The 72,089-nt window shown below is 47.1% G+C and overlaps 1 protein-coding gene across 1 annotated transcript; it reads right to left on the reverse strand.

Annotated features, from left to right (window-relative positions):
* Positions 1-1,455: 1,455 nt before the first annotated feature.
* Positions 1,456-41,158, reverse strand: LOC125341314. Its single transcript, XM_048333350.1, has 9 exons — positions 41,103-41,158; positions 30,291-30,556; positions 28,726-28,855; positions 26,843-27,170; positions 19,969-23,397; positions 13,836-16,251; positions 5,581-6,094; positions 2,287-4,944; positions 1,456-1,989 (listed from the first exon to the last, which is right to left on the reverse strand). The coding sequence occupies exons 2-9, from the start codon at positions 30,482-30,484 to the stop codon at positions 1,456-1,458; spliced, it is 10,203 nt and encodes a 3,400-aa protein (XP_048189307.1). The 5' UTR covers positions 30,485-30,556; positions 41,103-41,158.
* Positions 41,159-72,089: the final 30,931 nt, after the last annotated feature.

Here is a 72,089-nt window from a genome sequence, read left to right on the forward strand (position 1 = left end):
CTGCCCCCAGGGAGGTGTCATCATGACGCACACACCCACCCACACTCGGAGACAGCTGGAGGGGCAATAAAAGAAACGCTGGGAATCGCAGCTTCCGTGGCTTCTCCCGAATCCCGGCACCGGAAGAAAGAGGGAAGGACTTCTGCCTGATGGGCATCCGGGTGTCCCAAGACAAGAAGTGGGCGTGGCATGGGCACGAAACACCCCCATCCCGCCTTCCCCCACACGCTCTGCATTTCTGTTGGGCCCAGGGCATCACCGGTGAGGGGAGCTGGGGGCAGGACATAGCCTGTGTCCTGGATAAGAACCCGAAGTGGCCATCCTAGGGGGGGCAGGACATAGCCTGTCACTTAGATACCAAGTGGAAGTGGAAGTTATGGGGGCGGGACATAGTCTTTCTCCTGGATTAGAACCAAAGTGGCTGTCATAGGGGTCGGGACATAGCCTGTCTCCTGGATACACTGAAAGTGGCCATTCTAGGAGGGTGGGACATAGCCTGTGTCCTGGATAGGACCTGGAAGTGGCCATAATAGCGGGAGGGACATAACCTGTCAGTGGATATGAACCAGAAGTGGCTGTCATTAGGGGTCAGGACATAGTCTGTCTCCTGTATACCAACTGGAAGTGGCCTTTATAGAGGGGCAGGACATAGTCTGTCTCCTGAATATGAATGGGAAGTGGCCGTCATTGGAGGGCAGGACATAGCCTTTCTCCGGGATACCAAGTGAAAGTAGAATTAATGTTGGTGGACACAGCCTCTCTCCTGGATATTAACTGGAAGTGGCAGTCATTGGGGGGCACGACATAGCCTGTCACTTGGATACCAAGTGGAAGTAGAAGTTATGGGGGCAGAGACAGCCTGGCAACTGGATATGAACAGGAAGTGGCCGACCGGGGTGGGCGGGACATAGCCTGTATCCTAGATGCCTAGCAGAAGTAGACATCCTAGGGGTGGGAGGGACATAGGCTGTCGCCTAGATAACCACCGGAAATGGAAGTTATAGGGGCGGGACACAGCCTGTCACTTAAATACCAACCGAAAGTGAATATTATGGAGGCGGGACATACCCCGTCGCCTGGATACCCACCGGAAGTGGCCTTCCTAGGGGGCAAGACATAGCCTTTCACCTGGAAACCCACCAGAAGTGGGGTGCTGGCATCCAAGTGAGACGCGGGGAGTGACAGGTGGGGCTGGGGGCAGGGCCAGGCCAGTTTCCGAGTGGCCTAGCAGAAATGACGTGCTGGGTATTGGTTAATTAATTTCCTCATCATGATTTTGCATCTTTAATTCTCTTTTTATTCTTTAATTCACTATTTTCATTTTATTATTATTAATTTCATTATCATATTTTCCCTTCGTATTATTATTATTATTGTTGTTTTTCCTGTTCTCAGCACGCCCCGTCCCGCAGGATGCGCTTCTGGTTGTCACGGCGACAGGGGCGGGGAGGGACTTCAGGTTCCCCTCCTGCGTAGCCTGGCAACGTCTCCCTGGCTCCCAGAGGCCTCAGAGGTCAACTTCCGGTTCCCTTCCGGTTGCCAGGCAACACCTCCTTGGCTCCCAGAAGCATGGGAGGCCAATTTTTGGCTCATTTCTGGTTGCCAGGCAACCCCTCCCTGGTTCCCAAGGACCACAGTGTCCAACTTCCGGGTCACTTCCGGTTGCCAGGCAATGCCTCCCTGGATGCCAGGGTCCTGGGAGGCTGACTTCTGGTTCCCATCCGGTTGCCAGTCAATGCCTCCCCAGGTACCAGGGATGCCCAGCTCACCAACCTCCCTCCCATCCCGCACTGCGCGGGCCCCGCGGGTCACCAGGGCCACCCCAACGCGCTCCTCCTGACGGTGCTCCCAACGGTCCTCCTGCCGGTCCCCCCACTGGTTCCCCCAGCAGACGTAGTTGCCCCGATCATGGTCAGAGGCCCCGCGGACCACCAGGGAGCCATCAGGGAGCACAGAGAAGCGTCCCCGGTTCTGAGGGCCCCGCAGGACCTGGCCATCAGGGAGGAGCCAGGAGACAGGGGAGGAGGGTGGGGAGGATGAGGAGGAGGGGAAGGAGGAGGAGGGAGAGGAAGGAGAAGAGGGGGAGGAGGACAAGATGGAGGGGGAGGAGGACAGAGAGGTGGGGGAAGAGTAGGACGGGGAGGAGGAGGAAGGATGGGAGGAGGGATGGGAGGAGGAGGGATAGGAGGAGAAAGACAGGAAAGAAGAGGAGGAGGAATCGGAGGATGGATGGGAGGAGGAGGAGGGATGAGAAGAGGAGGTGGGGATGGAGGAGGATGTATGGGAGGAGGAGGAGGATGGGGAGGATGGGGATTTGGCAGCCGGGCAGGGCAGGCGAAATGTGCGGCCTTCATGGATGAAGATGGAAGTGGGGTTCACCTTGTGCGGAACCCTGGGGTGACCCCAAGAACCAGGTACACCCATTGTGGGGTGCACCTTTTCCATTGTGGGGTGCATCTTTAGGATCCTGGGGTGACCTCCAGACCAGGGTGGCCACATGGTGGGGTGCATCTGCTGGGAAATCTTGGGGTGTCTTGCTGCAGGGATGCTCGTGGTAGGGTGCACCTCGTAGGTAATCCTTGGGTGACCCTCAGAACTAGGGGTCCGCTTAGTGGGGTGCACCTTGTCCATTGTGGGGTTCACCTTGTAGGGAACCCTGGGGTGAACCCCCGATTCAGGGGTCCGCATTTTGTGGTGCACCTTGTGGGGAATCCAGGGGTGACCTCCAGAACCCGGGGTCCGCGTTGTGGGGAGCACCTTGTCCATTGTGGAGTGCATATGGTGGGAAATCTTGGGGTGACCCCCCAAACCAGGGGTATGCATTGTGGGGTGCACCTTGTCCATTGCAGGGTACACCTTGTGAGGAATCTCGTGGTGACCCCCAGATCTAGGGGTCCATATTGTGGGGTGCATCTTGTCCAATGTGGGGTTCACCTTGTAGGGATTCCTGAGTTGACCTGTAGAACCATGAGTCTGCATTGTGGGGTGCACCTTGTCCATTGTGGGGTGTACCTTGTGCATTGTGGGGTTCACCTTGGGTATCCCAGGGTGTCTTGCAGCAGAGATGCGGTGCTCCTTATGGGTAATCCTGGGGTTACCTCCAGAACCAGGGGTTCTCAATGTGGAGTGCACCTTGGGAATCTCGGTGTGTCTTGCAACAGGGATATTCATTATGGGATTCACGTTGTAGGGAACCCTGGGGTGACCCCCAGAACGAGAGATACCTTGGTTGATGGGGTGCACCTTATGCGGAATCCCAGGGTGACCCCCAGAACCGGGTAGGCCCATTGTGGGGTGCACCTTGTGGGAAATACTGGGGTGACCTCCAGAACCAGGGGTCCACATTGTGGGGTTCACCTTGAGAATCTTGGAGTGTCTTGCAGCAGGGATGCCCAGGATTGTGGGGTGCACCTTGTAGGGAATCCAGGGGTGACCCCCAGAACCAGTGGTCAGAATTGTGGGGTGCACCTTATGGGGATTCCCGGGATGACCCCCAGAACCAGGTTTGTCCATTGTGGGGTTCACCTTGTGATTCCGGGAGTGACCCCCAGTACCAGGGATTGGCATTGTGGGGTTCACCTTGTGGGGAACCCCAGAATCAGGGTTCCCTATTGTGGGATGCACCCTGTCCATTGTGGGGTTCACCCTGGAACCTCCAGGGTGCATTGCCGCAGTGATGCCCAGGATGACGGGGTACACCCTTTGGGGATCCCCGGGGTGACCCCCGACTCTAACCCTGACTGCCCTGCGCACCTCCCCGGCCGGGTTCTGGGCCACACACACCACCTGGGCCCCTACCCCAGGCCGCAGACCCCGCAGCTCCAGGCTGCCGTCCCCGCGCACCAACGTTCGACCGCCCCGGTACCCTGGGGGTAACACCACCTGCCCCGGGGGCAACAGCCAGAGGATGCGGGGCGGGGGCCACCCCACCGCCAAGCAGCGCAGCAACAGTGTGCGGGCCTCTCGCGGCACCAGCAGGGCCGTCTCCGTGGCCTGAGCCTCGGGCGCCATGCGGTCCACCAACGCCATCTTCCCTGGCACCATTTTGGATTCAGCAATGGACTTCCCTGGTGCCATCTTGGATACAGCAATGGGGTACACCAGTTCTATCTTGGTTCTACCAATGGTGTCCACCGGCACCATATTGGATCCACCAAAGGTGTCCACTGGGCCCATGTTGGATCCACCAACGGTGTCTACTAACACCATCTTCCCTGGCACCATCTTGGATCCAGAAATGGTCTCCCCTGGAGCCATCTTGGATCCAACAATGGTGTCTATCAATGCCATCTTGGTTTGATCAATGGTGTCTCCTGCCGCCATCTTGGAACCAGCAACTGTGTCCACCAGCACCACCTTGGTTCTACCAGTGGTGTCCATGGGCACTATCTTGGTTCGATCAATGCTGTTTCCTGGCGCCATATTGGTTCTACCAATGGTGTCTCCTGGCACCATCTTGGATCCATCAATGGTGTCCACCAGTTCCATCTTGGTTTCATCAATGGTGTCCACCAGCGCCATGTTGGTTCCACCAATGGGGTCCACCTGTTCCATCTTGGTTCTACCAATGGTGTCCACCAGCGCCATCTTGCTTCTACCAGTGGTATCCACTGGGGCCATCTTGGTTCTACCAATGGTGTCTATGGGCGCCATCTTGGTTCGGGTGCTCTCCATCTCCAGCACAATGGCCTCCACCGCCCTGTCGAGGATGCGGGGCGGCACTAGGAGCACCTCCACGTCCACCGAGGCCTTCTGGCCCCCGGATGCCAGGCAGGTGTAGCGGCCGCCGTCAGCGCGCTGAACACGGTGGATGGACAGACGGCCGTTGGGGTGGACGGAGTACCTGGAGGAGGAAGAGGATGGGGAGGAGGACAGGGAGGACAGGGAGGGCACTGGGTGGAGGGTCGGGGTCAGCCAGGTGATTAGGGAGGAGGAAGAGGAAGAATGGGCAGAGGAGGGGGAGGGGGAGGAAAAGGAGGAGGAGGGAGGGGAGGACGGGCGGGGTAAGGGGCAGCGCAGGGTGACGGGGTCGCCATAGGGGACTCGGATGGTGACCCGGGGGGGAGGACGGGGAGAGGAGGAGGGATGGGAGGAGGGGGATGATAGAGAGGAGGAGGGGGAAAAGGAAGAATAGGAGGAGAAGGAGGAGGGATGAGAGGAGGAAGAATTGGAGGAGGGGGAGGAGACGGAGGAGGAGGAGAGGGGGGAGGGGAAGGAGGAAGAATTGGACAAGGAAGAGAAGGGGGAGGAGGAAGAATGTGAGGAGGAGGACGGGGAGGAGGGGGAGGAGGTCCGGGAGGAGGAGGGATGGAAGAAGGGGGAAGAGGAGGAGATGGAAAAGGAGGAGGAGGAGGGATGGGAGGATGGAGAGGAGGGGGAGGAGGAGGGGGAAGAGGAGGGAGAGGAGGAGATGGAGGAGGAGGAGGGGGAAGAAGATTGGGAGGAGGAGATGGAGAAGGAGGAGATGGAGAAAGAGGATGGATGGGAGGATGGGGAGGAGTGGGAGGAGGTGGGATATGAGAGAGGGGAGGAGGAGGAGGAGAAAATGGAGGAAGAGGAGGAGGAGGAGGAAGTGGAGGAGGAGGAGGGGGAGGACTGGGAGTAGGAGGAAGGCCACTCCCCCACCTCCACGCGCATGCGAAGCTCATCCCACCCAGCCCAGTTGCGAGCCTGGCACACATACACCCCGGCATCCCCACGCCCCACGCCAGTCACCGCCAACGTCCCATTGGGCATCATGGTGGCCCGGGATCCCCCAGGACCCACGACCTGCACCCCGGGGGTCACCCGGGTGCCATCGGGGAGATGCCAGGACAACTCTGGGGTCGGGAGGCTGCTGGCCACGCAGTCAACGCGGAGCTGGCCGCCCAGGGCCACATGGAGGGGGAGAGGAGGAGAAGGAGGGGAATGGAGGGGGGACAAGTGGTCAGGGCGATGGATCCTGGGAGCCAACAGGGCCACATCAACCCGCAGCATGGCGAGGTCGTTGCCCACGGGGTTGCGGGCCACGCAGAGGTAGTCGCCGGCGTCCTGCGGGGTCACCCGAAGAACCACCAGGGTGCCATTGTGGAAGGTGTGGACCCGGGTGTCGAGGCTGAGAGAGAGAGGGAGGGAGGGAGGGTCAGACGAGTGGGTGGGTGGATGGATGGGTGGGTGGGTAGATGGGTGGGTGAGTGCATGGGTGGATGGATGAGTGGATAGATCAGTTGGTGGATGGGTGGGTGGGTGCATGGATGGATGGGTGGGTGAGTGGTAGGATGGGTGGTTAGGTTGTTGGATGTATATGTGGATGAGTGGATGGGTGGGTAGGTGGGTGGATGGATGGGTGGATGTGTGAATGGATGCTTGGATGGGTGGTTGGGTGGATGTGTGGATGGATGGTGGGTGAGTGGTTTTGTGGATGGATAGGTGGATGGGTGGGAGGGGGGATGGGTGGGCTGGTGGATTGGAGGTTGGGTGGTTGTGTGGGTAGAAGAATGGGTGGGTGTGTGGGTGGGAGGGTAGAAGGGTGGGTGGATGTTTGGGTAGTTGGATGGCTGGATGGGTGGGTGGTGGGTGTATGCGTGGGTAGATGGATGAGTCGGTGAGTGAGTGTAGGGTGGATTGCTGGGTGGGTGGATGGTTGTATGAGTTGGTAGGTGGATGGGTGGGTGTATGGTTAGATGGATGGATGGATGAATGGGTTGGGATGGGTGGATGAATGGGAGTGTAGGTGGGTGGGTGGATGGGTAGATGGTTGGATGAATGGATTGATGGATGGGTGTGTGGGTATGGGTGGATAGATGGGTGGTTGGGTGGATATATGGGTGGATGGGTGATTGGATGGATGGATGTATGGGTGGGTGGCTGGCTGGATAGGTGGATGGGTCGATGGATGGGTTGGTGGATGTGTGGATGGAAGGTTGGGTGGGTGGGTGAATGTATTGATGGATGCATGGGTGGTTGGATGTATTGGTGTATGGGTGGGTGTATGGACGGTTGGAATGATGGGTGGGTGGGTGGATGGATGGATGGATGGGTGGATGGCTTCATGGATGGATGGGTAGGTGGAAGTGTGGATGGATGGATGCGTGAATGGGTGGGTGTGTGGATGGGTGGGTGGGAGGATGGATTGGTGGTGGATTGAGGGATGGGTGTGTGAATGGAGGGATGGATGGATGGGTGGTTTGATGCATGTTTGGGTGGGTAGGTGCATGGATGGTTTGGTGGGTGGGTAGATGGGTGTATTGGTGGGTGGGTATGTGGATGGATGGGTGGGTGGATGGGTGGGTGTATGCATGAATGGGTGGATGGGAGGGTGGATGGTTCGGTAGGTAGATGAATGGGTGTTTTGGTGGGTGGGTGGGTAGGTGGATGTGTGGGTGGGTAGGTGGGTGAGTGAATGGGTGGATGGGTGGTTGGGTAGATGGTTGGATGGGTGGGTCAGTGGGTTGTTTTTTGCGTGGATGGGTGTATGGATGGATGGGTGTATGGATGGGTGCAAGGATGGGTGTGTGATAGGTGGGTGGGTAGATGGGTGGGTAGTTGAATGGATTGGTGGATGTGTGGATGGGCGCATGGGTGGGTGGGTGGATGGGTTGATGGATTGGTGGTTTAGTGGATTGGTGGACGGATTGGTTTGTGGGCTGGAGGGTGGAAGGGTGGGTAAATGGATGGGTGGATGGCTGGCTGGGTGGGTAGATGGAGGGCTGGGTGGGTGGCAGGGTGGATGGGTGCATGGGTGGAATGGTGGGTGGATGGGTTGGTAGATGGAGGGGTTGGTGGGTGGGAGGGTGAATTTGTGGGTGGATTTGAGGATGGGTGAAAGAGTGGGTAGGTGGATGGTTGGGAGGATGGGTGGATGAGTGGGTAGGTAGAAGTGTGGGTGGATGGGTGGGTGGATGTGTGGATGGGTGGATAGGTGGGTGGATGGGTGGGTAGATGGGTGGTTGGGTAGGTGTATGGGTAGATGGATGGGTGGATGGTTGGGTGGGTGTTTGGATGGATATATGGGTGGATCGATGGATGGGTGTGTCGTTGGATGGGAGGGTAGATAGGTAGGTGGATGCACAGTTGGATGGATGGATGGATGGATGGGTGGGTGGATGTTTTGGTGGTTGGATGGATGGATATATGGGTGGATGGATGGATGGGTGTTTCGATGGATGGGTGGATGGATAGGTGGATGGATGGATGTGTTGATGGGTTGTTGGATGGGTGGAAAGATGGGGGTGGTGGATGGATGAGTGGGTGGATGGATGGATGATTTGGTGGGTGGAAGGATGGGTAGGTAGATGGATTCGTGGATGGGTGGATGGCTGGGTGGGTGTATGGTTGGATGGATGGGTGGGTGTGTAGATGGTTGGATCTGTGAGTGGTTGGATGGATGGATGGGTGGGTGGGTGATTGAATATGTCGATAGATGGGTGCGTGGTTGGATGGGTGGATGGGCGGGTGGTAAGATGGGTCGGTGAATGGAGGAGGGATGTGTGGATGGATGGAGGGTTGGGAGGGTGGATGTGTGGGTGGATGGATGGATGGGTGGATGGGTGGATGGATCGGTGGGTTGGTGGATGATTAGGTGGGTGGATGGATGAATGGATATATTGGTGGGTGGATGGATGGGTGGGTTGATGGATGGGTGGATGGATGTGTGGGAGGTTGGATGGGTTGAAGGCTGGTTGGATGGATGGATGGATGGATGGTTTGGTGGGTGGATGGATGGGTGGGTAGATGGATACATGGATGTGTGGGTGGGTGGATGGGTGGGTGAGTGCATTGGTGGATGGATGGGTGGGTGCGTGGTAAGGTGGAAACGTGGGTCGTTGGATGGGTGGATGGCTGGGTTGGTGGATGTGTGGGAGGGTGGATGGGTTGATCGATTGGTGCGTGGGTAGATGGATGGGTGGATGGGCGATTGGTGGGTGGGTGGATGGATGGATGGGTGAGTGGATGGATGGGTGGTTGGATTGATGGATGGATGAGTGGATGGGTGGTTGGTTGGTTGGGTGGGTGAATGGATGGATGGGTAGGTGGGTGGGTCGGGGATGGATGGGTGGAGGGATGGGTGGGTGAGTGGATGTTTGGATGGATGGGTGGATGGTTGGGAGGGTGGATGGGTGGGTGGATGAATGCGTGGGTGAATGGATTGGTGGTTCGGTGTGTTTGTGTGGGTGGATGCATAGAAGGGTGGTTGGGTGGATATATGGAATGATGGGAGGGTGGATGGATGGATGTGTTAGTGGGCGGTTGGCTGGATAGGTGGATGGTTCAATGGATGGGTTGGTGGATGTGTGGATGGACTGATGGTTGGGTGGGTGGGTGGATGTGTGGGTGGGTGGGTGTTGGGTGGATGTGTGGATGGTTGGATGGATGGATGGGTGGGTGGAATGCCGGGTTGGTGGATGGACGGATGTGTGGGTGGATGGATGGGTCGATGGCTGCATGGATGGTTGAGTGGGTGTGTGGAAGTGTTGATGGATGGATGGGTGGATGGATGGGTGGGTGGATGTGCGGGTGAGAGGATGGATGTGTGGGTGCATGGAGGGATGTGTGACGGATGGAGGGATGGATGGATGGATGGGTGGTTGGATGCAAACTTGTGTGGGTAGATTCATGGATGGGTTGGTGGGTGGGTGGATGGATGGATGGGTGGGTGTATGCATGGATGGGTGATTGGGTGGAAGAATGCGTGTTTGGGTGGGTGGGTAGGTGGATGTGTGGGTGGGTGAATGGTGGATGGGTGGTTGGGTAGATGAGTGGATGGGTGGTTCGGTGTGTGGTTGGGTGGGTGAAAGGTTGGGTGGGTGGATGGTTGGATGGATATATGGGTGAATGGATGGATGGATGGTTTGGTGATTGGTTGGATGGGTGGGTAGATGGATGAGTGGATGGGTGGGTAGGTGGGTGGATGGATATTTGGATGGATGGATGGGTGGATGGGTGAGTGGGTTTGTGGGTGGATGGGTGTGTGGTTGGGTGGATGGATGGAGGGATGTGTGGATGGATAGAGGGTTAGGTGGGTGGATGGGTGAGTGGATGGATGTGTGGGTGGTTGGATGGGTTGATGGGTAGTATGATGGGTGGAAGATGGTGGGTGGTTGGATGGATTTGTGGTTGGGTGGGTGGGTGCATGGATGGAGGGATGTGTGGATGGATGGAGGGTTTCGTGGGTGGATGAAGGATTGCGTGGGTGGATGGGTGGGTGGGTGGATGTATGGGTGGATTGATGGGTGGATGGATGGGTGGGTGGGTGGATGGCAGAATCGATATATGGGTGGATGGATGGATGGATGGTTCGATGGATGGGTGGATGGATGTGTGGGTGGTTGGATGGGTTGATGGGTAGTTTGATGTGTGGAAGATGGTGGGGGGTTGGATGGATTTTTGGGTGGTTGGGTGGGTGCATGGATGGATGGTTTGGTGGGTGAATGGATGGGTGGGTTGGTGAATGCGTGGATGGGTGGGTGGGTGGATGGATGGATGGATGGGTTAGTGAGTGGGTGGGTGGATGGAAGGGTGGGTGAGTGGATGGGTGGATGGATGGGTGGGTGGTTGGATGGGTAGATGGATGGGTGAGTGAGTGAATTGGTGGATGGATTGGTGGGTGCATGGGAAGGTGGAAAGGTGGGTCGTTGCATGGGTGGATAGCTGGGTGGGTGGATGTGTGGGAGGGTGGATGGGTTGATCGATTGGTGCGTGGGTGGATGGATGGGTGGATGGGTTGGTTGGTGGAAGGATGGGTGGATGGGTCAGTGTGTGGATGGATGAATGGGAGGGTGAGTGGATGGATGGGTGGTTGTGTTGATAGATGGATGGCTGGCTGGGTGGGTAGGTGGTTGAATGGGTGGTTGGGTGGGTGGGTGGATGGATTGGTGGGTGGATGGGTGGATCGATAGGTGGGTGAGTGTATGGGTACGTAGATGGATGGGTGGGTGAGTGGCTGTAGAGTGGATAGGTTGGTGGGTGGATGGTGTATTAGTTGGTAGGTGGATGGGTAGATGGATGAATGGATGGATGGGTTGGTGGATGGATGGGAGGGTTGGTTGGTGGATGGTTGGATGGTTGGATGGATGGGTGGGTGAGTGGATGGGTGGATGGGTGAGTGGATGGGTGGATGGGTGGGTGGCAGGATGGGTGGATGATGGTTGGGTGATTGGATTGGTGGATGGATGGGTGGGTGCATGCATGGATGGGTGGGTGTGTGGGTGGTTAGGTGTTTGGATGGGTGGGTCGGTGGATGAGTAGATGGATGGGTGGGTGACTGGATTGGTGGATGGATGGGTTGGTGGGTGGGAGGGTGGAAGATTGGATGGGTGGATTGGTGGGTGGGTGAATGGGTGGGTAGATGGAGGTTTCGATTGTTGCGAGGGTCGATGGATGGGTGGATAGATGGATGGGTGGATGGGCGGATGGGTGGGTGGATCTGTTGGTAGATGGGTGGTGGGTGGGAGCGTGAATAGGTGTTTGGGTGGATTGGAGGACGGGTGGATGAGTAGGTAGGTGGATGAGTGTGTGGTTATATGGGTGGGTGGATGGATGGAGGGTTGGGTGGGTGGATGGGTGAGTGGGTGGAAGCATGGGTGGGTGAGTAGATGTGTGGATGGATTGGTGGGTGGATGGATGGATGAGTGCGTGGATGGATTGGTGGGTGGATGGATTTGTGTGTGGGTGATGGATTGGTGGATGGATGGATGAGTGGATGGGTGAAGGGATGGGTGGGTGGGTTGATGGATGGATGGGTGGTAGATGAGTGGGCTATTGGGTGGGTGTAGGGTGGATGGGTTGGTTGGTGGATGAGAGGACGGATGGATGAGTGGGTAGGTAGATGGGTGTTGGATGGGTGGGTAGATGGGTGGATTGATGGATGGATGGATGGGTGGGTGGGTGGATGGTTGGATGGATGGGTGGGTGGATGGTTGTGGGGGGGTGATTTGGTTTTTGGTGGATATATGGGTGGATGGGTGGGTGGATGGCTGGATGGGTGGATGTGTGGGTGGATCAGTGGATGTATGGATGGGTGGATGGATGGATTGATGGATGGGTGGGTGGCTGGGTGGATGTGTGGGTGGGTGGTAGTATCAGTGGTTGTGTGGATGGGTGGATGGATGGGTGGTGGGTGGATGGATGGGTGGTGGGTGGATGGACGGGTTGGCGGATGGACGAATGGGTGGATGGATGAATGGATGGTTAGATGGATGCATGCATGGATGGATGGGTGGATGGTTGGGTGGATGGGTAGGTGGTTGGATGGGTGGGTGCATGGGTGGGTGGGTGCATGGGTGTAAATGTAGATGGATGAGTAGGTGGATGGGTTGGTGGGTGGATGGGTGGGTGGGAGGATGGATGGGTGTGTGGATGGAGGGATGTTTGGGTGGATGGAGTGATCGATGGATGGATGATTGGAAGCATGGATGGGTGGGTGGATGCATGGATGGGGGTGGGACTGTTGGATTGGTGTGTGGGTGGGTGGATGCATGGATGTGTGGGTGGGTGGGTGGGTGGGTGGATTGATGGATGGGTGGATGGGGTGATGGGTGGGTGGGTGGGTGAATGGATGGAGAGATGGGTGGGTGGATAGGTGGGTGGATGGATGGATGGGTGGGTGGGTGTGTGCATGGATGGATGGATGGATGGATGGGTGGGTCAATGGATTTGTGGATGAATGGCTAGGTGGATGGGTGGTGATGGGTGGGTGGTTGGATGGATGGATGAGTGGCTGTGTGGGTGGATGGATGGGTGGGTGTGTGGGTGGATGGATGGGTGGGTGGATGGATGGTTGGGTGGGTGTTTGGATGGGTAGATGGATGGGTGGTGGGTGGATGGACGGGTTGGTGGATGGATGAATGGGTAGATGGATGAATGGATGGTTAGATGGATGCATGCATGGATGGATGGTTGGATGGTTGGGTGGATGGGTAGGTGGTTGGATGGGTGGGTGCATGGGTGTAAATGTAGATGGATGAGTAGGTGGATGGGCTGGTGGGTGGATGGGTGGGTGGGAGGATGGATGGGTGTGTGGATGGAGCGATGTTTGGGTGGATGGAGGGATTGATGGATGGATGATTGGAAGCATGGATGGGTGTGTGGATGCATGGATGGGGGTGGGACTGTTGGATTGGTGTGTGGGTGGGTGGGTGGGTGGGTGGATTGATGGATGGGTGGATGGGTGGATGGGTGGGTGGGTGGGTGGATGGAGAGGTGGGTGGGTGGATAGGTGGGTGGATGGATGGATGGATGGATGGATGGGTGTGTGTGTGTGGATGGATGGATGGATGGGTGGGTGGGTCAATGGATTTGTGGATGAATGGCTAGGTGGATAGGTGGTGATGGGTGGGTGGATGGATGGATGAGTGGCTGTGTGGGTGGATGGATGGGTGGGTGTGTGGGTAGATGGATGGGTGGGTGGATGGATAGTTGGATGGGTGCATGGATGGATGGGTGGATGGGTCGGTGGGTGGGTGGAAGTGTGGATGGATGGGTTGATGGATAGTTGGATGGGTAGGTGGATGGATGGATGGAAGGTTGGGTGGATGGGTCGATGGGTGGATGGTTGGGTGGATGCGTGGGTGGATGTGTGGATTTCTAGTTGGGTGGGTGGATGGGTGGGTGGTTTTATGGACGGGTGTGTAGATGGGTTGATGGGTGGGTGGTTGGATGGGTGGATGTGTGGGTGTGTGGATGGATGTGTGAGTGTGGATGAATGGTTGGGTGGGGGATGGATGGGTGGGTGTGTGGATGGGTGGGTTTATGGGTGGGTGGATATTTGGATGGGTGGGTGGAAGGATGGGTGGGTGGATTCACCCCTTCCTCCTCCCTCCCTTCGTCCTTCCTTCCCCTCCCTCCCACCTCCTCACCTGCCCCCAGCCTCCACAGCGCGTCCGTCCGGAAGCCTCCATGTCACCCTGGGCATGGGGTCGCCTCGTGCGTGGCAGTGCAATCTCAGGTTCGCGCCCTGCACCACCACCGTGCGCAGTCCCTGCCTGGCCTGCCCCACCACCTGGGGTTTCTGGGTGCTGGGCCAGGGTGCCACATCCACGGTGACCATCCTGCGGGCTGCGACCCCCCTGGCGTTGGTCGCCACGCACACGTAGCGCCCCGCGTGGTGCGCGGTCATGTGTCGCACGGCCAGCGTTCCATTGGGGAACACAAGGACGTCGCCCGATGCTGATGCCTGCCACGCGCCCAGCTGCAATCCGTCAGGCAGCGTCCACTGCACCTTCGTTGTTGTCATGCGTGGGGCCCTGGCGTCCCATGTGGAGCAGTGCACGCGAAGGCCCAGCCCCTCTGGGACCCGCAATGTCTCCCATGGTGCCTCCTGGATCGCAGGGGGCGTGTGCCACGGCCACGCGGGACTGGGAATGGTGGGCCTTCTGGGGTCTGAGGCACCCACAGGGTTGTTCATGGTGTTTATGATGCCCCTGGAATCATCCATGGTGTCCTTCTTGTCCCTGGTGTCCCCGGCATCGTTCACGGCAGTCTTGGTCCCCCTGGACTTGTCCACGTTGTCCCTGGTATTCCCAGAATCATCCCTGGTGTCCCCAGAATCATCCACGGCGACCCTGGGGTGTCCAGAATCGTTCACAGCGCCCTTGGTTCCAACGGAATCATCCCTAGTGTCCCCAGTGCCCCCAGAATCATCCTCGGTGTGCCCGATGTTCCCAGATTCATCCATGGCAACCCTGTTCCCCACAGAATCGTCCACAGTGTCCCCAGTGTCCCTGGAATCATCCATGGCGCCCCTGGAATCTTCCACAGTGCCCCTGGTGTCCCCAGAATTGTCCACAGTGCCCCTGGAATCATCCACAGAGCCCTTGGTCCCCACAGAGTCATTCTCAGTGTCCCTGGTGTACCCAGAATCATACACGGCATCCCTGGTGCCCACAGAATCATCCACGATTCCCCTGAAATTGTCCACGGCAACCCTGATCCCCATGGAATCGTGCCTGGTGTCCCTGGTGTTCCCAGAATTGTCCACAGTGCTCCTGGTGTCCCCAGAATCGTCCACAGCATCCCCAATATTCCCCAAATCGTCCACAGCACCCCTGGTCCCCCCAGAATTGTCCACAGCACCCCTGGCATCCCCAGAATTGTCCACAACATTACTGGTGTCCCCAGCACCCCTGGTCCCCATAGAAATGTCCCTGGTAGCCCCAGAATCATCCCTGGCATTTCCGGTGACCCTGGTATTGTCCATGACTTCTGGCAGGACGCTGTTGTCCCCGGCACCCTCCATGGCATCTGGTGCGACTCCCATGGCATCCTTGTTGGCATCCATTTTGTGTGCAGTGGTATCCACGACCATGTCCATGACATCAACAGCGTCTACGCTTGTGCCTGTGATGTCCACGATGTCTACAGCTTTGTCTGTGACACCAACAGTGTCCATAGTGGTGTCTGTGACATCCACAGTGTCCATACTGGTGTCTCTGGTGTCCATGCTCATGTCTACGGTGTCCACACTTTCCACGGTGGTGTCTATGGTGTCCATGGTCATGTCTGTGACACCAACAGTGTCCACACTCATGTCTATGGTGTCCACAGTGTCTACAGAATTGTCTGTGACACCAACAGCATCCACGGTGGTGTCTATGGTGTCCACATTGTACATGGTGGTGTCTATGGCATCCACACTCATGTCTATGGCATCCATGGCATCTACGGCATTGTCTGTGACACCAACAGTGTCCATGGTGGGGTCTGTGATGTTCATGGTGTCCACACTGGTGTCTATGGCATCCACATTGTCCACGATGTTTATGGAGTCCACACTGGTGTCTGTGACACCAACGGTGTCCCTGGTGGTATCTGTGTTGTCCATGGTGGTGTCTGTGATGTCCACGGTGTCCACGCTCATGTCTATGGTGTGTACAGTGTCCATGATGGTGTCTCTGGCGTACATAGTCGTGTCTGTGACACCAACGGCATCCACGGTGGAGTCTATGGCACCCATGATGTCTACAGTCCTGTCTATGGCATCCTTGCTCATGTCTACGGTGTCCACATTGTCCATGATCATGCCTATGGCGTCCACAGCGCCTATGGTCGTGTCCATGGCATCCATGGTGGGGTCTCTGGTGTCCACAGCGTCCATGGAGTCCTTGGAGGGATCTTGCACATGCAGGAACACGCGAGCCCGGGCTTGGCCGTGGCGGTTGGCGGCCACACACTCATAGTCACCGGCGTCCTGGGCCCGGGCCCCGCGCAGGACAAGGGAGCCATCGGGGAGGACAGAGAGGCGCAGGGAGCGGGCGTGCGGGGTCAATACTGCGCCTGCAGTGGGAAGGGGGGGAAGGACAGACAGACGGATGGATGGAGGGCCGGGCCCACATGCATTGGGTGTCCACGCATCTGTCCGTCCACAAGCAGACAGACACAGACACAGACAGCACCCGACCGACAGACAGATACACGGTCAGATTGACCATCAGACACACAGACAGACAGACAGGAACAGAGTGACTGACTGACAGACAGACATAGAGACACAGACAGACACACAGTCAGATAGACCATCAGACAGACAGACAGATGGTCAGATCGACCATCAGACAGACAGACAGACACAGACACAGACAGATAGGGACAGAGCGACTGACAGACAGAGTCACAGACAGAGAGACAGTAAGACACACGGTTAGATCGACCATCAGACAGACAGGGACAGAGCGACTGACTAACAGACATGCATGGAGACACAGACAGGCACACAGTCAGATTGACCATCAGACAGGGACAGAACGACTGACTGACAGACACACAGAAACAGAGACACAGACAGACACACACACAGACAGACAGACCGGCTGACTAGACAGACAGGGACAGAGACACAGACAGACAGTCAGACAAATGGTCAGCTTCACCATCAGACAGACAGACAGACAGATTGACCATCAGAGAGGCAGACAGACAGAAAGGAACAGAGCGACTGACAGAGACAGACAGAAACGGAGACACAGACAGACAGATACACACACAGTGAGATAGACCATCAAACAGACAGACACACAGACAGACAGACCAGCTGACCAATAGAGACAGAGACACAGACAGACAGACACATGGTCAGATTGACAATCAGACAGACAGAGAGACAGGGACAGAGCATCTGACAGACAGTCAGACACATGGTCAGATGGACCATCAGACAGACAGACAGACACAAACACAGACAGATGGACCATCAGACAGACAGACGGACAGACAGGGAGAGAATGACTTACGTACAGACAGACAGAAACACAGACAGACAGATAGACAGTCAGACACAAGGTCAGATCGACCACCAGACAGACAGATGGACAGACAGATGGACAGACAGACGGACACAAAGACACAGACAGGCAGGCAGCCAGAGAGAAAGACAGACATACAGATGGACAGACACAGAGATAGACAGGAGACAGACAGGGACACAGACAGACAGGGAGACAGACACAAACAAATAGGCAGACAAACAGACCAGACAGAAAGACCCAGACAGACAGAGACAAAGACAGACCTAGGTACAGAAAGACACACAGACAAGGAGACAGACAGGGGGCTGGGAATATGGCCTAGTGGCAAGAGTGCTTGCCTCCTACACATGAAGCTCTCGGCTCGATTCCCCAGCACCATATATATGGAAAACAGCCAGAAGGGGCGCTGTGGCTCAGGTGGCAGAGTGCTAGCCTTGAGTGGGAAGAAGGGGATGGTGCTCAGGCCCTGAGTCCAAGGCCCAGGACTGGCCAAAAAAAAAAAAAAAAAAAAGGAGACAGACAGACAGGGAGACAGACAGAGACAGACAGATAGATGCACAAACAGACAGACACACACGCAGAGGGAGACAGACAGACAGACAGACACATGATCAGATTCAATATCAGACAGACAGACACAGACACAGACACAGACCTATTGACCATCAGACAGACAGACGGACAGACAGGGACAGAGAGACTGACAGACAGACACGGAGACACAGACAGACAGACACACAGTCAGATAGACCATCAGACAGACAGATAGACACAGACAGACAGATCGACCATCAGACAGGGACAGAGCAACTGACTGACAGACACGGAGACACAGACAGACAGACACACAGTCAGATAGACCATCAGACAGACAGATAGACACAGACAGACAGATCGACCATCAGACAGGGACAGAGCAACTGACAGACACAGAGACACAGACAGACAGACACACAGTCAGATAGACCATCAGACAGACAGATAGACACAGACAGACAGATCGACCATCAGACAGGGACAGAACAACTGACTGACAGACACGGAGACACAGACAGACACACAGTCAGATAGACCATCAGACAGACAGACAGACAACCAGACAGACAGACAGAGACACAGACAGACAGATGGTTAGATTGACCATCAGAAAGATAGACAGAAGACACAGACACACACAGATTGACCATCACACAGACAGACAGGGACAGAGCGACTGACAGACATGGAGACACAGACACAGACAGTGTGTCTACACAGTCAGATAGACAGACAGAGACAGAGACACAGACAGACAATCAGATAGACAGACAGAGATGGTCAAGTCGACCATCAGACAGACAGACACAGACAGACTGACCATCAACACAGACAGACAAGGACAGAGCAACTGACAGACAGACAGATAGACAAACAGACAGAGACACAGACAGACAGTCAGACACATGGTCAGATTGACCATCATACAGACAGACACAGACAGATCGACCATCAGACAGACAGATGGACAGACAGGGACAGAGCGACTCTCACAGACAGACAGTCAGATAGACCATCAGACAGACAGACAGACAGACAGACAGACAGACACAGACAAACAGGCAGGCAGAGACAGACAGGACAGACACACAGACAGACAGACAGGGAGACAGACACAGATAGGCAGACGAACAGACCAGACAGCCACACAAACACACAGACAGACACAAAGACAGACCTAGATACAGAGACAGACACACAGACAAGGAGACAGGCAGACGGACAGACAGACAGACAGGCAGGAAGACAGATGGACAGACAGACAGGGAGACAGACAGATAGGCAGATGAACAGACCAGACAGACACACAGACAGACCGACACAAAGACAGACCTAGATACAGACAGTCAGAGACACACAGACAAGGAGACAGGCAGACTGGCAGACAGATGGACAGACCGGGAGACAGACAGATAGATGGATAGACAGACACAGAGACACACAGAGAGGAAGACAAACAGACACAGAGTCAGACACATGGTCAGATTCAACATCAGACAGACAGAGACACAGACGGACTGACAGAGAGACAGACAGATGGACAGACAGGCAGACCCAAAGGCAGACAGACAGACAGACCTTGATACAGATAAACACATAACCCGGACAGACGGACACACAGACAGACAGAAAGGGCGACAGATGGACAAAAGGACAGACAGACAGGGAGACAGATGGAGAGACAGACAGACAGAGAGATGGACAGGGAGATAGATGGAAAGACAGGCAGACGGACAGGGAGACAGACGGGGAGACAGACAGACAGACAGGAGACAGATGGAGAGACAGGGAGACAAACAGGGAGACAGACGGACAGACAGATAGACAGCAAGACAGACAGAGAGACGGACAGACAGGAAGACAGACAGGGAGACAGATGGACAGACGGAGACAGACGGACAGATGGACAGACAGGTGGACAGATAGACGGACACACAGACAGACACACAGATAGAGAGGGAGACAGATGGACAGACAGACGGACAGACAGACAGATGGGAGAGACAGATGGACAGACAGACACAAAGACTGACAGACAGGGGGACAGACAGATGGACAGGCAGACAGCCCTCCCCCATCCTCTCACCCCCCTTACCCCCTCCCTCATCCCCCCCATGGCCTCTGACCTTCCCTGGAAGGAGGGGGGAGGGGGAGAGGAAAGGAGGTGGGGAGGGAGGGGTGGTTTATCAGGCGGGTAAACTGAGGCACGCACCATCACGCAGCCGGGTCCAGGTCACGCGGGGTGGGGGTCGTCCTGCGGCCACGCAAGGCAGGGTGAGGTCTGCACGGGGGGTGACAGTGAGGGAGGCCTGGGGCCGGGCCAGCAGGTAGGGCACGTGGGGAAACTGAGGCAGGGCACCGCTGCTGCCGCCGGGAGCGGAAGCCGGAGGCGAGGAGGAAGCTGGAGGGGAAATGGAGGCCGGAGGGGGAACTGAGGCAGGAGGGGAAATGGAGGCTGGAGGGGAAATCGAGGCAGGAGGGGAAAATGAGGCAGGAGGAGAAATGGAGGCAGGAGGTGAAATGGAGGCAGGAGGGGAAATGGAGGCCAAAGGGGAAATCGAGGCCAAAGGGGAAATTGAGGCAGGAGGAATGGAGGCAGGAGAGGAAATTGAGGCAGGAGGGGAAATGGAGGCAGGAGATGAGGAGGCCCAAGATGTGGAGGCCGGGCCTGGTCCCCCCGTGTGGGGGAAAACTGAGTCAGCCGACCCGTCTTCCTCTTCCTCCTCCTCGGCGGTCGATGGCAACGGGACAGTGGAGGCTGGAGGGGAGGTGGAGGCTGGGTGCCTTCCTCGGACTCGGGCCAGGATGTCGGCCCACTGCTCAGGCCGGAGGAGGAGGCGCCGCCGGGCCTCGAACCCACGCCGGCCTCCCTTCCTCCTCCAGGCCTCCATTCTCGATCCTCCATTCCGGGCCTCCAACCTGGATCCTCCATCCTGGTCCTCCATCCTCGATCCTCCATCCTGGGCCTCCACCCTGGATCCTCCAACTTGGGCCTCTATCCTCGATCCTCCATCCTGGGCCTCCACCACGGCGACCTCCACGTCCTGGTGGGCCTGGCCTACACGGTTGGCAGCCACGCATGTGTAGCGGCCCCCATCCCCGTCCCGCACGTCCCGGATGGCCAGCATCCCATCTGGTCCAACTGAAGCACGGGATTCGGGGGAGGCCCCAGTGCGGGTCAGGACTCGGCCGTCCGGGAGCAGCCAGGCCAGGCGGGGCGGCGGGTCGGCCCAGGCCGCACAGGGCAAGTGTAAGGTGCGCCCGGCCTCCACTGTCTGAGTCTCCATTTTCCGGGCTTCCACTGTCTGGGCCTCCATAGTCTGGGCCTTCACCGTCCGGGCCTCCACCATCTTGGCCTCCACGGTCTCGGCCTCCATTTCCTGGGCCTCCAAGGGAGGTCGAGACCGAGGCAGGACGAGGAGGCGGTGGGCATGATGGGCTGTGGCCGACCCTGCCCGGGCCACGCAGTGGAACCAACCCGAGTCTGAGGGGCACGCAGCCCGCAGGTGAAGGCCCTGGCCTCCGTCGGACAGCGTCACGCGGCCTCCGAAGGACGGGCCTCCATGGTGTGGGCCTCCACTGTCTTGGCCTCCATGGTCTTGGCCTCCACCATCTTGGCCTCCATGGTGTCCCTGGTCTCGGCTGCCACTGTCTGGACCTCCATGGTCTCGGCCTTCATTGTCTGGGCCTCCACTGTCTGGGCCTCCACCACCCCAGCCTCCCCCCCTCACCATGCTCCCGTCGGGCAACACCCACACCATGCCCACATGTCCCGACCTCCTGGCGGCCTCCACGCGGCAGCGCAAGGTCACGGCCTCCCCCTCGGCCACAATGTGGACGCCACCATCTTCCTCCTCCTCCTCAGCCTCGATGATCACCCAGCCTCTGTCCTCCCCGTCCTCCTCATCCCCATCCAGCTCCACGCGCGCTGACCATGCCAGGTGAACTCCCTGCACAGTGCTCCGCCCAAGGTTGTGGACTCCGTGTGCACTGCTCGGCCCGGTCTGGACTCCACGCGTAGTGCTTGGCTCAGGCGGCAGCAGCCGCAGGTCCACAGCATCTGGGTGCAGCCAGGCAGGGGCCGGAGCATCAGCCGAGACCCAGGCATGCAGGCCAGACCCGAGGGGCCCCACATAGGTCGCTGTCGGGGTGTCCATCTGTCCATCCATGGGTGTCCGGGCCTCAAAGGGGTGTGCAAGGGCTGCGTGGGCTGCAGGCCACTCAGTGGGGTGTGCCGGAATCTTCCATGCTCGCGTGGGGGCCTTGTGGGCCGTGGCCCGTCTGTCTGTCCTTCTGCGTACTCCTGTCCATCTCTCAGTGGGGTGTGCAAAGGCTTTGTAGGCCCTGTAGGCCGCAGGGTGTCTGTCTGTCTGTCCATCAATGTGTGCCTGTGCCCCAGTGGGGTGTGCAAAGGCCTCATGGGCCATGTAGGCCATGGACTGTCTGTCCATCTGTCCATCCACGAGTGTTCGAGTCTCAGTGGGGTGTGCAAAGGCTTCGTAGGCCTTGGATGCCGTACTCCCCCTGTCTGCCTGTCTGTCCACATGTGCCTGTCTCTCAGTGGGGTATGAGAGGGCTTCGTGGGTTGTATGGACCGCAGCCTGTCTGTCCATCTGTCCATCCATGTGTGCTTGAGGCTCAGTGGGGTGTGCCAAGGCTCTGTAGGCCACAGGCCTCAGTTCTGTCTGTCTGTCCAAACGCCATCTCTCATTGGGGCGTGTGAAGGCTTTGTAGGCCTCGTAGGCCATGTCCCGCCTGTCTGTCTGTCTGCCCACGCGAGCTCGTCTCTCAGTGGGGTGTGCAAGGGCTTCATAGGTCCTGTAGGCCATGGTGTATCTGTCCGTCTGTCTGTCCTCACATCCCTGTGCCTCAGTGGAGTGTGCAAAGGCTTCGTAGGCTTTGTAGGCCATGTCCCGCCTATTCGTCCGTCTGTCCACGCGTGTGAAGGTCACAGGGTCGTCGGTGGGCCCCCCCAGGAGCTCCCGCGCGCGTGCCAGGACCCCGGCGACCCCGACGCAGCGCAGCGCTGCCTCCACGGTGACCTCCACGCGTCCCGGCGCCGGGCGTCGGAGGCCACGCAGGGCGGGGGGAGATTGGGCCCAGCAGGACAGGTGCAGGGCAGGGTGGCCGCAGGCATCAGCCACGCGCAGGGCCACGGGCCACGGCGAGGGCAGCAGGGCAGCCAGGGCGGAGGCCTCCGACCCCTCCACTTCCGGTTCCAGGTCATCCACTTTTGTTTCTGGGTCACCTACTTCTGCTTCTGGGCCATCTACTTCCTTTTCTGGGCCACCTACATCTGGGTCGCCTACTTCCTGTCCTGGGTTCCCCACTTCTGTTTCTGGTTCCACCACTTCCGCGTCAAGGTCCTCTGCTTCCCGGCCCTCCACTTCTGGTTCCGGTCCCACCACTTCGGGCTCCACTTCCAGTGGTTCCTTCACTTCCGGTCCCACTTCCAGCTCCTCCACTTTCGGCTCCTCCACTTCCAGTTCCTCCACTTTCGGACCCATGCGAGGTCGGCGGCAGGGCAGGCGGGTGGGCAGATGGCGGAGGTCGACGCCACGCAGGGCAGCGGGGGAGGCACAGATGGCGCAGGGCAGAGATGGCGATGGGGTGTGATTGTCGCTCCGGCAGCGCAGGATGCCTGTGGGGGTCAAGGAAGGAGAGAGAGCACTGTGTGAGGAGCATTTGCGATGAGCACTGTAAAATGAGCACTGTGCAAGGAGCATTTGTAATGAGCACTGAATAAGGAGCACTGTGCAGGGAGCATTTGCAAAGGAGCACTGTGTGAGGAGCACTTGCAGTGAGCACTGAACAAAGAGCACTGTGCAGGGAGCATTTGCAAAGGAGCACTGTGCGAGGAGCATTTGCAATGAGCATTGTAGAAGGAACCCTTTGTGAGGAGCACTGTACAGGGAGCATTTGCCGAAGAGCACTGTAAAAGGAGCACTGAGCACTGAGCACTGTTTGGAGAGCATTTGCAATAAGCACTGTGCAGAGAGCATTTGCAAATGAGCACTGTGCGAGAAGCATATGCAAGGAGCACTGTAGAAGAAGCACTTTGCAAGGAGCACTGTACAAGGAGCATTTTCAATAAGCACTGAAGGAGCACTGTGCAATGAGCAATTGACAGCGAGCACTGTATAGGGAGCATTTGCAAAGGAGCACTGTTTGGGGAGCATTTGCAATAAGCACTGTTCAGACAGCATTTGCATTGAGCACTGTACAAGGAGCACTGGGCAATGAGCACTGTACAGCGAGCACTGTACACAAAGTCCACCCCTCCTCAACTTTGCCCTGCCCACCCCAGGCCAGGAACCACTGCATGCAGCACCCGCAGTCCCAGGGGTTGCTGTGCAGCATCTCAAGGACTGGGGCCCAGCGCAGTGAGCATTGTACAAGGAGCACTGTGTGAGGAGCATTTGCAATGAACACTCTACAAGTTGCACTGAGCCGGGAGCATTTTCATTGGAGCACTGTTTAGGGAGCATTTGCAATGTGCACTGTAAGAGGAGCATGGAGCACTTTGCCAGGAGCACTGTACAAGGAGCACTATGTGAGGAGCATTTGCAAAGAAGTACTGTACAAGGATCACTGTTCAGGGAGCATTTGCAAGGAGCACTGTGCAATGAGCACTTGACAGCCAGCATAGTTCAGGGAGCATTTCCAGAGGAGCACTGTGAAATGAGTACTTGACCATGAGCATTGTTCAGGGAGCCTGTGCAAAGGAGCACTGTGCAAGGAGCACTATGCCAGGAGCATTAGCAGAGGAGCAATGAGCAAGGAGCACTGTACAGGGAGCATTTCTGGAGGAACACTGTTCAGGGAGCATTTGCATTGAGCACTGAATGAGGAGCATTTGCAGAGGAGCACTGAGAAATGAGCACTGTGCGAGGAGCATTAGCAAAGGAGCAAAGTGCAATGAGTACTTCGCAGTGAGCACTGTGCAGGGAGCACTGGACGCCGAATCCAAATCCATCCCTCACCTTTGTACTGCCAATCCCAGGCCAGGAACCATTGCATGTGGCACCCGCAGGCCCAGGGGCTCCCTTGCAGCTGCAAGGCCTGGGACCTGGCGCAATGAGTACTATACAAGGAGCACTGTGCAGAGAGCATTTGCAAAGGACCATTGAGCAAGGATCACTGTGTGAGGAGCACTTACAATGAGCACTGTAAAAGCAGCACTGAGCATAGAGCACTGTGCCAGGAGCATTTGCAATGAGCACGGTACAAGGAGCATTTGCAAGGAGCACTGACCAAGGAGCACTATGCAAGGAGCATTGTGCAAGGAACATTTGCAAAGGAACACTGTTTGGGGAGCATTTCCAGAGGAGCACTGTATAAGGAGCATTTGCACTGAGTACTGTAAAAGGAGCACTGAGCAAGGAGCATTTGCAATGAGCACTTCACAGTGAGCACTGTTCACGAAGCACTGGATGACGAGTCCATCCCTCACCTTTGCCCCATCCGCCCCAGGCCAGGAACCATTGCATGCAGTACACGCAGGCCCAAAGTTTCCCTTGCAGTTTCAGGGTCTCGAGGCCGGGGGTCCAACGCAGTGAGCACTGTACAAGAAGCATTGTGCAGAGTATTTGCAAAGGAGCATTGAGCAAGGAGCACTGTGTGAGGAGCATTTCCCGTGAGCACTGATAAAGCAGCACTGATCACAGAGTACTATGCCAGGAGCATTTGCATTGAGCATTGCACAAGGAGCACTGTGCAAGGAGCGCTTGACAGAGAGCACTGTTTAGGGAGCATTTACGTTGAGCACTGTGCAATGAGCACTTCACAGTGAGCACTGTTCAGGGAGCATTTCCAGAGGAGCACTGTGAGCTGCAGGGTCTCGAGCACTGGAGCCAGGCACAGTGAGCACTGTACAGAAGCACTGTGTGAAGAGCATTAGCAATGAGCAATGTAAAAGGAGCACTCTGCAGAGAGCATTTGCAATGATCACTGTGCAAGCAGCACTGAGCAAGAAGCTCTGAGCAAGGAGCACTGTGCGAGGAGCATTTCCAGAGGAGCACTGTTCAGGGACCATTTGCAATGAGCACTGTAGAAGGAGCACTATGCACAGAGCATTTGCAACAGAGCACTGTTTAGAGAGCATTTGCAATGAGCACTGTAGAATGCTCATTGTACAAGGAGCACTGTACAGGGAGAATTTGCAATGAACACTGTACAAGGAGCATTTGCATTGAGCACTGTATAAGGAGTACTTGACAGTGAGTGCTGTTCACGGAGCATGTGCAAAGGAGCACTGTGCAATGAGCACTTGACAGCAAGCACTGTTCAGAGACCATTTGCAATGAGCTCTGTACAAGGAGCATTTGCAATGAACACTGTACAAGGAGCACTGAGCAAGGAGCACTGTTCAGAGACCATTTGTGTTGAGAACTGTGTGAGGAGCATTTGCAAAGGAGCACTCTGCAATGAGCACTTGACAGTGAGCATTGTTCAGGGAGCATTTGCAATGAGCACTGAACAATGAGCACTTTACAAGGAGCACTGTACAAGGAGCACTTTTGAAGGAGCACTGTTCAGAGAGCATTTTCATTGTGTACTATACAAGGAGCACTTTACAGTAAGCACTGTACGGGGAGCGTTTCCAGAGAAGCACTGTGCGATGAGCACTGTACAAGGGGCATTTGCAATGAGCACTGAGCAAGGGGCACTGTACAGGGAGCATTTGCATTGAACACTGTACAAGGAACACTGAGCAAGGAGCACTGTTCAGGGAGCATTTGCAAAGGAGCACTGAGCAAGGAACATTTGCAATGACCACTGTACACAGAGCACTGTAGTGGGAGCATTTGCAATGAGCACTGTACAAGGAGCACTTACAAAAGGGAGCACTGTGCAAGGAGCATTTGCAAGGAGCACTAAGCAAGGAGCATTTTACAAGGAGCACTGTCTAGGTAGCAGTGTGCAAGGAGCACTGTGCAAGAAGCATTTGCTAAGGAGCACTGTACAGTGAGCATTTGCAATGAGCACTCAGCAAGGAGCACTGTGCACGGAGCATTTGCAAAGGAGTACTGTACAGGGAGCATTTTCTCTGAGCACTGTACGCCGAGTCCACCCCCCCTCCTCACCTTTGTCCCGCCCACCCCAGGCCAGGAACCACCGCATGCGGCACCCGCAGGCCCAGGGGTTGCCATGCAGCTGCAGGGTCTCGAGACCCGGGGCCCAGTGCAAGGCATTCTGGGGCAGCGTGCGCAGGCGGTTGTGGGCCAGGCTGAGGAGGCGCAGCGAGGACGTGGCAGGTAAGTCGAGGCCTGGTGGGGGCTGCAGCGTCAGCAGCGCCGCCGGGTGCAGCACCCCGAGCTCATTGTGGTCCAGGTAGAGGCGGGTAAGGTGGCACAGGCCGCGCAGGGACCCAGAGCCCAGGCTGCGCAGGCGGTTGTAACTCAGCTTCAGTACCTGCAGGGGGGAGGGGGAAAGAGGTGGAGCACTGCTTGAGGAGCACTCTGTGAGGATCACTATGTGAGCAGTACTATGTGATGAGCACTGTGTGTGGAGTACTATGTGAAGAGTACGATGTGAGGGGCACTGTGTGAGGAATACTGTCTGAGGAGTACTATGTGAGGAGTACTATGTGAGGAGCAGTGGACAGTGAGCACTGTCTAATGAGCAGTGTGGAGAGCACTATGAAGAGCAGTGTGTGAGGAGTACTGTGTGATGGGCACGGTGTGATGAGCATTGTGTAATGAGCACTGTGTGAAGAACACTGTGTAAGGAGTACTGTGTGAGGAAGCACTGTGTAAACAATATTGTGTGAGGCTGCGCAGGCGGTTGGAACTCAGCTTCAGTACCTGAGCGAGGGGAGGAGTGTGAGGAGCACTGGACGGGGAGCACTGTGTGAGGAGCACCGTGTGAAGAGCATTGTGTAATGAGCACTATATGAAGAGCACTGTGTAAAGGAGGACTATGTCAGGAGTATTATGTGACAAGTACTGTGTGAGGAGCACTGTGTGATGAGCACTGTGTAAGGAGTACTATGTGAGAAGCACTGTGTAAGGAGTACTGTGTGAAGAGCACTGTGTAAGGAGTACTATGTGAGGAGCACTGTGTGAGGAGCACTGGATGGGGAATATTGGATGGGGAGCACTGTGTGAGGAGCACTAGAGAGGGAGCACTGTATGAGGAGCACTGTGTGAGTACTATGTGAGGAGCACTGTATGATCAGCAATGTGTGCTGAGCACTGTGTAAAGAGTATTGCCAGGTGCACTATGTCAGTAGTACTACATGACGAGCACTGTGTCAGGAGCCCTGGATGGGGAGTACTGGAGAGGAAGCACTATGTGAGGAGCACTTTGTGAGGAGCACTATGTCAGGAGTACTATGTGACGAGCCCTGTTTGAGGAGCACTGTGTGAGGATCACTGGACAGGGAGCACTGTGTAAGGAGCACTGTGAAAGGAGCACTGAGTACTATGTGAGGAGCACTGTGTGAGGAGCACTGGATGGGGAGTACTGGATGGGGAGCATTGTGTGATGAGCACTGTGTAAAGATCAGTAGACGGAGCACTGTGTGAGCACTACATGAGCACTGGATGGGGAGCACTTGACGGGGAGCATTGTGTGAGAAGCACTGTGTGAAGAGCATTGTAAGGAACACTGGATGGGGAGCACTGTGGAAGGAGCGTTGAATGGGGAGCACTGTGAGGAGCATTTGACAGGGAGCACTCTGTGAGGAGCACTCGACAGGGAGCACTGTGTAAGTAGCACTGGACAGGGAGCATTGTGTGAGGAGCACTGTGTGAGGAGCAGTGGACAGGGAGCACTGTGTGAGGAGTACCATGTAAAGATCAGTGGATGGGGAGCACTATGTAAGAAGCACTGCGTGAAGAACACTGTGTAAAGAGAACTAGACAGGGAGCACTATGTGAGGAGCACTGTGTGAGGAGCACCGTGTAAAAATAACTGTACTGGGAGCACTGGACAGGGAGCACTTCCCCACGAGCTTCCTGCTCACCTGCAGGGACTCAAGGTCGCGCAAGGCACCATCTGGGATTTCCTGGATCTCATTTCCATGCAGCAGCAGCAGCTCCAGCTTCCGCAGCCCCGGGAAGGAAGCTTCCGTCACTTCCTGGATGCTGTTGAACCTGATGGCGCATGGAACAAGGTGACCAGCTGATGGACACGGAGCCCACTTCCCGGAAGACACTTCCTGGAAACCACTTCCCAGAAGTGAATTCCCCAGCACATTTCCCAGAAGTCATGTTCCCTAAGCCCCTTCCTGGAAACCACTTCTCTGAGCCCACTTCCCAGAAGTCACGTTCTGAAAACCACTTCCTGGAAGCCACTTCCCAGAAGACACTTCCTGGAAGCCACTTCCTGGAAGCTAATTCCCAGAAGACAATTCCTGGAAGCCACTTCTCTGAGCTCACTTCCCAGAAGTCATGTTCTGAAAACCACTTCCTGGAAGCCACTTCCCAGAAGCCACTTCCTGGTTCCACTTCCTGCAACCCACTTCCAGGAAGTCACCTCCCAGAAGTCACGTTCTGTAAACCACTTCCTGGAACCCACTTCCCAGAAGCCACTTCCCAGATTCCACTTCCTGGAAACCACTTCCAGGAAGCTACTTCCAAGAACTCAATTCCCAGAAGTCACATTGTATAAACCACTTCCTGGAAGCCACTTCCTGGATTCCACTTCCTGGAACCCACTTACCAGATTCCACTTCATGGAACCCACTTCCCCAGCCTATTTCCCAGAAGTCACATTCCGAAAACCACTTGCTGGAACCCACTTCCTGGAAGCCACTGCCCAGAAGACACTTCCTGGAAGACAGTTCCCAAAAAGCACTTCCCCAGAGCATTTCCCAAAACTCACATTCTGTAAACCACTTCCCGGAAGTCATGTCCTGGAGCCCACTTCCCAGAAGCCAATTCCCCAGCCCATTTCCCAGAAGTCACATTCCCTAAACCACTTCCTGGAACCCACTTCTCTGAGCCCACTTCCGGAAACCCATTTCCCAGAAGTCACATTCTGAAAACCATTTCCCGGATTCCACTTCCTGGAACCCACTTCCAAGAAGTCACTTCCCAGAATTTCCATTTTGTAAACCACTTCCTGGATTCTAATTCCTGGAACCCACTTTCCCAGGCCATTTCCCAGAAGTCACTTTCGGTAAACTACTTCTTGGAACCCACTTCCCAGATTCCACTCCCTGGAATTCACTTCCCAGAACCCACTTCCTGGAAATTATATTCTAGGAGCTGCTTCCTGGAACCTATTTCCCAGAAAACACATCCCAGAACGTGCTTCCGGGAGCCTACTTCCCAAAGCTTCTTCCCAGAACCTCTTTCTGGAACCCATTTCCCGGAATCCATTTCCCAGTATTCATTTCATGGAACCCACTTCCTGGAATTCACATCGCACAAACCACTTCCTGTAGCCCACTTCCTGGAAGCCATTTTCATGTACCCACTTCTCACAGTTCACTTCCCAGATTCCATTTCCTGGAAGCCACATCCCAGAGCCCATTTCCCAGAGCCCCCATTTCCCTAAACCCACTTCCTGGAAGTCACTCCTCACCCGAGGTTGATGCGCTCCAGGTCGGCGGGAAGGGCGCGGGGCACGGCATGGAGGCCGCGGAACGTGCAGTGGAGCTCAGCTGGGGCATAGCAGGTGCAGGGCTGCGGGCAGCCGGGGGCCTGGTGGGTGGAAGTGGGGGCAGAAGTGCGGACACACCCGAGAAGTAGCAGCAGGCTGAGCACTGGGCACCACATCCTGGGGCCCAGGGAGGAAGTGTCTGATGCCACCAGGCACCCTGGCTGGGGCTCCGGGCGTGTCAAATTGACCTGTGTGAGGCGGAAAGGAAGAGGAAGTGGAAATGGGAAAAGGAAGTAGAACCGGAAGTGGACTTTGATGGGTAACTAGAAGTGGAAGTGCGAGTATGCACTGAAGCAGGAGTAGAGGGGGTATGGGAAATGGAAGGGGAACAGATAGTGGAAAGGGGAACTGAAAGTGGAGTGTGACTGGAAATCAAAAGTGGGAGCAGAAGTAGGAAATAGAACTGGAAGTTGAACTGGGAGTGAAACCGAAAGTGGAGTGTGATTGTTAGTTGAAAGCGGAAGTGGAAGTAGGGAATAGAACCGGAAGTGGAGTGTGACCGGTAACTGGAAACGGAAGCCAAAGTAGGCACTGAAGCGGGAGTAGAGGGGGGTGGGAAATGGAAGTTTAACAGAAAGCAGAAATGGGAACCAGAAGTGGAACTGGAAGTGGAGGATTACTGGTGATCAAAAGCAGATGCAGAAGTAGGCACTGAAGGAGAAGCGGAGGGAGATGGGATGAGGAAAGGGGCATGTTGAATCAACCTGTGTGAGACAGAAGGGAAGAGGAAGCGGAAGTGGAACCAGAAGTGGAACCAAAATCGAGAAGCGGAAGTGGGTGTAGGCACTGAAGCGTGAGTAGAGGGGGTTGGGAAGTTGAAGGGTAACAGGAAGCAGAAAAAGGAAATGGAAGCAGAACCAGAAATGGAATGTGACTGGTAATCAAAAGCGGAAGCGGAAGTAAGCACTGAAGCGGAAGTAGAGGGTATGCTATGTGGAAGGGTAACAGGAAGCAGAAAGGGAAACAGGAACTTGAAGGTTAACCAAAAGCAGAAGGAGAGGGTGAATGGCAACCGAAAGCAGAAGTAGAAACAGATATGGAAGCAGAAGTAGAGGGGGGATGGAAGTGGAAGGTAAACAGCAAGTGGAAGGTGAACAGCAAGGAGAAGGGGAAGCAGAAGTAGAAGTAGAGGGGGAATGGTAACCGAAGCAGAAGCAGAAGTAACAGGGATAGGAAGTAAAAGGGTAACAGTAAGTGGAAGGTGCTCAGCAAGGAGAAGGGGAAGCGGAAGCAGTAGAGGGGAAATGGTAACCTGAAGCAGAAGTCAACATGGAAGTGGAAGTAGAGGGGGGTGAGAAGAGGAAGGTGAACAGCGAGGAGAAGGGGAAGCAGGAAGAAGAAGGGGAATCGGAAGGTTAACCAGGAGCAGAAGAGGATGTAGTCATGAAAGCAGAAATAGGAAGTGGAAGGGAAAAGGAAGGAGAACAAGGGAGGAGGGAGCGGAAGAAAAGTTGGCATGGGGATGGGAAGTATAAGGGGAACAGGAAACAGAAGTGGAAGGTTCACCAGAAGCAGAAGAGGAAGTAGTCATGGAAGTGGAAGCAGAAATAGGAAGTGGAAGGAAAACGGAAGGAGGAAGGGAAGAGGGAGTGGAAGAAAATTTTAGGGGAATGGGAAGTACAAGGGGAACAGGAAACAGAAGTGGAAGGGTCACCGGAAGAGGAAGTAGGGGTGGAAATGTAAGTGGAAGTGGAAGCAGTAGTGGAAGCAGAAGTGCAATGTGAACAGGGAGGAGTGAGGAAGTGGAAGCGGAAGTGGAAGCAGAAGCGGAAGCAGAACAGAAAGTGGAAGGTGAACAGGAAGGAGTGGAGAAGCAGAAGAGGAAGCAGAAGGGGAATCCAGTGTAGAAGGGGCACAGGAAGGGGAAAAGGGGAACAGAAAGTGGAAGTACAAGGGGGAAGGAGAAGAGGGAGGGGGAAAGAGGAATAATAATAATAACAATAAACAACGATGGCCGTCCAGGAAGCAAAGATGGGAAATAAATAACAACGACAAGAAAGGAAATAAATAATAATACTGAACAGCAGGCGGAAGTCGCAGAAATTGAGTAACAGAAACACATAATAATTAAAATGGTAGATAATAATAAAAATGAGAGGAAATAAAAATAATGAAAAACAATAAATAATAAATAATAAAAATTGATAATAATAATATTAAAAATAATAGATAATAAAAATAAATAATGGATATAAAAGTAAAATAATTGATAAAAATAATAATAAATAATAGATAGTAAAAATAATAATATAAAAAATAATACAAATAATAGGTAATAATAACAGATAATATTAACAATAATAGGTAATAAAATAATGGATAATAAAAATAATAGATAATAGGGGCTGGGGATATGGCCTAGTGGCAAGAGAGCTTGCCTCGTATACATGAGGACCTGGGTTCGATTCCCCAGCACCACATATACAGAAAACGGCCAGAAGTGGCACTGTGGCTCAAGTGGCAGAGTGCTAGCCTTGAGCAAAAGGAAGCCAGGGACAGTGCTCAGGCCCTGAGTCCAAGGCCCAGGACTGGCAAAAAAAAAAAAAAAAAAAAAAAAAGATAATAAATAATATTAAAATAATAGATAATAAAAATGATATTAAAATACGGATAATAAAAATAATAATATAATAGATAATAAAAATAAAATAAAATATGAAAATAATAATAAATAACAGAAAATAAATAATAGAAAATAAAAATAATTAATAATAGATAATAAAAATAATATGTAAAAATTAATAAATATTAGATAATAAAATAATAGCTGATAAAAATAATATTAAAATAATAGGTAGATAATACAAATAAAATAAATAGATAATAAAAATACTAATATTTAAAAATAATAATGATAGATAAAATAAGAGAGCATAGTAATATATAATAAAAGCAATTAAAATGATATATAATAAAAACAAATAATAATAAATAATGGATAATAAAAAATAAATAATAGATAATAGAAATAGTAATAAATAATAGTCTATAAAAATAATAAAAACTGATAATAGTAGATAATAAAAATAACAGATGATACAAATAAATAAAATAGTGTATAATAATATTATAGGAAAAATAAAAAAATTAAATAGATAATAGAAAATAAAAAGGAAATAGTAGATTAAAAATAATAATAAAGAACAGATAATAAAATACTAATATTTAAAAATAATAAGCCTAATAAATATTTAAGATAACAGAGAATAATACATAATAAAAATAAAACAACAATAATATCTAAAAATAATTAAAATGATATAAAATACAATTAAATAATAATAAATAATAGATGATAAAAGGAAATATTAGATAATAAAAATAACAAATAATAGATCATAACAAAAATATTAAAAATAATAAAATAATAGATAATGAAAATTATAGACTATTATAATGATAGATAATAACTATAAAAATAATCAATAATAAAATAAATACAATAATAAATAATCATAGATGATAAAAATAAAATAATGGTTTAAAATAATAATGGATAATAAGAATATTAATATTTGAAAATAATAAAAATATTAGATAATTATAATAGTGGACGAAAGTAAAAATAATTTAATAACAGCAATTGATAATAATTAAAACAAAAGATAATAGGAATAATAATAAGAACAAGAGGAAATAAAAATAAAAATAATAAAAAAACGATAACTATCACAGATAATAAAAAATAATAGATAATAAAAAATGATCAAAATAATAGGCAATAGAAAGAGCAAAAATAACAGGTATTAAAAATAAAAGTTCATAAAAATAATTAAAATAGTACGTAATAATGGATAATAAATATAAAATAATAGATATTTTTGTAATAACTATTAGGTAATAAAAATATTGATATTTAAAATTAACAGATAATAATAGATAAAAATAATAATAATGATATGGAGTAAAAATAATTACAATAATATATAATGAAAATTAAATAATAATAATCAATAATAGTATAAAAAATAAAAAAGAGATAACAGATAATAAAAATAATAGATGAGAAAAATAATACTAAAATAATAAATACTAATAGATAATGAAAATAAAATAATAGATAAAATATGGATAATGAAAATACTAATATTTAAAAGTAATAAAAATCATAGATATTTAAAATTATACATCATAGTAATATATAATAAAAATAATATATAATTAAAATAATTAAATTATATATAATAAAAATGAATAATATTTATAAATAACGGATAATAAAAATACATAATAGATAATAGAAATACTAAATAATAGTCTATAAAAAATAAAAAATAATAATAACATGAAAGGAGTAATAAAATAGGAAGGAATAATAAAATAAAATGAACAATATAATAATAATAACATAGAAAGAAATGAGAAAATAAAATAATGTCAATAGATAAGAAATAATAGATAATAAAAATAAATAATAGATAATAAAATTAAAAATAATAGATGATAAAAATAATATTAAAATAATAGATAATAATAGATAATAAAAATAAAATAATAGATAATAAATACAAAACAAAAATACTAATATTTAAAAATAATAAAATAGTAGATAGTTAAAATCATAGATCCTAATAATATATAATAAATTATATAATAAAAATAATTAACATTATACATAATAAAAATTAAATAATAAAAATAGAAGATAAAAATAAATATTAGATAATAAAAAATAAAAATAATAGATAATAAAAGTAATATTTTAAAAATAATAAAATAATAGATAATAAAATAATAGATAATGAAAATAAAATAATAGATAAAAATAATGAATAAAAATACCAATATTTGAAAATAATAAAATAACAGATAATTAAAATAATAGACAATAACTATATAAAATAAAAGTAAAATACTAAAAGTAATATATAATAAAATAATTTAAATAATATATGATAAAAATAATTAATATTAATAAATAATTGAAAATAATATATAAATACTGGATAATAATAGATAATAAAAATAATAATATAACAAATAATGCAAAAGATAAAAATAATTGAAAATAAAAATAAGAATAATAGATGGTTAAAATAATATTAAAAATAACAGATAATAAAAAATGACAAATTATAAAAATAATTAAAATAATAAAAAGAAAATGATAGATAAAAGTAATAAATAATAGATCATGAAAATACTGATGTGTAAAAATAATAAACATAATAGATTACTAAAATAATAGAGAATAATAATAAAAATAAAAATAGATAATAAAAATAATTAAAATCATATATAATAAAAATTAAGTTATAATAATGAATAGATAATTAAAATAATAAATAGTACTTAATAAATATAATGTAAAATAATATAAATATTAGGTAATAATATCTAATCAACATAATTTTAAATATATTAGATAATAAAAATAATAGATAATAAAACTAAATAAAATATTAAATAATCATAGATAATAAAAAATAAAATAATAGATAATAAAAATACTAATAATTACAAATAATAGATAATTAAAATAATAGATAACAATAATGTATAATAAAAATAAAAATAAGAGATGATACAAATAATAGATAATAAAATTACTGATATTCAAAAATAGAAAATAGATAATTAAAACAATATACAGAATAATAATATATAATAATAAATGATAATAAAAATAAGAGGAAATAAAATAAAAATAATAAAAAATAATAGATAATAAAATAATAGATAATAATAGATTAAAAGTAATAAAATAGAAAAATAATACATAATATATTATAAAACCTAATGTGTAAAAATAATAAAAACAATAGCTAATTAAAATAATAGATACTAATAATGTAGAATGAAAATAAAAATAAGAGATAATACAAATAACAGATAATAAAAGTGATAAAAATAATGAATAGATAATTAAAATAATAATGTGTAAAAAATAACCAAAACAATAGACAATTAAAATAATAGGTAATAAAAGTAATAAATATAATATAGCATAAAAATAATGAAATAATACCAAATAAAAATAATAATATTTAAAAAAATAAATAGCAGGTATGTGGGAGAATAATTTCTCTGACCAGTGGAAAACAGCCTAGGCACAGCAGTTCTGATGCCTTATTAGCAAACTAGTAGGCCTGTGGGGGAAACATCTCCATTCAGGGTCTCCTGTGTTAGTTATGAGAATCTCCCCTTTCCCTGTACCAAGCCTCCCTTTGGAGACTTGCTTGACCAGCTGCCATGAGGGAAAGTCTCTTCACAGTAAATAGGAAAGTCTCATTACAGTAAATAGGAAAGTCTCTTCACAGTTAATAGAGTCTTGGTCAAAGACTTGAGCAAATAGTAGCTAGGTGATAAAGTTTTGCCTTGACTGCTTTACCCCACTGTCAACAATCATTGATGTAGCTCAGCACTTAATATTAAACACTCTTTGAAGTAGCCATCTTTTGTAGTAGGTATACTTTTGTATTAATTTCCTTCCTTCCAGTAGTAGCATCCTCAATTTTTGTATTTGAAATGGATATCATGCTGTGTTAACTTTTACTCTGGAAGTTGTGAGTTGATTTCTAATCATATATAAACCCTGGCCCTCCTGAAATAAAGTGTGCATTGGTCCACTCTCCTTGTATCCCCCGTGTCCTGACTATGGTTGCAGTTACACAGGTCCAACACAGGTAATTAAAATACTAGAAAATAATAATATGTAATAAAAGTAAAAATAATAAAAATAATAGATAATAAAAATAGTAGGTAGGTCCTAAAATAATAGACAATAAAAATAATAATTAAAAATGATACACATAATGCATAATAAAAATGATTAAAATAACAGACAATAATAAGAGACAATAAAAATAGCATAAAAATAATAAATAAATAAATAATAGATAATAGAAAAATAACGAAATAAATGATAAATAAACAATTGCAATAAATACCAATAGAGAAGAAACATGGGAATAACATGATATGGTAATGGGCTGACTTTATGATAATTATAGGATAATTGACCAACTTTATGGTAATTATATGGTAATTGACCCTGTGACTCTATAGATGATAATTATATAATTGACTGATTCTGTGAGTTTAAATGTGACAATTGAGTGACTATTTGATGGTATCTGACTATTTGAGGGTATATATGTTAATTATATGGTAACTGACTGGCTCTATTAATTAATTATATGGTAATCGACTGACTCTATGATAATTATATGACAATTGACCGACTCTATGGTAATTCTATAATTGACTGACCATGTGACGGTATAGATGATAATTATATGATAACTGACTAAATCTATGACGGTATCTATGATAATTATGTGGTAATTGACTGACTCTATGATAATTATATGATAATTGACTGACTCTGTGAAGGTATCTATGATAATTATATGGTAATTGACTAACTCTATGATAATTATATGGTAATTGACTGACTCTGTGATGGTATCTATGATAACTGAGTGACCATTTGATGGTACCTGACTATTTGAGGGTCTGTTAATTATATGGTAATTGACTGAATTTATGATAATTATAGGATAATTTACCCACCCTGTGGTGGTATTGATGATAATTATATGATAAGTGACTGACTCTGTGATTAATTACAGGATAATTGACTGACCCTATGATGGTATCTATGATAACTGTATGGTAATTGACTCAATCTATGACACTATCTATGATATAGTATTGACTGACTCTATGACGATATCCATAATACTTGAGTGACCATTTGATGGTATCTGTGATAACTGAGTGACTATTTGAGGATATCTATGTTAATTATATGGTAATTGGCTGAGTCCATGATAATTATATGATAATTGACTGACCCTATGATGGTATCTATGATAAATGTATGGTAATTGACTAACTCTATGACTCTATATATGATAATTACACAGTAATTTACTGATTGTATGACGGTATAGATAACTGACTGACTCTATGATTATAGGATAATTGACCAACTGTATGATGATATAGATGATAATTGACTGACTCTATGACAGTATAATAATTATATGATAATCAACTGACCCTGTGACTCTGTATATGATAATTATATGGTAATTGACTGACTCTATGACAATATCTATGCTAATTGACCAACTCTATGACAGTATAGATGATAATTGACTGATTTTATGATAATTATAGGATAATTGATTCTGATAATCATATGGTAATTGACTGACTATGACAGTATCTATGACCATTGACTCTATGATTAGTTGTATGACAATTGTCTGACCCTGTGATGGTATCTATCATAATTATATGGTAATTGACTGACCCTGTGATGGTATATATAATAATTATATGGTAATTGACAGACTATGATAATCATATGCCGGGAGCCAAATGGCTGTCATGTTGTAACATATAGAAACTATAAAACTTAACTGATAAGAACACCTGGTGCTTTTACAACCTTGCCTGTTAAGCCTAACACCCTGTCTGGCTTTGATGAACAGGATACGTGGCTGAACAGCATAACCCTGTGAACTTTCCACCCAGTCCCTGTCCCAGGAAAGAGCATCCCACGATATTGTAACCTAGCAACCTAATGACCCTGTCTACATTAGTTACCCTTTGCTGATTACTACATAAGCTGCCGTGCAAAAATAAAATTCGAGACCTTGAGCAGAATCCTGTCTTGGTCTCCTTCCTTGTGACTGGTTTGTCTCTCATTCAGGTCAATTCCCCCTTGGGCTCCTGTTGACAAACCCCACAGGCTGGGACAATCATATGATAATTGACCAATTCTATAGATGATAATTGACTGATTCTAGGATAATTATAGGATAATTTCCTGACTCTATGATAATTATATGATAATTGACTGACACTATGATGGTGTCTATGGTAATTATATGACAATTGACTGACTGACCCTATAACTGTATATATGATAGTTATATGGTAATTGACTGACCCTATGAGGGTATAGATGATCATTATATGTTAATTGACTGACTCTATGATGGTATCTATGATAATTATAATTGACTGACCCTATGATAATTATACGATAATTGACCAACTCTATGATGGTATAGATGATAATCATAGGATAACTGACTGACTGTATGGTAATTATATGACAATTGACTGACCCTATGTCAGTATCTATGATAATTATACAACAATTGACTAAGTCTATGAGGGTATCTATGATAATTATATGATAATTGACTGACTGTGTGATGGTATCTATGATAATTGTCCAACTCTGATACTTATATGACAATTGACTGACCCTGTGATGGTATCTATCATAACATGGTAATTGACTGACCGTGTGACTCTATATATGATAAATATATGATAATTGACTGACTCTATGACAGTGTCTATGATAATTGACCGACTCCATGGTTAATTATATGACAACTGACTGACCCTGTGACTCCACATATGATAATTATATGGTAATTGACTGACCTTATGATTGTATATATGATAATTATATGATAATTGACTGATTCACTGAGTTTAAATGTGATAGAGTGACTATTTGATAGTATCTGACTATTTGAGGGTATATATGTTAATTATATGATAACTAACTGGCTCTATTAATTAATTATATGGTAATCGACTGACTCTGTGATAATTATATAATTGACCGACTCTATGGTAATTCTATAATTGACTGACCCTGTGACATGTAGATGATAATTATATGATAATTGACTGAATCTATAACGGTATCTATGATAATCATGTGGTAACTGACTGACTCTATGATAATTAAATGATAATTGACCGACCCTATGACTGTATATATAATAATTATATGGTAATTGACAGACTATGATAATCATATGGTAACTTCCTGACTCTATGATTAATTATATAATTGACTGACTCTATGATGGCATCTATGATAATTATATGGTAACTGACTGACTCTATGATTAATTATGATATTTGACTGACCCTGTGACTGTATCTATGATAATTATATGGTAATTGACTGGCTTATGGTAATTATATGCTAATTGACTGACTCTGTGAGGTTACATGATAATTGAGTGACTATTTGATGCTATCTGTGATAATTGACCAACCCTGTGACTCTATATATGATCATCGTACGGTAATTGACTCACTTTATGAATGTTTCTATGATAAGTATATGATAATTGACTGACCCTGTGACTGTATATATGAAAATTATATGATAATTGATTGCCTCTATGAAAATTATAGGATAATTGACTGACTCTATGACAGTATCTATGATAATTGCCTGACTCTACGATTAATTATACAGATAATTGACGGACTCTATGAGGGTATAATGATAATTATATGATATTTGACTGACCCTATGACGGTACCTATGATAATGATAATGATAATTCATATAATGAATTATATGATAATGAACCAACCCTGTGACTCTATATGGTAACTATATGGTAATTGACTGACTATGACAGTATAGATGATAATTGACTGACCCTATGACACTATATATGCTAATGGACCGACTCTCTGATAATCATGTGCTAATAGACCGACTCTATGATGGCATCTATGGTAATGATATGCTAATCGACCGACTCCATGGTAATCACATGACAACCCACTGACTATTGGATCCCATCCATGGTCACTGAATGACTCTAGCACCCCCCCCCCAGACCCCACCCTCCCCCCTGAAATTTGCCCCCCACCATGACCTTTACCTTCCCCCATCCCCCAGCTCCCCACCCCTCACCCCCAGGCTCCTTTGTTTCCCCACCCAGGCCTCACCTTACTCCTTAGGCCTAGGCTTCCTCTTCCTCCTCCTCTTTTCCTGGTTTTGTTCTTTTTCCCCCCTACCCCGGGGCGGGGGGTAGGGGTGGGTGGAGGGCACTTTGGGGGGGGGTGAGGAAGGTGGGGGTCCCCTGAGCTTAGGCTTCCGGGGAAGAAGCAGGGGAGAAGAAAGTAGAAGGGAGAAAGTCCAGGAAGGATCCGGCAGCGGCACAGGCCATAGGGCCGCAGCGGGCCAGATAGGAGTTCAGTGAGGATCCTTCCTTCAGAATCCGGGGTGGAGAAGGGGGTGGGGGGGCAGGGAGAAGGGGTCCGGGGTGGGGGCAGGAAGTAGGGGAGGAAGTGTGGGAAGTTGGGGGACCCCTGGGAAGCTGAGGTGGGACGGAGGGAGGTGGGAATCCCCGGGATGTGCAGAGCTGAAGGCTGCCGGAGGGGCAGGCAAGACTTAGTGAGCTCTGCACATGCGCTGGGTGGAGGGAGGAGGGGAGGGAGCAGGGGACGGAGCACGGGAGGGAAGGAGGAAAGAAAGAAGGAAGGAGGAAAGAAAGAAGGAAGGAGGGAAGAAAGGAAGGAAGGAGGGAAAGAAGGAGGGAAGGAAGGAAAGAAGGAAGGAAGGAAGAAGGAAGAAAGGAGGGAAAGAGTCTTTCATTGATATCATTTTATTTTACTGCATTTTATTCCACTTATATTTTATGGAATTTCATTTCATTTCACTTTATTTCTGTTATATCAATTTATTCTACTCCACTTATTATTTATTTAATTTTTCCCCTTTTATTTTATGTAATTTAATTTCACTTTATTTTATCTCCTTTATATAATTTTATCTAATTTTATTCCACTTATTTTTTTTTTTTTTTTTTTTTTTTGGCCAGTCCTGGGCCTTGGACTCAGGGCCTGAGCACTGTCCCTGGCTTCTTCCCGCTCAAGGCTAGCACTCTGCCACTTGAGCCACAGCGCCGCTTCTGGCCGTTTTCTATATATGTGGTGCTGGGGAATCGAACCTAGGGCCTCGTGTATCCGAGGCAGGCACTCTTGCCACTAGGCTATATCCCCAGCCCTATTCCACTTATTTTTAATGGAATTTAATTTAATTGATGTCATTTTATTTAATTGTATTTCTCTTATTTTTGTTGATATCATTTTATTTTATTTTATTCCACTTATTTTTATGGAATTTAATTTATATCATATCATATCATTTTATTTTATTTCTCTTACTTATTTATTTTATTTATATCATTTAATTTAATTTATATCATTTTAATAATTTTATTTCATATATATCACTTTATTTAATTTTATTTCTATTTATGTATTTAATTTATATCATTTAATTTAATTTAACTTATATCATTTTATTTATTTCTCTTATTTTTTATTTAATTTTATTTCATTTATATCCTTTAATTTAATTTTATTTCTCTTATTTTTATGGAATTTAATTTATATCATTTTATTTAATTTTATTTTAGTTATTTTTATTTAATTTAATTTTATTTCTCTTATTTTTATGGAATTTAATTTATATCATTTTATTTAATTTTATTTTAGTTATTTTTAATTTAATTTAATTTTATTTCTCTTATTTTTTATTTAATTTTATTTCATTTATATCCTTTTATTTAATTTTATTTCTCTCATTTTTATGGATTTCAATTTATATCATTTTATTCAATTTTATTTCTCTTATTTTTTATCGAATTTAATTTAATTTATATCATTTAATTTAATTTCTCATTTTTTATGTAATTTTATTTTATTTATAGCCCTTAATTTAATTTCACTCATTTTTTATGGAATTCAATTTAATTTGTATCATTTTATTGAATTTTATTTCTCTCATTTTTCATGGACTTTATTTTAATTTATATCATTAAATTTTATTTTATTTATATCATTTAATTTAATTTGATTTAATTATATTCCACTTATTTTTATTTAATTTATTTTCATTTATATCCTTTTATTTAATTTTATTTCTCTTATGTATTTAATTTATATCATTTTATGTAATTTAATTTTATTTATATCATTTTATTTATTTCTCTCATTTTTATTTATTTTTATTTCATTTACATCATTTTACTTAATTTTATTACTGTTATTTTCTATGGAATTTAATTTATATCCTTTTATTTAATTTTATTTCTCTCATTTTTTATTTAATTTCATTTATATAAATTTATATCTCTTATTTTTATTTAATTTATATCATTTTATTTAATTTTATACCTCTTATTTTTTAATTTAATTTAATTCCACTTTATTTTATTTTTTTCCCTTGTTATTACTTTCATTTTATTTTATTAACTTGTTTCAATTGATTCCATTGAGTTCCAGCTCAGCTTCTTTCATTTCCTTTCCATTCTTCCCTCCTGCTCTCCTGTACATACTCAGGGCTGAGGAAGGGTCATGGCCAATGGACCTCCTAGTATACCAGGAATGGCTGAGGAGCGTGAGGGCGTGGCCAACAGATAGGTGACGTGGACAGCATGGGGGTGGCCAGCATGGAGGGGGTGTGGCTTCATCCTCCACAAGCCCCAAGCAGGGCCCAGCCTGGGCCTTTTCTCCTGGGCCTTTGTGGAGTAGGATTTGGGGGATTCGAACCTGGGGCCTGGGGAGGCAGAAATGAAATAATGAAATAAAATAAAATAAAATGATGTGAAATAAATAAAACAAAAGAAGAGGAAGAAATGGTAAAAGAGTATCGAGTGGGGGCCAATGTGAGTATGGTCTTGCATGGTAAACTCTAGGTCATTCGTGACTCAAGTCACAAGTCACAGAGTGGAGGTGTGAATTTCCATGTTAGGAAACAAGACCTCAGATCAACACCAATGTCATCCCGGTTGTTTTCTTTTCCTTATCAGCTGAGATGTGCCCTTGTGCTTGGACCTGAGCTGCTTAAGACATTTTCCAGAAAGATCTAAAATAGTAATTTGGATGGAGATCAGAGGGAAGTGTCCTTGGGTTGGGACAACTGGCTTGATGCCTTGCGTAGCTGTGCTAAAAACAAAGGAGTCTGGGAGATGTTAGCAAGCACCCATCCATGCCATAGTCTACGAAAAGAGTCCAGTGCTCCTGGGATGAGATTTGGTCAGGAAGACCAAGGGATCTTTCCACATAGATTAGGGCTAACTAGATGCCATACCTGAAGACTAACATCCAGCTAGCTCCTGGCATGTCCTCCCTCTTCTTCAGCCTTCAGAGTGCTAGTGAAGCCTCCCACAGGACCAGACATCTCTAATACTCAGTACTGAATTAGGAAGAGCTGAATAGCGCTCTGCTCATTGTAGGTGGTCTTAGATGCACTGGATAATATAAAAGGAAGGATTCCAAAACTGCTCTGCTGCTTGTTCCATGAGGTGTCAGCATTTCTTCTTTTGTTGATCTCAATTAGTTTTCCATCATGACGTCTGTTAGCAAAGCAAGGGGCTCTTCTCTGAATTTCTCTGTCCTCTGGGCTTTTGAACATGTCAGAAGCAGTCACAGTTGACTTTGTAAGTAAGGAGCCAGGGGAGTTGTCCATGAGGATGGATTTAAGTCTGTTCTCCCAGAATCTCTTGGAGGTGGACAGATTGGTGAGGAATGCAGAATTCATAGAAGTGGAATCTATTTTTCCCAGAAGCTTTGCAGTTCCAACACTGAGAGGATGGCATGTATCATGTCCATATGGATGGTACCTTCTCATCTGTGGGAAGATCCACGGATCTCAAGTGCAATCAGCAGGCTCCTCAAGGCAAAAGTGTAAACTAGACCTTTCTGGTCAGAAGGGACTTAGTCAAGGTTACAGGGAGAAATGACCACCTGCTTGGCAGCTGCAGTGTCTTCCAAGTCAGGAAGGGAAAGGCACAGATCCTTGTGAAATACATCTTTAGATGTGAGCATAGCCCACTATTGTGGAGAAATTGAGAATGCCCTCTGGTGTTCTTATCAGTCTTCAGGATCATAAAGGGAGAGAAAATTGTTAGAAATCTCACTTTTTATCTTCCCCGCTATGACTTGATTTTGGCTGATGATAGAAACTAGTGAGGAAGTTGTTTGGGGTTATATGATTCTCCATTGGGTACTTTCCAATGTTAAAATTTATATCTACAATGAAGATACTCATTATGGAAAGGTGGAGAAAGGAAGACATGGATATTTTCTGAGAATTGTGCCTATTCATTTGAAACTTACAGAACAATTTAATGTTTTCAACCTCTGTAGTATGGAATGCTAGATTCTGGAATGCTATTAAGACATGTAGGATATTTGCTTGATGTTTTAAATTTGTGACATAGGTTTCCAATGCCAGAATAGGTATTGGGACTGTTTCATAAAATAGAAAGGGAATGAGCCTCTACCACTCTTCCATAGACACATTAACTTAAAGAATGGAAAAGAATCACATGTTACAATGGGGAAGAGCAGAAGGGTAAGGTGGTTCTCACAGACCCTACACAGCCTTGTTCTGCCTTTTCTAGCCAGGTTTGTCTTTCCTGGAGTGGTTCACTTTTATCAGCCTCTATGTTCTTGGACTGTTTTTCATCTTCAGAGATGAGAACTCTCTAGGTTTCTGAGTGCCTATCCTGTTCTCTTTCTCTGTCCAACTTTCTTGTCTTAGTTTTCCTTCTGAAAATATTTGCCCACCATCCTGGCGGTAAAAGACCCTCTGTACTTGGTATCAGTGGACATGCAGTCTAGTTTCCTGCTTTTCTCCCTAACTTGACATGTCACCTATGCCTACCAGTTCTTTGGATTATGATTGGGCATTTTACTGGGTCTCTGTGTCTACAGCCCTCAGATACTTTCTAAGGAGGTTGACAGGGCTATTGAACTGGTTGGTGACTGAGTGGAGTGAAGAGAGAAGGGAGTGCAGGAGGTGTTAGTGAGCTGATCAGTTAGAGATGGCTCAGTCTTGAGCTTACTGGGGCCACAGAGAGGCCATAAGCAGTGCACCTCAGAATGCCCCTCTGGGTGAAGAGTTTGGCTGCTTACACCCAACTTGGTCAGTTGCATTCTTGTTAGTTTTCCCCATTATTATTTCCTGGAAGTGTTGAGATGGGACTCAGAAAAGGAAATAAGTGGGGAATGAAAATAGAGTGGGAGTGACACTCCTAATAGCTCAGATGTGGTCAAACCCACTTGACTCTGCTTTTCAGAGGGATAGGGCCTGGCCTGATACTACCTACAGCAGAGGCACTTCTTGTTTCTTTCCTATGTGGGAGAGCTGCCTTCTTGGGGGAAATGTGACACAAATTTTCCCCCTATTACCTGGAGGCAATCATATCTTTTTTCCTGTTCAGGTATCATTGAAGGACAAAGACAGATATTATTTTGTGTATCTTATTTTGTGTGAACTTAGTTACTTGACATTTTCCACTTGGGAGGTATGAGGAGGGCTTGTGTGGCCCGTGACTAGAGAAGGTTCCAAGTTTCCCTCAAAGCCTGTGTCCTACAGAGGCCTGGGGATGGGCTGATATGTGAAATTGAATTGGCTGATAATAGGGCCTGGGGGCAGATCTGAGCTTTCTGTTTTGCTGAGTGGAAGTTTATCCCTTGAACTCCAGAGGGTGTCTGTATTTGAGTCCTTTTCTCTTTGTATTTGACTGTTTCCCATGAAATTCAGTTTGTTTCTAACCTGTGAGTGACCTTCTTGTGACCTAAGTCACAACTTAAATGCAACTTCTACAAAAGCCCTTTTCTCTCTGGCCAACAGCTCTGCAGGGTCTTCCTTGAATGAGTGAAGTGTGTGCATTTCTCTTGGGCACTTGTCTGGTCTATGAAGGACATACCTCACGGTCTCTGCATTGCACACGTTTCAGTGCTTATCTGATGTGGGCTATCATGGGCAGTCTGTGTCTGCATGTTCATGATCTTTTCCTTCAAAGATCCATGCTCACATTAGCCTGTGGTATGGGACCCTACTTGGTAGTTCTGCTGAGCCACAGTGGATTTCCCTGGCCTAGCCCCTTGTGATGAGGTGCATTGTCCAAGTTTGTGATCCACCTCGGTGAGCGCTTATTTCTCCTCAGGAATTGGTCAGCTGCTGAGTCTCTTAGAGATGGAGGTGATCAGAACAGTTTCCTGGGAACTGGGAATCACAATTTTTTGGCCAGCCTAGGAGACCCAGAGAAGAGAATGGCAAATGATGTCAAGGCAACATGTGAGCATAGACTTGTGTTGGTCACCTTTAGGCCATGGTGTCTTGCTGTCACCAGAAACCCTTTATGAAGCTCCATTGCATGCAGGTCTGAATGTTCTTGTAAAATAGGAAGACTCCTTGTGGTTGGCACCAGTGCCACTGTAAATTCTATCCTTTACCAGCTAAGATAGCTTTTGTAGCTGAAGCTGAGCTGTTCCAGAACATTTTCCAGAAAGCTGTACTACAGAAGTTAGAGTGAGGCATCCCTCTGGCATGTCACAGCAGGCACAATGCTGTCCTCACAGCTGTGCTGCCAAGCAGGGAGTATACAAGGTGACATGTCTTTCTCAAACTCTGCAGAAGGACCAGTGTACTTGGGATTTCCTTTTACCCTAGACAAGGTGGGTTCTCTCACACTGTAGTAGGGCTGCTCTGACGTCCTGCTCATTTCTAACCTTAATTTTTGATGAATCATTGCAAGTGAAACAGAAAGAGAATGGAGCACTGTCTTGCACAATTAATTGCAGTGTTCCTCCACTGGCAGAGGCTTTCAAGTCTCATGATAGAATGAGAAGGGAGAGGGGAGGGATTCAAAAGGCATTCTTCCAGCAGGTGTCCATCTCTGATTTGGTTGTCTTCCCATAGCTTACCAACCTGTGATACACCTCCATTCAGTGATGTAGCTGACATGAGCTACATCCCTGACTCCTTGCTGTGTCCTATGGAGGGTTGAGCATAAGATGCTGACTCCACTGAGTGAGATTTCATCTTAAGATGGGAGATTTAAAGTTCCCTTAGTATATCAGAAACCTCAAGGTGGTTACAGCATCTTCAATTCATCCATCTTGAGGTGGAAGGCAGAAAGCATGGTGTAGGAAACTGCTTTTTCCTCTAAGGTCTGTTGCCTGACCACTGGCAGTACTGTGGAGAATTTCAAGAAACAGGACTGATGATGTTTTCAGCAGCAACTTCCTTCTCACATCAGCCAGTGGTGGGTGCCCATCCCTGGCATCTCTGCTGAGCCATAGTGAATTTCTCTGGCAGGAAAGACTCAGTGGTCTCAAGTCCAGAGACCAGGATTGTGAAATTGCATCTGGCATGTTTCTATAAGGCCAGAGTATGAGCCAGGGTGCTCCTGTGTGGAATGAAAGCACCTGGTAGTCTTGCAGTCCTGCTGGGACCCTTTTAGATGAATCTCTGGAGATGTTTTGCTGTTGATCATGTGTGCTTTGCTTTCAAATAGTGCTGGCATATCAGAGTGGCAAATGCTGGACAGAAAGAATGAGTTGATGGTGCAAGGAGAGAAATGAAGAGATGGTTTGTCTCTTAGGCAGCTATGCAAAATGACCACGCCAGAAGATCTGGGGCTCCAGGTCCCTGTGAAACATAATCCTGCAGAAGGCTTATCCTGTTTTGGGTGAGAAAGTCCCCTGCTCTTCTCATTAAGACCTCAAAATCCTGAAAGAATCCTTGTCATTTTGAGACATGGGCCATCTAGTCCCTGGAACTGGTACCTTGGTGCCTTGGTAGCAGAGGTGCCTTGTCCGGCCTCTTGGCCTTGCCATCTTCCTGAATGGGGAGACCCCCAAGTTAGTGCCTTGACTTTGCTCCTGGTGAGTATCATGAAAATTTCTGCCTTGAGGTCAATGTGTGCAAACTGTTTTGGCAATAGTGCACAGCATTCAGGACTGGCTGAAACAAAGGCCTGGGTGACACCATAGCCTCCATCATGCTGTTGGAGGTGGTCCACTAGGTCACCTCTGCCATCACAAAGTACAAACGCTCCTCTGTCTCTGCTACCTCAAAATTGTTATAATAGGGGTGATCTCCAGATGTCAAACTTTCTAACTCCTTGGCAAAGGAAGAGTTGTTCCCTCTTGTCAGGTACTTTTATAGCCATCAGGGATGTCTATGAGGAGGTGCTTGGCTAATTTGGTGAGACCAAGCTCTGCCCCCCTCACACTGATGGTTCCCCAGCACCTAGTAGGAGCTGCTAGTGTCAGGAGCTGGCCTCCAGGCAGGGTTGAGTCCTTTCCTAATACTGTCATAGCTGTCCTAGAGCATGCCCTGCATGCTATCTGACCAGAGTTCCAGGGTTTCCTCTGATGTGTTTGCCAAAATCCATGTAAACCTAGCCATGTCATTCAGAACCTACTCTTTGCCCACTTTGGAAGGCATGGGAACCAAGTTCTGTATGCACTGGCATTTGAGGAGAAGATAAGTCCTTTGAAGTCCTTTGAAGGTTCTGCTCTTCACAAACAAGTGGTATTTGCTCCCAATGGTGTTACATGTGCTGATGAGAGCCACAATGGCCTCCTTTGCCAGGATTACTAGTGAGGGATATCTTCAGGTCAAGTTACACCAGGGTGTGTTTGATGATAGAATGTGGCCCAATAGCCCACTGCAGCTTCAGTTTCTCATGGGAATCCAGAGTTTTGCTCAGCATCAGGCACAAACACCTGTGTCCCCCACAACCCTCCCCACCCAAAGTGGTTTGAATTGGCCAAGCCCCACTAGGCCAGCAGCCAATGCAGAACACTTTGCATCTGGTTCTCTTGTTTTAGGCTCCTGCAGAAAAAAAGTTCCATAAAACTGAGGGGAAATACTAATAGCTTTTTCGAGGCAAGCACTTGACCACTAGGCCAAATTCCCAGCCCCATTAATGGCTTTTTCTAAACAAAGTTTCTATGAACATTAAAGGGTTCAATGAATTTTAGAATAGAGGAGACCAGCCTGAAATAGTGTCACAGAACTCAGGCAAGTGCCACTTTGGGCTCTTTTTCTAGATTATCCTTCAGCTTTCTGGCCATGTCCATCTTCTGTCTTCTGTACATCTTGTGTCTTCTGCCACGAGCAGCACATCACTGTGGATATTTGCCTTCAACTCAACCAATTCTGTGTCATTCTCTAGAACCCTAGGGTCTCAGAACCACAGCAGTGCTGTGATGTGGCTATGCAAGTTTACTATGCTTACTATGAGTGGAAGATGACCACCAGAAAGTGGGTCACACAGAATTGCTCTAATAAGAGGACCAAACCTCATGGCTCCTTTCAGTGAGTGAGAGAAGGGCTTGGGTGTCCCCTTCATCCAGGCACACACTGGAATAATAATAATAATCATCATCATCATCATCCTTGTAAGTTATCATGTTCATGTTAATGAATGATGCCAATATAACAAGTAAGAATTCTCCTATTTGAAATATAAACTAAAACATGAGACCAAACATACGAAACCCAAAGTAGGATGTGTTGAAGCACAGGGAGAGAGGGAATGTGCCATATGGAAATTGTCTTGTGAGATTTTTTTCCAAGGATAATCCAGAGATGGATAGTCCAAGTTTTGCCTATGACTTGGATCTATAAATTCTATTTTAAATGTTGGAAATTCTGATGTAATTGACATTAATGATCTTATCCCCTTTGTTATTATATTACTGGTGAACTTGATTTCTTGAACATTTCCATTTAGAAGATATGAATAGGGCTTATTTCAGTCCAGTGTTCACACTGGACCTGGAAACCACTTGACCCCAGTCTTTTTCCCTTAAAATAGAGGATGGCAATGAGCTGAGAAGAGTGTCATTGAAGTGTAGCCTCTTCAGAGTCATGGCTTGAAGCTTGGGATACTTGCGGGTGAAGAAGGAGACTGACATGTGGTCTGAGGAAGAAACAGATGGCTTTTACTGTGTGGAAATTCTTTTCTCTTTGTACTTGCATGCTGCCAAAGGAGTTTAGCTTTTGTCTGGCACATGTTCAGTCTTGTGTAATTTCTGAATTCTGTGCAAATAGGGACATTTCTCTCATTTCCTGAGGCTCTGCAGAGTGACCCTACATATCTGTGTTCCTGAGATTCACCAGCTGGAGTGCTGGGGAAGTGTACCAAGTCTATGGTGGGTGCTGCTGGGCTGGTACGTGAGTGTTTGAAGTGTTTTGTCTTGTTGCCGCTTCCTAGCTTGGTGCTCAGTTTAGCCTGTGGTGTGGGACCCAGTGTGTATCTTTCAGTAGCCCTAGAAAATTTCTCTTGGTCTGACTTCTAGTGATGGGCATGTTGCCAGACTGAAGTAGTTGTCTGTCATAGGTGATTTGTATATCCAGTAGTTTTCTTCCCACTGTTTTCTAAGTTGTCTTGTTGTGCCAAGTCGCGAAACCACCACCAAGAAGACCACCGAGACTCAGACATTCCGAAATGCAAAAGCAAGGCAAGGCTTTATTTAAGCGAGCTGCAACTCGGGCCTCATCCTACCCACCGACACAGCAGAGGTTAGGAGGGAGCACCGAGCTGTGATTACACAGGGCTTATAAAGGCAAAGAACAGGGGCCGGGGATCTGGCTCAGCGGAAGAGCGCCCACCTGGCGAGCGCGAGGCCCTGGGTTCGGTCCCCGGTTCCAGAAAAAAAAAAAATCACAAAACTATAAAAGACCAAAAAAAAAAAAACAAGGTAACGGTGCATAAAGGCAAAGAACAAGGTTACAACAATCAGCTGTTCAAGCAAGCAAGATTAGGACACAGGTACAAATCTGATTGGCTCAGGGTTCGATTCTAAAATGGGGTTCACGTGGTAAAATGGGATTCACATGGTAAAATGGGGCCTGACTTTAAAGTCTGGCACTTCAGTCTTTTGAGCCAAACTATAACTTTGGGAACTTTTTGTAACACATCTTGAATTCAATTCCATTCCTTAAAACAACTATTTCATTTTTAAAGCTTCTATTGAAATAGTATTTTTTACCTGATCAATGGAAGGGTATTTGAAATACAAAATTAATCCTGAGCTGTCCTTAAAACAGATTAGAGGCCTATGCTTAGGGCCTTGTTTTCATCCTAGGAAACAATTCCAGGGAAGACCAAGCCAGGAGAAAATAGTGAACAGTAGTAGGGAGAGAGTAGCCTCTAGATTGTCATTTGTAGGCCATGTGTGAGTTTTTCCTACAGAGGGGTGTAAGAGATATAAAAAAATGGGCAGCCAATGATCAAGAATACCCACAGTATTAAAGTGGAAAAGAAAACTGTATTTTGCTGAGCTGCTGACCTGGGGCCAAGTTCAAGCCCTGCCAAGTGGTCAAGAGAGGTCAGCCCCAGGTGATGCCTTTTCTGGGGTAGGGGTGGGGAGTTGTGGCCATGTGGATTAGGCTGTGGCCTCAGGGAAGGGAGAGGTGACTGCCTACAGGTATGCTGGATTCCTAGGTAACTGGGTAGTTACTTAACCAGGTGGGGGCATCTGCCTGGAGGCCTCATATGGTGGAAGACCTTACCAGGGGTAGCTAAAGGATATACCTCAATTTGGTGGGTATCGTAGACATATACTGAAGTGCCAGACTTTGAAGTCAGGCCCAACTTTACCACGTGAACCCCATTTTACTATGTGAGCCCCATTTTAGAATCGAACCCTGAGTCAATCAGATTTGTACCTGTGTCCTAATCTTGCTTGCTTGAACAGCTGATTGTTGTAACCTTGTTCTTTGCCTTTATAAGCCCTGTGTAATCACAGCTCAGGGCTTCCTCCTAACCTCCGCTGTGTCCGTGGGTAGGACAAGGCCCGAGGTGCAGCTCGCTTAAATAAAGCCTTGCCTTGTTTTTGCATTTTGGAATGTCTGAATCTCAGTGGTCTTCTTGGTGGTGGTCTCACGACTTGGCACAACATTTGGGGTTTCATCTGGGATGGCCCCAGAGACCCCCGAGACCCCAGACTCCGAAGGTAAGAAAATAGGACTATTCATTCTGTGTGTCTGTGTCTGTGTGATTTGTAGTTTTGTTTTCTGTTTAGGCCAGCCACTTGAATCTGGACCTGTAGGTAGTGAAGGAACAGCCGGAGTGGGCACGCTAGTACGGGCAGTCCTGGAGGACTTGCCCCCAAGTCAACCCCTCCACAGGGGGGCTCAGGCTTACCACTCTGAACCTTCAGGACTGGACCAGGAGGCCCTTCTAACGGGCGTCCGTCTAGTCCACTCTATATTTGGGGTTGTCTGGTCCGCTCCTACACAGGAACGGGAGAGAGAGCCTCAAGACTGTGTGGTCTGCCCCTCACAGGGGCAGGAGAGACACAGTGAGACTGCGTAGTCTGCCCCCTCACAGGGGCAGGAGAGACTCAGTGAGACTGTGTGGTCTGCCCCCTCACAGGGGCAGGAGAGACACAGTCGAACCTGTAAGCCGCGGCTCCCTAAGTCTGTCTGTAAGTGTTGTCTGGTCTTTGTACCTGTGATTTTTGTGTGTTTCTTCCTTGCGCTGTGCCTGACTGACAAACGGATGATGGGGATCGTTCCTTCCACTCCCCTGGACTTGACTTTAGCTCACTGGAAAGATGTACAGGTGACAGCCCACAATCAGTCAATCAGTGAGAGTGTCTACAAAAAAGAACTCTAGGGGGACCCGCACCCAGCCTTCTTAAGCAGAAAATTGTTTGGTGTGCTAAAATGTTTTACTAAGACTAAAACTGTTTTACTAAAACTATCAAGCCCTGGAAAATGAGGCTGGAGAATGCTAAAATCATTTGTTAAAGGTTTTTGTCTTAAAATGTATGGCCGATGCTTATTCTGCGCACTTTAAGATCTTTTGAAAATGTATGTGTGTGTGCATGTGTGAGTGTGAACATGTTCAAGACTGCAGTATGATGCAAAACTAAGTTTAAGTTTAAAGTCAAAGGGTCATCAAGTTTGGGCATTACCAAATGCTTTAAAGGAATTCTCAGGGTTCTTTAATTAAAAAAAAAAAAATCACAGCTAAGTGGCAAATTTGGCCAATGTTTCTCACTAATATTTAGGAAAGCTGAATGGATAAGTATTTCTAATTGTAATTCTTGCATTAAGGAAAAATTCAAAGGTCTTCATGCCATGCAGTAACTGGGACTGCAGAAAAAAAAAAGAGGCTCTTTTGAAACAAGCAGCCCGTAGGCAAAGGGCGGCACCTGGTTTCAGAATGCCTGTGAGCTTCAGTTTTTCTGATGCAGATAAAAGCTAAAATGTTGTGTTAGTGTTAAAAAGGCTTTGGAAATCAAGAATACATTTTTAGATAAGAAATTTGGAAGTAAAAATTGTCCTAAATAATTATTGCAAAGTGAGAAAAAGAGAATTATGGCTACCAAAATGTTTAGTTGCCATTCCAGCTTCTTTGTAGGTTTTTTGTAACAGTTTCCAGCAGGCCCACAGAGAAGCACAGGTGATTCCTACAAGTTTATCGAAATCTAATACTGACCCTTAGTAAGTTACAGGTAAGAGAGCATGCTTAAAAACTACTTCTGTGTGGACCACCTTGTTGCTTACAATTGGAGTAAAGTGGCCCCTTATAAGACTCACTGATCTGAATCTGCGGTTCGAAGCCAGCCCGGGCAAAGAAATGTCCCTGTGAGAAACTTGTCTCTAATCAGCCAGCAGAGTGCTGGGAACAGAGTGGTGTGGAGCTCAAAAGTGGTACGGTGCTAGTCTTCAGCTGGAGAGCTGAGGGACAGCGCTCAGGCCCTGAGTGGAAGTCTAGTGGAAAGTCACTCCTCCTGGGACAAAAGTGATGGAGCATCCAGAGGCAGTAAGCTACTGCTTGGATGGCAGAGATGGTGTCAGATCCTAGAGTCACTCCTGTTTGGCCTTTCAAAAGTTAATCGAAGCCGGGAAGTCCTAGAAGAATAGTTCATAAGCATGCCTTTCCAATGCCCATGTCTGTCTACTGGGCAGGAATTTGCCAGTCATCTGTGATAGTGGTTAGTAAGGGTAAGTTTGTCAAATGAGAGGATAGATTAAAATCTCACTCCCTGCATTTACTCAAAGCCCTGACTGGCAGTGAGAATTTTAAGCTGATACATCTGTTTAGTAAAGAAAGCTTGTAGACCTGAGATTGTGTCCTTATTGAGATCTTTTAAAGACCTGCAAAGGTATATTGTTAAAAATTGCAAGACCTGGGCTGGGGATATAGCCTAGTGGCAAGAGTGCCTGCCTCGGATACACGAGGCCCTAGGTTCGATTCTCCAGCACCACATATACAGAAAAAACGGCCAGAAGCGGCGCTGTGGCTCACGTGGCAGAGTGCTAGCCTTGAGTGGGAAGAAGCCAGGGACAGTGCTCAGGCCCTGAGTCCAAGGCCCAGGACTGACCAAAAAAAAAAAAAAAATTGCAAGACCTTTCAGCTTGCCAATGCCCCCAATCAACAGATTACTAAAGGAGCTCGCCTCTGTGGGAATAGGCCAGGCATGTATTGGGAAGTAGATTTCACAGAAATTACAAATATTTGCTAGTTTTTCTAGACACCTTTTCAGGATGGGTTGAAGCCTATCCAACAAAGCATGAGATTGGGAATGTAGTGGCTAAGAAGATCCTGGAAGAAATCCTACCCAGGTATGGCTTCCCATCCACCATTGGGTCAGACAACGGACAGGCTTTCGTCTCAAAAGTAAGTCAGGGAATAGCCACAGCACTGGGGACGGATTGGAAATTGCATTGTGCTTATAGACCCCAGAGTTCAGGACAGGTAGAGAAAATGAATCGGCCTCTAAAAGAAACCTTAACTAAACTGGCCTTAGAGACTGGCACAGACTGGGTGTCACTCCTTCCTTTTGCTCTGCTTGAAGTAAGAAATTCTCCCTATCATCTTGGCTTTACTCCTTTTGAAATAATGTACGGGTACCCCCTGCCCATTATCCCTAGCCTTCAGACTGAATTCCTTGCTAATTTGGATGATACTGAATTTTTGTGTAAATTCAATTATTTGCAACTCGTGCACAAGGATGTGACCCCAACTTAAGGCATTATATGATTCTGCTTCTGTCCCTACACCCCATTTATTCAGACCAGGGGACTGAAATCCTTAGAACCACGGTGAAGGAACCCTAGATGGCATCACCACTTGGGTTCATTGCTTCCATGCCAGGCCAGCTGACTCCTTTGCCCTGGACGACGACTACCGTGGTGGAACATAGTGTTGTGCCAAGTTGCATGACCACCCCCAAGAAGACCACCGAGATTCAGACACTCCAAAATGCAAAAGCAAGGCAAGGCTTTATTTAACGAGCTGCCAACTTGGGCCTCGTCCTACCCACCAACACAGCGGAGGTTAGGAGGAAGCCCCGAGCTGTGATTACACAGGGCTTGTAAAGGCAAAGAACAAGGTTACAACAATCAGCTGTGCAAGCGAGATTAGAACACAGGTAAAAATCTGATTGGCTCAGGGTTCGATTCTAAAATGGGGTTCACGTGGTGGGGCCTGACTTCAAAGTCTGGCACCTCATTTCCCCCTTTTTCTTTTTGGTACCTTGGGAGCCAATCATGGCTCCATTCTGTCCATTTCAATGGCTTGCATGTCTAGGGGATGATATAGAGGTAAGGCATGGGCCAGTAGGGCCCAATGTAGTAACCAAAGGGCCTGTCACCATTTCTTACAAGAATAGTCTCTGTACTTCTGTTTTGCATGCCTCTAGTTTATCCTGCCTCATCTTCCCAAAAACAACTCTGGTCCCTTGATTTTAAAGGGGGGCTGATGGGTGAAGATCATCCATCTTCTGTAACTTCTTCAGGCTGACTCAGGGGTGTAGACCTTACCTAGCCAGGAACCTATAACCTTAGTCTCAGTCTAACTTTCTTTTCTTGAGGCGAAGGCAAAGCGGCTGAGTTGGGTGCTTGGAGACCTCCCATGTTCCATCACGGTAGTTGTCATCCAGGGCAAAGGGGTCAGCTGGCCTGGCGTAGAAGCAATGAACCCAAGTGGTGATGCTGTCTAGGGTCCCTTCCACCGTGGTTAATCTGTTGATTGGGGGCATTGGCAAGCTGACAGGCCTTTAACAGATCTCAATAAGGACACAACACAATCTCAGGTCTACAAGCTTTCTTTCCTAAACAGATGTATCAGCTTAAAATTTTTTTTTCCAGTCCCAATTACTGCATGGCATGAAGACCTTTGAATTTAAACTTAGTTTTGCATCATACTGCAGTCTTGAACATGTTCACACTCACACATGCACACACACATACATTTTCAAAAGATCTTAAAGCGCACTGAATAAGCATCGGCTGTACATTTTAAGACAAAAACTTTTAACAAATGATTTTAGCATCCTCCAAACTCATTTTCCAGGGCTTGATAGTTTTAGTAAAACATTTTTAGTCTTAGTAAAACATTTTAGCGCACCAAACAATTTTCTGCTTAAGAAGAGTTCTTTCTGTGGACACTCACACTCTGATTGTGAACCATTGCCTGTACATCTTTCCAATGAGCTATGCAGGTTTGACACAAAAGAGACTGTTAGACTTACAAACAACACAGAGATGACAGCGCAGCATGGTGAGGTCACTCCCTGCCACCTGTGGGTGGCTTGGGCTGGCCCTACGTCCACCCTGTCGGTGGCTGCGGGTCAGGACTTGGACTTGGGGCTGATGCGTCCGTGTCCTGGGCTGTCGGCGCCGGCGAGTTGACTGGGCAGGACCCTCCGGAGCGGAGGGCACAGCTGAAACATTTTCCTCAGAGTCCTCCTCTTGCAGAGTTAACTGGGATGGGGAGTATGGAGCGGGAAACATTTCCTCCTCCGTGCTTCCTCCCTATGTCAAAGCTCCCTCAATTTCCTCAAAGGTGGACCATTCTGACTTGCACAGGGTGATCCACTTTTCCTTTTTAAGGGCCACACCTTGGTTCTGAGCTATCTCCTTAACCTCCCTCCAGTGAGCTAGGATCAAGTCTAGGGGGCTAGATGGAGGTCCTCAAGATAGAACGTTATCCATAGCTCTGATCAGAAGTTCAGTCCAAAAGGCTACAAAAAACAAAACAATAAAAAAGGAGGAAAACACACAGGCCTGAGAACAAGAAAAGCTACGAGTTGGAGATCTCCCAAGCTAGCCAACAACCTCCTACAAGGGTGCAGAAGGAATGGACCCAAGTTGGCCCACAACCTCCTGCAAGAAGGAGTGGACCCGAGTTGGCCCACAACCTCCTGCAAGAAGGAGTGGACCCGAGTTGGCCCACAACCTCCTGCAAGGGTGCAGAAGGAGTGGACCCGAGTTACGAGTTGGAGATCTCCCAAGTTGGCCCACAACCTCCTGCCAGGGTACAGGAGGAGTAGACCCAAGCAAAAGCAAAACAGACAGACAAATTACAGGACAAGACAAATGAACAGCGCTGTTTTCTTACCTTCGGAGTCTGGGATCTCGGTGTCTCTGGGGCTATCCCGGACGAGCCCCCAAATGTTGTGCCAAGTTGCAAGACCACCCCCAAGAAGAGCACCGAGATTCAGACACTCCGAAATGCAAAAGCAAGGCAAGGGTTTATTTAACGAGCTGCCAACTCGGGCCTCGTCCTACCCACCAACACAGCGGAGGTTAGGAGGAAGCCCCGAGCTGTGATTACACAGGGCTTATAAAGGCAAAGAACAAGGTTACAACAATCAGCTGTGCAAGCAAGATTAGAACACAGGTACAAATCTGATTGGCTCAGGGTTCGATTCTAAAATGGGGTTCACGTGGTGGGGCCTGACTTCAAAGTCTGGCACCTCAATAGGAGGTCTCCAAGCACCCGACTCATTCGCTTTGCCTTCGCCTCAAGAAAAGAAAGTTAGACTGAATATTGTTATAATTTTCTTTTTGCCTTCTTTCCTTACTATCCTGGCTAGTGTTGATGTTATTTTGGCAGCTCACTCCAAAGTGATGTGACACCCTTATTTTAGGTAGTTTTGGGCTTGCTCAGGAATATGGGTATAGCCACCCGGCCCTTAGAGCACAGCTGAGAAGTGTATGTATTTTGTTGCTTACATTTGGATACTAAACACTATACAGCAAATGGTAAGTCTGGATAGCTGAAAGTTAATTTTCAGTTTGCAGTAATCCTGCAGTCCCTTGGTAAAGTAGACTAAGGTAAGTAGACTAGGTAAGGTCAATGCCCCTGAGTCAGCCTGAAGAAGTTACAGAAGATGGATGATCTTCACCCATCAGCCCCCCTTTAAAACCGAGGGACTAGAGTTGTTTTTGGGAACATGAGGCAGGATAAACTAGAGGCATGCAATACAGAGGTACAGAGTCTGTACTTGTGAGAAATGGTGACAGGACCTTTGGTTACTACTTTGGGCCCTATTGGCCCATGCCTTACCTCTATATCATCCCCTAGACATGCTGTTGTGCCAAGTTGCAAGACCACCCCCAAGAAGACCACCGAGATTCAGATACTCCGAAATGCAAAAGCAAGGCAAGGCTTTATTTAACGAGCTGCCAACTCGGGCCTCGTCCTACCCACCGACACAGCGGAGGTTAGGAGGAAGCCTCGAGCTGTGATTACACAGGGCTTATAAAGGCAAAGAACAAGGTTACAACAATCAGCTGTGCAAGCAAGATTAGAACACAGGTACAAATCTGATTGGCTCAGGGTTCGATTCTAAAATGGGGTTCACGTGGTGGGGCCTGACTTCAAAGTCTGGCACCTCATTTCCCCCTTTTTCTTTTTGGTACCTTGGGAGCCAATCATGGCTCCATTCTGTCCATTTCAATGGCTTGCATGTCTAGGGGATGATATAGAGGAGAGGCATGGGCCAGTAGGGCCAAAAGTAGTATCCGAAAATAACTCTGGTCCCTCGGTTTTAAAGGGGGGCTGATGGGTGAAGATCATCCATCTTCTGTAACTTCTTCAGGCTGACTCAGGGGCGTAGACCTTACCTAGCCAGGAACCTATAACCTTAGTCTCAGTCTTGAGGCGAAGGCAAAGCGGCTGAGTTGGGTGCTTGGAGACCTCCCATGTTCCATCACGGTAGTTGTCATCCAGGGCAAAGGGGTCAGCTGGCCTGGCGTGGAAGCAATGAACCCAAGTGGTGATGCCGTCTAGGGTCCCTTCCACCGTGGTTCTAAGGAGTTTAGTCTCCTGGGTAGGATTTCATTCAGGATCTTCTTAGCCACTACATTCGCAGTCTCATGCTTTGTTGGATAGACTTCAACCCATCCTGAAAAGGTGTCTACAAAAACTAGCAAATATTTGTAATTTCTGTGAAATCTACTTCCCAATACACGCCTGGCCTATTCCCACAGAGGCGAGCTCCTTTAGTAATCTGTTGATTGGGGGCATTGGTAAGCTGACAGATCTTGCAATTTTTAACAATATACCTTTGCAGGCCTTTAACAGATCTCAATAAGGACACAATCTCAGGTCTACAAGCTTTCTTTACTAAACAGATGTATCAGCTTAAAATTCTCACTGCCAGTCAGGGCTTTGAGTAAATGCGGGGGGTGAGATTTTAATCTATCCTCTCATTTGACAAACTTACCCTTACTAAACACTATCACAGATGACTGGCAAATTCCTGCCCAGTAGACAGACATGGGCATTGGAAAGGCATGCTTATGAACTATTCTTCTAGGACTTCCCGGCTTTAACTTTTGAAAGGCCAACAGTAGTGACTCTAGGATCTGACACCATCTCTGCCATCCAAGCAGTGGCTTACTGCCTCTGGATGCTCCATCACTTTTGTCCCAGGAGGAGTGACTTTCGACTTGGACTCAGGGCCTGAGCGCTGTCCCTCAGCTCTCCAGCTGAAGACTGGCACCGTACCACTTTTGAGCTCCACACTACTCCATTCCCAGCACTCTGCTGGCTGATTAGAGACAAGCCTCTCACAGGGACCTTTCTTTGCCCGGGCTGGCTTCGAACCGCAGATTCAGATCAATGAGTCTTATAAGGGGCCACTTTACTCCAATTATAAGCAACAAGGTGGTCCACACAGAAGTAGTTTTTAAGCATGCTCTCTTACCTGGAACTTATTAAGGGTCAGTATTAGATCTTGACAAACTTGTAGGAATCACCTGTGTTTCTGTGGGCCTGCTGGAAACTGTTACAAAAAACGTACAAAGAAGCTGGAATGGCAATTAAACATTTTGGTAGCCATAATTCTCCTTTTCTCACTTTGCAATAATTATTTAGGACAATTTTACTTCCAAATTTCTTATCTAGAAATGTATTCTTGATTTCCAAAGCCTTTTTAACACTAACACAACACTTTAGCTTTTATCTGTATCGGAAAAACAAGCTCACAGGCAATCTGAAACCAGGTGCCGCCCTTTGCTTACGTGCTGCTTGTTTTAAAAGAGCCTCTTTTTTTTTTCTTCAGTCCCAGTTACTGCATGGCATGAAGACCTTTGAATTTAAACTTAGTTTTGCATCATACTGCAGTCTTGAACATGTTCACACTCACACATGCACACACACATACATTTTCAAAAGATCTTAAAGCACGCAGAATAAGCATCGGCCATACATTTTCCAGTGGCAAGACATATTTTGTCAATCTTACTCCTGCAACACGCACATTTTAAGACAAAACCTTTAATATATGATTTTAGCATTCTCCAGCCTCATTTTCCAGGGCTTGATAGTTTTAGTAAAACATTTTTAGTCTTAGTAAAACATTTTAGCGCACCAAACAATTTTCTGCTTAAGAAAGCTGGGTGGGGGTCCCCCCAGAGTTCTTTTTGTGGACACTCACACTCTGTGAACCATCGCCTGTACATCTTTCCAATGAGCTATGCAGGTTTGACACAAAAGAGACTGTTAGACTTACAAACAACACAGAGATGACAGCGCAGCATGGTGAGGTCACTCCCTGCCACCTGTGGGTGGCTTGGGCTGGCCCTACGTCCACCCTGTCGGCGGCTGCAGGTCAGGACTTGGACTTGGGGCTGATGCGTCCGTGTCCTGGGCTGTCGGCTCCGGCGAGTTGACTGGGCAGGACCCTCCGGAGCAGAGGGCACAGCTGAAACATTTTCCTCAGAGTCCTCCTCTTGTAGAGTTAACTGGGATGGGGAGTATGGAGCGGGAAACATTTCCTCCTCCGTGCTTCCTCCCTATGTCAAAGCTCCCTCAATTTCCTCAAAGGTGGACCATTCTGACTTGCACAGGGTGATCCACTTTTCCTTTTTAAGGGCCACACCTTGGTTCTGAGCTATCTCCTTAACCTCCCTCCAGTGAGCTAGGATCAAGTCTAGGGGGCTAGATGGAGGTCCTCAAGATAATACAAAAGGAGGAAAACACACAGGCCTAAGAAAAGCTACGAGTTGGAGATCTCCCAAGCTGGCCCACAAACTCCTACAAGGGTGCAGAAGGAATGGACCCGAGTTGGCCCACAACCTCCTGCAAGAAGGAGTGGACCCGAGTTGGCCCACAACCTCCTGCAAGGGTGCAGAAGGAGTGGACCCGAGTTACAAGTTGGAGATCTCCCAAGTTGGCCCACAACCTCCTGCCAGGGTACAGGAGGAGTGGACCCAAGTTGGCCCACAACCTCCTGCCAGATAAGCAGAAGGAGCAGACCCAAGTACAAGGTGGGCGGGTTGAGTCTCGTTTAGGAGGCCCTCCTGGTCAGTTCCGGCCAAAAACCAAACTGACTCGCGCCCTACAAGTATAAGCAAAAGCAAAACAGACAGACAAGACAAATTAACAGCGCTGTTTTCTTACCTTCGGAGTCTGAGATCTCGGGGTCTCTGGGGCTATCCCGGATGAGCCCCCAAATGTTGTGCCAAGTTGCAAGACCACCCCCAAGAAGACCACCGAGATTCAGACACTCCGAAATGCAAAAGCAAGGCAATGCTTTATTTAACGAGCTGCCAACTCGGGCCTCGTCCTACCCACCGACACAGCGGAGGTTAGGAGGAAGCCTCGAGCTGTGATTACACAGGGCTTATAAAGGCAAAGAACAAGGTTACAACAATCAGCTGTGCAAGCAAGATTAGAACACAGGTACAAATCTGATTGGCTCAGGGTTCGATTCTAAAATGGGGTTCACGTGGTGGGGTCTGACTTCAAAGTCTGGCACCTCATTGCAAGCCATTGAAATGGACAGAATGGAGCCATGATTGGCTCCCAAGGTACCAAAAGGAAAAAGGGGGAAATGAAGTGCCAGACTTTGAAGCCAGGCCCCTCTTTACCACGTGAACCCCATTTTACCACGTGAGCCCCATTTTAGAATCGAACCCTGAGCCAATCAGATTTGTACCTGTGTCCTAATCTTGCTTGCACACCTGATTGTTGTAACCTTGTTCTTTGCCTTTATAAGCCCTGTGTAATCACAGCTTGGGGCTCCCTCCTAACCTCCACTGTGTCAGTGGGTAGGAAGATGCCCGAGTTGCAGCTCGCTTAAATAAAGCCTTGCCTTGCTTTTGCATTTTGGAATGTCTGAATCTCAGTGTTCTTCTTGGTGGTGGTCTCACGACTTGGCACAATACCTGGGCAACAGTCCATACCCTTTCCTTTTCCTGCAGCATAAGGGTAGAGGGTATTATTAAATAGGTCATGCCAACTAAGGCATGTTTGATATAACTGTTAGGGTCTTGGGAATATGATTTCAGCTGCTTCTCCATCTGAGCCATATCAAGCATTGAAAATGGAGCATGCACTCTTACCATCACTCCTTTGGGCCCAGCCACCTCCCACAAAGTGCACAAAGAGTTTTGTGGGGGCTTAGTACCCCCACTGGGAGATTGGGTATTAGATGAAGGAGGGGAGAGAAGGTGAGGGAGGGAAGGTGAAGAGGAGGGTGGAGAGGAAGAAGGTTGTTGGACCTGGGTAACTGCAGCCTTAATCAGGACACAGGGGATGCAAGGCAAGTGAACCAATGCATCCTTTATTTCAAGAGGGCCAGGGTTTATAGAGGGTTAGAAATCAATTTCACAACTACAAGGGAAAAATCAATACAGCATGATATCTGTCTCAAATACAAAAGTGGAGGAAGTTCTGTGAGGGAAGGAACTTAATACAAATGCTTTTCAGATTACAGTAGGTAGTGACTACAAAGATTGTTGATATAAAAACAAGGAACTGTAACCAGTCGAGGTAGAACTATATCTCCTAGCTACTATCTCCTCAAGGCTAAAAAACTTTGATCTTGACTTCCCCACACACTGATGAAGAGACTTCCCTATCTACAGTGAGAATCTAGCACTAAAGGCAGCTGATCAAGCAAGTCTCCTCAGGGAGACTCTAAGCAGGGGGGAAGGGAGATTCTCACAACAAAAGGTGGCTTCCTTTAGCCCGAAAACACAAAGGAACTCCTTACTGGGAATGTGTTCCCAAGGGCCTATTAGTGTGCTAATGAGGCATCAGAGTAACCCTGCCAGGGCTAAGTTTTTCCACTGGTTGGAGACTTTTATTTTCCAACAGTATTGCATAATGAAATCAGTGTTAAAGAAGAGGATTAAGTTAAAGAATTAATCAGGTATCTCATATATTTCAAATCTTATACTTTTATTGAGATAATATTTCTTAATCCATTCACTGAAGGTCTATGATGTACAGACACTGTTCTAGGGGACAGTCTTCCACTAGTTAAGAGACTTTAATTCTCCAACAGAAGGTGAAGGTGCTGAAGGCTCAGCAGGAAGAGGCAGAGAGTTAAATGGGGTCAGACACATCAGGTTCCTCAGGGATCTCAGAGCTCTCAAAATGAGGTGTCCATGTGCGACAGTTATGTGGACAGCTGGGCATGATTGGAAAAGAGCAGGGCTATTCTTCAGAGCAAAGAAAGCCTGAATATGGATGACTTCTGACCATTAACCAACATGAGGCAAAAACTGTCTAAATCTGAGAATGATATAATCTAAATTCCATGTTTGGGTCACTAGGAGCCATTGTCAAGTTGCTACTGCTATCAGACTTCAGTGCAACAATGAATTAGGTGTTTTCAGTTGATGCAACCCTTAAGGGAAAAGACATGCAATTGTTGTGCCAAGTCGCCAAACTACCACCAAGAAGACCACCAAGACCCAGACATTCCGAAATGCAAAAGCAAGGCAAGGCTTTATTTAAGCGAGCTGCACCTCAGGCCTCTTCCTACCCACCAACACAGCGGAGGTTAGGAGGGAGCCCCAAGCTGTGATTACACAGGGCTTATAAAGGCAAAGAACAAGGTTACAACAATCAGCTGTTCAAGCAAGCAAGATTAGGACACAGGTACAAATCTGATTGGCTCAGGGTTCGATTCTAAAATGGGGTTCACGTGGTAAAATGGGGTTCACATGGTAAAATGGGGCCTGGCTTCAAAGTCTGGCACTTCATTTCCCCCCTTTTTCTTTTTGGTACCTTGGGAGCCAATCATGGCTCCATTCTGTCCATTTCAATGGCTTGCATGTCTAGGGGATGATATAGAGGTAAGGCATGGGCCAGTAGGGCCCAATGTAGTAACCAAAGGGCCTGTCACCATTTCTTACAAGTATAGTCTCTGTACCTCTGTATTGCATGCCTCTAGTTTATCCTGCCTCATCTTCCCAAAAACAATTCTGGTCCCTTGGTTTTAAAGGGAGGCTGATGGGTGAAGATCATCCAACTTCTGTAACTTCTTCAGGCTGACTCAGGGGCATTGACCTTACCTAGCCAGGAACCTATAACCTTAGTCTAGTTTACCAAGGGACTGCAGGATTACTGCAAACTGAAAGTTAACTTTCAGCTATAAAGGCTTACCATTAGCCGTATAGTATTTAGTATCCAAATGTAAGCAACAAAATAAACTTCTCAGCTGTGCTCTAAGGGTCAGGTGGCTATACACGTATTCCTGAGCAAGCCCAAAACTACCTAAAATAAGGGGGTCACCTCACTTTGGAGTGAGCTGCCAAAATAACATCAACACTAGCCAGGGTAGTAAGGAAAGAAGGCAAAAAGAAAATTATAACAATATTCAGTCTAACTTTCTTTTCTTGAGTCGAAGGCCAAGCAGCTGAGTTGGGTGCTTGGAGACCTCCTATGTTCCACCACGGTAGTCGTCGTCCAGGGCAAAGGGGTCAGCTGGCCTGGCGTGGAAGCAATGAACCCAAGTGGCGATTCCATCTAGGGTTCCTTCACTGTGGTTCTAAGGATTTCAGTCCCCTGGTCTGAATAAATGGGGTGTAGGGACAGAAGCAGAATCATATAATGCCTTAAGTTGGGGTCACATTCTTGTGCACGAGCTGCAAATAACCGAGTTTAAACAAAAATTCAGCATCATCCAAATCAGCAAGCAATTCAGTCTGAAGGCTAGGGATAATGGGCGGGGGGTACCCGTACATTATTTCAAAAGGAGTAAAACCAAGCTGATAGGGAGAATTTCTTACTCTAAGCAGAGCAAAAAGAAGGAGTGACACCCAGTCTGCGCCAGTCTCTAAGGCCAGTTTAGTTAAGGTTTCTTTTAGAGGCCGATTCATTTTCTCTACCTGTCCTGAACTCTGGGGTCTATAAGCACAATGCAATTTCCAATCCGTCCCCAGTGCTGCAGCTATTCCCTGACTTACTTTTGAGACGAAAGCCTGTCCGTTGTCTGACCCAATGGTGGATGGGAAGCCATACCTGGGTAGGATTTCTTCCAGGATCTTCTTAGCCACTACATTCCCAATCTCATGCTTTGTTGGATAGGCTTCAACCCATCTTGAAAAGGTGTCTAGAAAAACTAGCAAATATTTGTAATTTCTGTGAAATCTACTTCCCAATACATGCCTGGCCTATTCCCACAGAGGCGAGCTCCTTTAGTAATCTGTTGATTGGGGGCATTGGCAAGCTGACAGGTCTTGCAATTTTTAACAATATACCTTTGCAGGCCTTTAACAGATCTCAATAAGGACACAATCTCAGGTCTACAAGCTTTCTTTACTAAACAGATGTATCAGCTTAAAATTCTCAATGCCAGTCAGAACTTTGAGTAAATGCGGGGGGTGAGATTTTAATCTATCCTCTCATTTGACAAACTTACCCTTACTAACCACTATCACAGATGACTGGCAAATTCCTGCCCAGTAGACAGACATGGGCATTGGAAAGGCATGCTTATGAACTATTCTTCTAGGACTTCCCGGCTTCGATTAACTTTTGAAAGGCCAAACAGGAGTGACTCTAGGATCTGACACCATCTCTGCCATCCAAGCAGTAGCTTACTGCCTCTGGATGCTCTATCACTTTTGTCCCAGGAAGAGTGACTTTCCACTGGACTTCGACTCAGGGCCTGAGTGCTGTCCCTCAGCTCTCCAGCTGAAGACTAGCTCCGTACCACTTTTGAGCTCCACACCACTCTGTTCCCAGCACTCTGCTGGCTGATTAGAGACAAGTTTCTCACAGGGACATTTCTTTGCCTGGGCTGGCTTCGAACTGCAGATTCAGATCAGTGAGTCTTATAAGGGGCCACTTTACTCCAATTATAAGCAACAAGGTGGTCCACACAGAAGTAGTTTTTAAGCATGCTCTCTTACCTGTAACTTACTAAGGGTCAGTATTAGATCTCGACAAACTTGTAGGAATCACCTGTGCTTCTCTGTGGGCCTGCTGGAAACTGTTACAAAAAACGTACAAAGAAGCTGGAATGGCAATTAAACATTTTGGTAGCCATAATTCTCCTTTTCTCACTTTGCAATAATTATTTAGGACAATTTTTACTTCCAAATTTCTTATCTGAAAATGTATTCTTGATTTCCAAAGCCTTTTTTTTTTTTTTTTTTTTTGGCCAGTCTTGGGCCTTGGACTCAAGGCCTGAGCACTGTCCCTGGCTTCTTCCCGCTCAAGGCTAGCACTCTGCCACGTGAGCCACAGCACCGCTTCTGGCCGTTTTTTCTGTATATGTGGTGCTGGGGAATCGAACCTAGGGCCTCGTGTATCCGAGGCAGGCACTCTTGCCACTAGGCTTTATCCCCAGCCCCCCAAAGCCTTTTTTTTTTTTAACACTAACACAACATTTTAGCTTTTATCTGCATTGGAAAAACTGAAGCTCACAGGCATTCTGAAACCAGGTGCCGCCCTTTGCCTACGGGCTGCTTGTTTCAAAAGAGCCTCTTTTTTTTTTTTTCCTTCAGTCCCAGTTACTGCATGGCATGAAGAAGACCTTTGAATTTTTCCTTAATGCAAGAATTACTATTAGAAATACTTATCCATTCAGCTTTCCAATATATTAGTGAAAAACATTGGCCCATTTTGCCATTTCTTCCTACATACACACAGTTAATGAGAGTTTACTTCTATCCCCATTAATTTAGTATATATATATATCCTTTTAAATCCAAATTGACACTTAGCTCTGATTTTTTTAAATTTTAATTAAAGAACCCTAGAAATCCTTTAAAGCATTTGGTAATGCCCAAACTTGATGACCCTTTGACTTTAAACTTAAACTTAGTTTTGCATCATACTGCAGTCTTGAACATGTTCACACTCACACATGCACACACACATACATTTTCAAAAGATCTTAAAGTGCGCAGAATAAGCATCGGCCATATATTTTAAGACAAAAACCTTTAACAAATGATTTTAGCATTCTCTAGCCTCATTTTCCAGGGCTTGATAGTTTTAGTAAAACATTTTAGCACACCAAACAATTTTCTGCTTAAGAAGGCTGGGAGGGGGTCCCCCTAGAGTTCTTTTTTGTGGACACTCTCACTGATTGACTGATTGTGGGCTGTCACCTGTACATCTTTCCAGTGAGCTAAAGTCAAGTCCAGGGGAGTGGAAGGAACGTTCCCCATCATCCATTTGTCAGTCAGGCACAGCGCAAGAAAGAAACACTCAAAAATAATCACAGGCACAAAGACCAGACAACACTTACAGACAGACTTAGGGAGCCGCGGCTTACAGGTTGGACTGTGTCTCTCCTGCCCCTGTGAGGGGGCAGACCACACAGTCTCACTGTGTCTCTCCTGCCCCTGTGAGGGGGCAGACCACACAGTCTTGAGGCTTTCTCTCTCCCGTTCCTGTGTAGGAGCGGACCAGACAACCCCGAATATAGAGTGGACTAGACGGGCGCCTGTTAAAAGGGCTTCCCGGTCCAGTCCCAGGTTCAGGATGGTAGTGGGAAGCCTGAGAGCCCCCTGTGGAGGCCCAGGCCTGCCTATACAAGCGTGTCCACTCCAGCTGGTCCTTCACTACCTACAGGTTCAGATTCAAGCGGCTGGCCAAAACAGAAAACAAAACTACAAATCACACAGACACAGACACACAGAATGAACAGCCCTATTTTCTTACCTTCGGAGTCTGGGGTCTCGGGGGTATCTGGGGCCATCCTGGACGAAACCCCAAATGTTGTGCCAAGTCGCGAAACCACCACCAAGAATACCACCAAGACCCAGACATTCTGAAATGCAAAAGCAAGGCAAGGCTTTATTTAAGCGAGCTGTACCTCGGGCTTTGTCCTCCCCATGGACACAGCGGAGGTTAGGAGGGAGCCCTGAGCTGTGATAACACAGGGCTTATAAAGGCAAAGAACAAGGTAACAACAATCAGCTGTTCAAGCAAGCAAGATTAGGACACAGGTACAAATCTGATTGGCTCAGGGTTCGATTCTAAAATGGGGTTCACGTGGTAAAATGGGGTTCACGTGGTAAAATGGGGCCTGGCTTCAAAGTCTGGCACTTCACCATGAGTGCAGAAGGCATTCCAGAGGGTTTCCTGCTTCAGGTGTGACTTGCAGAACCCCATTAGAAGTGCAGGGGGAAATAAATTTGGTGGGTGAATGAAAATTTCCTGGATAGATGCAATGTCCCTCACTTTGGAGGCAACCAGGCCCTTGGCCTGAGAAGTTCTCTGGCATAGTGCCACTTCTGGAACAAGAGAACAACAGACAACCTACAGATCAGTTTCACCCACTGGAGCATAGAAGGGGTGTGGATAAGGATGTGGAGGACAGCAATGGAATTGGTGAAAAGTCTCAGGAAGAGAGTAGCCTCTGAAGGATAGTGTCTGAAAACAGTCACTTGTAGGCCATGTGAGTCATTCCTACTAAATGGTAGCTAAGGGATATACCTCAAGTGTTTCCCTTTGAAACACAAAGGTAAGGTTCATCCACCCCACTGCTATTTACTCTCTCTGTTTTCAGTAAGCTGATATGTGTTTTTGTGTTTGAGCATACTTGGGACATTTGGGAGAAAGCTATAAAATAATAACCTTGATAGGTTTGGGCAAGTGTCATTTGGGGAAGGCAGAGCTGTCCCAAGAACCAAGCTGTCTAGAAGATAGCATCAAGCATGCCAGCCTCTCTCCCATGTGTCCATGCTCTCTTGAAAGATGACAACTTTCTGTGGTTTCCCTTTATCTAGAAAGGAAAGGGAAGCATTTAGCAACCCTGTCTTACTTTTACGATCTTATTTTAACTCTTGGAATTTTAATGGAAACTTACCTGGGAAGAGAAGTCTCTCCATTGATCATGGCCAATTTTAGATATTGCTGCCAGAACAAGAGAAGGAATTCCAATGCCATTCTCCTGCATTGGTAGCAGTTCTCCATGTGTCTTCTGATTTTACAAGCACTTTGTGGTCCTTGGTGTTAATTATGTTCTCCAACGTCCATGTGGTTCTTGATCTCATTCTCATTTTCTCCCCCCACGCTGCACCGGGATGTACAGAAGTTGAGAATCCTATTAGTCTCTGTTTACCTTATAAGGAGTAGGTAGTTCTTCCAGGGAACTGATTGAATTCTGTTCAGACAGCTTCTCACATAGGTGGATGATGTGAATGGCATTCTTGAGCTTTATCCTTCGGGTGGTGAAGGGTTATGGAATAGCTGTTCCTGGAGATAGATCTTTCTGTTCTGATCCCTTTGGCACCAAATGAATATTGCTGTCCCATCACGTCTAGAATATGGATGCATCAGTATAAATACCTTCCTTCTGGGCAGGAAGATTCACTGGTTTCTGAAAATCCATACTGTACACTCATTATATAACGTGTAGATGTGCTTTTCCTAGGAAGCTCTACAGGGAAAAGCTGTGAACCACTGGAATCATGTGTGAGGAGAAAGTGCCTGCTGGCCTTGTTTTCAAAGTCTGTGACACTTTGAGAATCATGCTTGCAGTTTTATGGGGATGTGAGTCTGAAATTCTTGACAGGAGGGGGATTTGGGGATGGTTCAGAGCCATTGATCACAAAGTAGCTGTTGGATTGGAGCACAGACAGAAATGTTTGGCTCCTCAAAAGCACAGGGGTCTGTATGAAATTTGATCTCAAATCACCTTAGCCAGTCTGGGGTGGAGAAAAGTGAGATTGCCCTCTAATGTGATGGCTGATGGTTGGTATTAAAGAAGGGTAATACTGAGGCATTTCACATCTTAATGATGTTGGTAATAAGAGGGATGTGACTCTGTTCACTTACCTGGAGATTGTTAGCATTTTCCTAGCCTCAGGTCCTCAGCTCCTCCCACTAGCCCCCAGATCCACCCATACCTAATGAGCCACTCCTACTCACTACCTAACTACTTCCCCTTTACCCCCAGAGAGAGAAGGTGCCACCTGGATAAGGTGCAGATACCATGTAGCTCCCTCTCCCGTGGGAACTATGGCCCCACTAATAAACCTTATGAACCTTCTTCTGTCTGTGATTATCTCTGCATGGTCTTCTGGGATGGCTGGGACCTATGCTTTCAGAGATAGTGTCCAGTGAAGAGGTTAAATAGATCTGTGGAATGCTTTCCCAGGTGGGTTCTAATTTTACATTGACATAATAGAGAAATAATCATTAACTTTAGTCTATTTTGGAATTTGCTTTTTTGTTTTTTGTTTTTATGCCAGTCCTGGGCCTTGGACTCAGGGCTTGAGCTCTGTCCCTGGCTTCCCTTTGCTCAAGGCTAGCACTCTGCCATTTGAGCCACAGTGCCTCTTCTGGCCGTTTTCTTCTACATATGTGGTGCTAGGGAATTGAATCCAGGGCTTCATATATATGAGTCAAACACGCTTGCCACTAGGCCATATTCCCAGCCCACTTTAGTCTATTTTGATAATGCATTTTTCATGGCATGTATATTTAGACATTCCAAATAAAGAATGCTGTTAATGATTCATGCAGTGTACACCAGAGCGGAGCTGTGGATGTTATAGCACTCTTGGTGCTTTCACCCTACCTTCTTCAGAATTATCAAGGAAGAAATCATGAATCCTGTCTTATTTATTTATTTATTTATTTATTTATTTATTTATTTATTTATTTGCCA

This window comes from Perognathus longimembris, chromosome 24 (assembly GCF_023159225.1).
Source record: "Perognathus longimembris pacificus isolate PPM17 chromosome 24, ASM2315922v1, whole genome shotgun sequence".
Taxonomy (NCBI): Eukaryota; Metazoa; Chordata; class Mammalia; order Rodentia; family Heteromyidae; genus Perognathus; species Perognathus longimembris.

Excerpts from the sequence above, each read along its gene's own strand:
- LOC125341314 (XM_048333350.1), bottom strand. The coding sequence starts at position 30,484 with ATGTGGTGCCCAGTGCTCAGCCTGCTGCTACTTCTCGGGTGTGTCCGC. Across the intron at positions 16,252-19,968 it reads CTGGACCCGGCTGCGTGATG|GCGCAGTATTGACCCCGCAC; the intron begins GTGCGTGCCTCA and ends TTCCCACTGCAG. Across the intron at positions 6,095-13,835 it reads GCTGTGGAGGCTGGGGGCAG|CCTCGACACCCGGGTCCACA; the intron begins GTGAGGAGGTGG and ends TCTCTCTCTCAG.